General features: G+C 44.2%; 1 protein-coding gene across 2 annotated transcripts; it reads left to right on the top strand.

Annotated features, from left to right (window-relative positions):
* The first annotated feature begins 44,065 nt into the window (after positions 1-44,065).
* LOC139758331 (tRNA dimethylallyltransferase) lies at positions 44,066-71,334 on the top strand. 2 transcript variants are annotated; one of them, XM_071679609.1, is made up of 8 exons: positions 44,159-44,296; positions 44,856-44,931; positions 45,722-46,395; positions 52,250-52,388; positions 61,371-61,625; positions 66,295-66,366; positions 69,245-69,407; positions 70,728-71,334. In XM_071679609.1, the coding sequence occupies exons 2-8, from the start codon at positions 44,899-44,901 to the stop codon at positions 70,898-70,900; spliced, it is 1,509 nt and encodes a 502-aa protein (XP_071535710.1). In that variant the 5' UTR covers positions 44,159-44,296; positions 44,856-44,898; the 3' UTR covers positions 70,901-71,334. The 2 variants fall into 2 exon arrangements, with proteins under 2 accessions (XP_071535709.1, XP_071535710.1); XM_071679608.1 differs by lacking the exon at positions 44,856-44,931 and having other exon boundaries at positions 44,066-44,296.
* The last annotated feature ends 755 nt before the right edge of the window (positions 71,335-72,089 follow it).

Genomic DNA, 72,089 nt, shown 5'->3' with positions numbered 1-72,089 from the left:
CCTTCTCTTCCTCTCTTTCTCCCTCCCCTACGCTTGTGTGCAAATATTTCCTGGTGGTGTTGGTGATGATGGTGATGGTGGTGTTGGGTGTTGGTGGTGTAGGGTGTTGGTGGTGTAGGGTGTTGGTGGTGTTGGTGTTTAGTAGTGGCGGCGGCGGACATATTTTCCTGGAAGTGTTTGGGACCTGCGAGTGGGACACGAGGGTCAGGGTAGCTCATGAGATGGGTAAGGTCAGGCGTAGTGTTAGGGATGGGGGAGGGGGGGAGGGTCAGGAGTAGGCTTGGGTATTGGGTAAGAGAAAGGGTCAGGGGGTCGGGTTAAGAGTTGGATAAGGGGTAGGGGGGGTCTAGGGTAAGGTCAGGGGTGGGGTTGTGTCAGGAGTAGAATATAAGGGGGTGATGGGTGGAGTAAGGGCATGGGAAGGGTCGAGGATGAGGTCAGGAATGGGGCCTGAGGTGAGGGCTAACTTGCCCTGAGTGTGTGTGAGCGCTGATGTTCGGCCGCCCACCATCCACCCACGAACCCACCCAGTCCACCGCCTACCACCCACCGGAGCTCAAATCCATGTAGGCCACCACCCATCCGGCCCACCGCCCACCCAAGAACCAAAACAGCCCACCGTAGTACACCCCCCTGGTTGGTGGTGGCTGCCTACCACCTCCTACCTCGCTGAGAGAGAGAGAGAGAGAGAGAGAGAGAGAGAGAGAGAGAGAGAGAGAGAGAGAGAGAGAGAGAGAGAGACCCGCATTGTGAACGGTCTGCCCGCTCCAGGACTCGAACACGGGGCCGACTTAATTCGTAGCTTAGCGACGCTAACCGCTACATTACCTCTCAGAAACATAATGGATGACCCACCCTTCCCCCTACCCTCGTCCTCCTCGTCCCTCCTCCTCCTCCTCCTCAGTTCTAGCCGCCGATCACGTGGCTGACCCCGTGGCCAGTCATGTGATGAAGCTTGACCTGTGACCTCTCGGGGAGACTTGTCCCCCCCCCCAGCGACACCTCTGACCTCAACAGTGCGTCGCCTGGTATTTTCTTTGGTGCGTTCTTAACCTTCCCTGAGCCTCCGACGACGCCTCCTTCTTCTTCTTCATTTCCAGTCTTGTACAATATCTATCATTCATTTTTCATTACTTAAGGTTTATCTTTTTTTCGGCCAACTGTTTCATTGTTTACGGGTCTACTTCTGTCCTCAGTCAGAGTTGCGGTTTGTGATGGTATTTCCCATGTCCTCAGCCACAAGTGTGCTAGTACTGCACAATGACCCATATCCTCAGCCACAGGTGTGTTGGTGCTGCTCATATCCTCAGTTACAGGTTTGTGCTGCTCATATCCTCAGTTACAGGTTTGTGCTGCTCATATCCTCAGCTACAAGTGTTTGTGCTGCTCATATCCTCAGCTACAAGTGTTTGTGTTGCCCATATCCTCAGCTACAGGTGTTAGTGCTGCCTATATCCTCAGCTACAGGTGTTTGTGCTGCCTATATCCTCAGCTACAGGTGTTTGTGCTGCCTATATCCTCAGCTACAGGTGTCTGTGCCCCCTGCATCCTCCTGGGTGTCGTAGAAGTTGGCTAAGGCGGCCGGGAGCAAGGGGTGTAGCGTCCTCGATATCCTCCCCTCCTGTAATATCACTTTCTAAATGTAAAAACCAAAGGAGTTAAGGCGAGGATTTTTACACGAGGGCATAGTTGATGATGCTGCCTTGCCAAGAAGGGAAAGGCACGATTTCCAGTGTACCAAAAATATCAAAACTTGCAACATCGGCCATTACGGAGAAAAACAGGTTTGAAGTCTTTCAAGAACTTGTTGTTCTTAACTTCTCGTGATGTCGCTAGTTGACGTCACTGCAGATCAGTTTAGATGCGGTGCGACTTCCTGGAACCCCTGGCGACATCTGGAGGATGATGGGGGGTGAGCGAGACGTCCTGGCCAGCTCCTGAAGGAGTGTCCGTGTTCCCCAGAGCTCGAGGGTTAGCTGAACCAGCAGACACCTTAACCTTGAGGGAGAGTAGAAGCAACAAGCGCCCTACACCTTAAGGAAGCTTAACTAGCGCCTAGGTACTCGCTGCTTGAGGGAGAGTAGAACCGCAGGCACCCCACAGCTGAAGGGAGAGTAGAGCCACTAAGCTCCCCACAGCTTAAGGGAGAGTAGAGCCACTAAGCGCCCCACAGCTTAAGGGAGAGTAGAGCCACTAAGCTCCCACAGCTTAAGGGAGAGTAGAACCACTAAGCACCCCACAGCTTAAGGGAGAGTAGAACCACAGGCACCCCACAGCTTAAGGGAGAGTAGAACCACAGGCACCCCACAGCTTAAGGGAGAGTAGAACCACTAAGCACCCCACATCTTAAGGGAGAGTAGAACCACAGGCACCCCACAGCTTAAGAGAGAGTAGAACCACTAAGCTCCCCACAGCTTAAGGAAGAGTAGAACCGCCAGACACCCTACAGCTTAAGGGAGAGCTATACTAGCAGACACTCGCTTCTTGAACCTACAGAATTATACATCAAGTCTGCAATTTGTATTTAAGGAACCTCCCCTGGTACGGAGAGGTGGCGGAGGGTGAGGTTATCGAGGGGAACCAAGTGTTTCTATGGGTCAGTATTGCTCCACGCAACACACAAAAGCCAACCGGACGGATGCACGGACAGACAGATCTGGAAATAGCTTCAATCCGTACTGGTCTCGAAGATTATTCGTTCCATAGAGGCGTCCAGCCGTTGTCGTCATGACCCAGCCATTTACTGTCCGTGGTCCAGCTATTTACTGTCCGTGGTCCAGCTATTTACTGTCCGTGGTCCAGCTATTTACTGTCCGTGGTCCAGCTATTTACTGTCAGGGTCCAGCCATTTACTGTCCGTGGTCCAGCTGTTTACTGTCAGGGTCCAGCTATTTACCGTCAGGGTCCAGCCATTTACTGTCAGGGTCCAGCCATCGTGGTCCTGAGCCAAGACGGTCAGAGAATTGATGGAACTCACAGGAAAGCAAGACGGGCAACACAGAGGAAGCTCCAAACATGGCGGGAAAGGAGAGACACAAAGGAATGAGACAAGAAATATGAGAGAGAAGACACGACGAATGATAAAATGATCAGGAACAAAGAAACGGAAGAATAGTACAGAAAGATAACGAAGAAATCTGATGATAATTGGCATTCTGTATGAACGGTGTCGAAAAACCAGCGACTTTATAGAAGTAAGAATGAATCAGAACCATTTTTTTGGCCTCAATTGTCAGGATTTCAAATTTCTGAATGTTCTAGGGGGAAACGGCGAATGAATTGGAATTTTGCGACGAAAATCTTACATAATATGACGCGTTGGTTGGTCAACTGATGTGATAAATCATGTGTGACGCCTGACCTGACCACACTTGACCAGCAGACCTTAAAAATATGGAAAGATTTCCTTCCTCGGTATGATAATGTGTAAGAATTTCTTTCATCAGAAGCCAAGTTAGAAGCTCTCGCGGAGGAGCAAAGTAAAGCTGTGTTCTGCCAGTAGTGAGGAGGTTAAATGATCTAAATCTGAATTCTTGGTTTGGACGCCGTTACCACTCGGAATCTCTGTTGAACTCGGCCCAAATCTCTGATGTAACTGTGCAGACACAATGTGATAATAAAGTTAAAAAGAAATTGCCCCCTAAGAACTCATCATTATCGAGTCGTTATGAGATTATCAGTAAATGAAGAACATGGATAAAAGAAGAAAAAAAAAAGCTAATTGAACCAACAATCACAGCGGTCGCCGAATCAAAAGAGTCGGAACTTCCAACTCATTCGACTCGGGTTTCGTTCCGAAGCTTCGAAACGTTCGTGAGAGGTCAGAGAAGCCTTGAATGTCTGCCAAGTACGTTAAGGAGCAAGGTTATGCCGGTAATAATTATGGGATGCATCCCACCTTCCAGCGCCTTGGATGCCTGCCAAACAGTTCCAGGAGAAAGCTGCAGCGTCATCGCTTCCAGGTGTTGCTTCGGACTACTAGTAAGAGACGCGCGCCAGGGAGACGAGCCAGTCCTATTCTGTCGTTGAAATGATCAAGTGCGACAGATGCCCGAGGAGTTCCCAGGGAGAAGTACACTTCCCCAACCGAGGCATTTGATAAAGAAGAAAATAGTTGCACCTCGACTGACGCGCCAGTGTATCACGTAAGGGCTGAGACTGGTTTTATGATCTCGACCCTCTGAAGAACCATTTTAAACGCGCTCTTCTTTTCAGCCACCAACAACACAGGACGTAAATGTAAATTCTTTTTAGATAATTACGTTGTCGGTAGTTGCCTTCTAAACGGATGTACTAAAGGAGAGAGAAAAAAAAGTCTTTCTCTCAGTTATATGATGTTAGGATCTCGAATTGTATCCAGGGGTGGAACTGTGTCGCAGTGATCACCAAGGAGGTAAAACAGTCTTCACTGGGAATAACGACTGAAGAACTCGGGGTTCAAACTGTAAATCAGCTTGAAAATAAAACCATAACCATCGAACATGTAAAACCAGAGCGAATAATGGCACTTCCAGAGGTAAACAACTTTGGTCTGGAAGTAAAGAACTGGTCCAGACTTAAAACAACTGGACCATAGCCAAACGACTGGTCCAGAGGTAAACTGCTGGTCCAGCACTAAACAAGTGGATCAGACCTAAACAATTGGTCCAGAGGCAAACAACTGATCCAGAAGTAAACAACAGGTTCACAGTTCAATAGTTGATCTAGAACCAAACAGCTAGTCTTCAGCAACTGCTCCAGAAATAAGAATGTGTTCCAGAACTACACAGCTGGTCCAGAGCTTAAACCAAAGGGCCCGAACTCAACAAATGGCAGTTCATGGAACAGTTAATGGGCGAGGAGGGTCTCTGACCCCAGCCGACCAGGCAGACAGACCAGGGTAATGGTTCGTGATGGTTTTCCAGATATTTTTAGAAAGATGACCTAACGAAGACCGAGCGCTGTGCGCCCCCCGCACGATCCGTGAGCAGCCGTGGGCACTGGGGGGCGCGGCGGAGTGGCGTGGGAGGGGGTGTGCGTTCGAAGTAGATCATGCACTCTTCATGACCAGGACCTGCTTGATGGGGTTGGGGGTCAGTGACCGACCCTCCTGACTATGCAACGGCGACGGTGGTGGTTGCCTGCTGCGTCCAGGGTGTGGGTTACGTCCATGTTTGATCGTGGCTGGATATTACCCCTACAGGTCTGTCTCGCTGGGGCGTCTCATAAGGAGCAGGTGTGTATGTGTGTGTGTGGGTGGGTGGGTGAGTGTTACCGAACTCCGCCTGCTTGGGGTTGCATCGAGAGTAAAAATTCATGATTCGTGAGGCTGGGTATCACTAGGAGTATCGTCACGTCAAAAAATTAAAATCTCATTCCTAAGTGGTCTGCATTACTCTGCTACTGGAAGTAGCGCAGCCTTAGGCCGCAGGAACCTCTGGAAAGAGATCCGATCCTGGGTAATACCAGGATGCTTTCTTGAAAAGAGACCCTGGGGTCGTGTGTATATATACATATATCTATTATACTTCGTCGCTGTCTCCCGCGTTAGCGAGGTAGCGCAAGGAAACAGACGAAAGAATAGCCCAACCCACCCAAATACACATGTATATACATACACGTCCACACACGTACATATACATACCTATACATTTCAATGTATACATATATATATGCACACACAGACATATACATATATATACACATGTACATAATTCATACTGTCTGCCCTTATTCATTCCCGTCGCCACCCCGCCACACATGAAATGACAACCCCCTCCACCCTCTTCCATTCCCTTTCTCACATATACTCCTTCCTCATGTAGATATTCCTCACACGCGGAATAACATCCCCTTCACCTCACATCCTCCTCCCTATAACCATCAAAACTCATTACCTCATAAAGGCACACCTCCAACCCCTCACAACCCTATAAAGGCACACTTAAAACTCGCAAACCCTCACAAAGTTTCACCTACAACACTCACCCTCCTATAGAGGAATTCATGACATTCAAACCCCTCATATTTCACACTTACAGCACTCACATCCTCATAAAAGAAGACCAAGAACAACTCGTCTTTTCGTCTATTCCTTGACATAAATACCTTCTCTTTTGCTGATTCTACTCATTCCCTCATAACATCCCCCCCCCCACGTGGAACAATCCTATTTAAAGCACCCCCCCCAACCTAACTCACAACCCACTCACAGTCCCCTACTTACAACCCCTTACTCACAACCTACTGCTGACAGTCTCCTACTCACAACTCCCTACTCACAAACTCTACTCGCAACTCCCTACTCACAACCCGCTACTCATAACCTCAAGACTTTTACTATACCTCATCCATTCCTTAAGATATTCATCAATAATTCCCATACTAGCATACTCTCTCTCTCTCTCTCTCTCTCTCTCTCTCTCTCTCTCTCTCTCTCTCTCTCTCTCTCTCTCTCTCTGCAGCACCTGACAGGAGAGCCATGCACAGGTCGTTGACCCGGCTGGCTTGCTGGCCGCATGACTCTGCTGGCCGTGGCCGCCGCAGGAGGCAGGAGACGGAGTGTTGGTGGTGGTGGTGGGGGGGTGAGAAACCTGCCCGTCCTACCTACCAACCCTTTCATCAGTGTCTCCTCCTCCCCGCGTCCTACCCCTTCCCTCCCCCCCTGCCAACTTTCCCCTACTTTATTCCCGCCCATTTCCCCCCCTCCTCTCTCCATTTCCCCCAGCCAACCTCTTCCCCCAGCCAAATTCCCCCCTGCCTCTCTTGACCAGCCACGCCTCTCCACCTCTAGCCACACCCCTTCACTTTCCTCCCCCCAGACACGCCCCTCCCTCTCCTCCCCAGCTACGCCCCCCCCCCCTTTTCCCCAGCAATATCCCCCTCCCCTCCACCCCAGCAATATCCCTCCCCTCCTCCCCAACCACACTCCCTCCTCCTCCCACGCCACACCCTCACCCTCCCTCCAAGCCACACCCTCTTCTTCTTCCTCCTCCTCCTCCTTCCCAACCACATCCTCCCCTTTCTCTCAAGCCACACCCTTTCTCCCCACCCTCTCCTCCTCCCAAGCCACACTCTCCCCCTCCTCCCCTAATCACACTTCTCTCCCCCTTCCATCATTCCAGATCTGAGAGCCCCCTCCCTCTCCCCCAGTAACCAGCATCAGAAATTGAATTGGGTCATTACCCCCTTTCCTACTTCCCTATAGAATGTCCACGGCAGTATAATCTCCCTACATACAGGACATGGTCTACCTTTTCGCTCTTCCCTTGCCAGCTGTTGAGCCGGAGGGAGAGGTGGATGGGAAGGCACCCCTCCTGTTTTACTATCCTGTCTTATTCTCGGATAGAATTAAGAGGTCGAGATACAATTCGTGTCTCCCGCAGCAGATGTGATCATGGTGAACCACTAGGTAGGTCCTCCGCCCCCCGCCCCCCTTTGGCCATCCTTACCACACGCTCCTCCCCCCCCCCCATCCACAACCCCACTCCAACTTCCCCCAGCCACACCCTCTCCTCAATCATCCCCCAGCCACAACTCCTCCTCCTCCTCACCTACCCTCTACCACCCTCATAACCTCCTTATCACCCCCTTGTCTCCCCCCCCCCCCCCGGCTTCATTCTCACCCATATCCCCTTCACCAAATCCCCATACCACCACCACTACCTCCGTCTCCCCGACTCACTCCCTCCAAAGCCTTCTCCCTAACTCCCCACTTACCCTAGCTGATCTTCCAGGTTGTCCTAGCAGTCCTGCTGGGATAACCTGGTTAGTGTGGCCCTCACACCTTTCCTCATTAACCCTCACACCTTCCCTCATTAAGATGGTATGAACGATCACATGTCTACTGAGGCTCGACACAAAAAAAATCTCCCGCCTCACTCACAATTTCCTCACATCGCCTCACATGGTTCCTCGTAACCCCGGTCTCACACACACACACACACACACACACACACACACACACACATCAACCAAACATTATCATGTGTCATTCATCAGTCCACCTTTCCAGGCAGACCATTTTTGAGCAATTTCTCACAAAGGTGTCACTCGTAACACGTTTTCTGTCACTAACGACTTTTCAATTAAATTTCTCTGTTCTTCACTTTACCTGAGCAGGATTTCTTGAATTTTCTCTTTCTCTAATTACCAATTATATCTGAATATCATTATGATTTACGTATCTAATAAACACGTGTTGATTATTATTTTTTTTCTTCTAATTGGTTATGTCTCAGAGTTCTTCACTTCATCAAAAAATTTCCATAAGTGTAAAATGCTTCTTCTCTCGGGAGTAATATTTTTCATTTATCTTGTCTGTCTTTTATCTTCAGATAAGGCAATGACACTGGGTCTATTTCTTCCTCACAATGTCTTGTATTCTCTCTCTCTCTCTCTCTCTCTCTCTCTCTCTCTCTCTCTCTCTCTCTCTCTCTCTCTCTCTCTCTCTCTCTCTCCCCCTTTTTCCAGCCATAGCGTCTCTCACCAGTACCATTCATTCCATATTATTCCCTATCTTTATATGCACTTCCTTATACCTCCATGTCAGTATATATCTATACGTTGTTCGTGGTTCGCAGACAACGTGTGTCCACATCGCGTTGGGGAATAGAATGATGATAAATGGAATCTCCGTTTTGGAAAGTATCCAAAGCTCCTGTGTTACCTTCCATGGCCAAAAGAGAAATTTGGCCTAAGGTACATGATCCAGGTTATTTTCCAGGTTAAACCTCTTTTTAATTTTGGGTATACCTCACGTAGAGTACTAACTAGAGCCTGTAGATCTCTAGCCATTTAATTCTTTCGGTGCTGGAAAATAAGTCCGTGGAGTGTACAGATTACTGCATCTCCACTAACCCTGTGTGTAACTCCCAATATCTGACGGACGGACGGTCGGAGCGATCCTTGCATACGTCATGGTACGTGGGCGACACGAATCATTATAATAAGTCTAGAGATTACATGTCAGTTCCTCCTAAGTCCCTCGGAGAGGAAATGTTCACTAACGATGTGATCTTCATTCTCTCGCTGGATAGCTGCTATGGATAGGAGCTGAACTAGAAAGCTAGCTGGCTCGCCCTTAGCTGATTAAGTGAGGGAGGTGTCAAGTTCCTTAAAGGATATCAGAAATAATGAGGAACATTGCTCTTCCACCTTTGGTCTTTGATCCAATTTGAACAATAAAGAGAACTGGAATTAAAGACCGTCGCGTTGTGCACCTTTTTCTCACCATACCAGTTGTTCCATGAAGTCTGCACCACCAGTCTGATTATCCGAGATCCTCACAAGATAATAATCTGTACAACCTCACCAGCATATGATGCTACGCCGTCAGGAGCGCTTGCCACCCCCCCTGTCGTACCCGAAGAATTAGGGACTCTGTCCACTGGACAGTTTAGCAGTAGGTACTGGCCAGCCACTTGTCTGCAGCAGATACACTGGTATTCACGTTACACTAGGAGGTGAGCAAGCGAAGGGATGTACCAGTGCGAAGAGCGTGTGAGAGACGAGTGCCAAGGGAAGAGGGAGTAGGATAGTGAGGAGGAAGACTTCTGAGTGGGAGGCCCCAAGAGCTTGCAGCTGAGCCTTCTTCAGGAGAGTAGTAGAGTGGCCCAACGTGATTGAGGATGTGCTTTTCATATATATATATATATATATATATATATATATATATATATATATATATGTGTGTGTGTGTGTGTGTGTGTGTGTGTGTCATAGCAAATGAAAGATCACATTTGTGAGGCTATGTCACTGAAAGTACAATCTCGTCAAAGACGTGTTTTCTGTCTTCACTGTAATCCACATTTCCCTGTTGCTAAAAGCAGCGTAGCCTTGGACTTCAGGAACCTGAAGAGGGAGTTCGTAGGTAATTATAAATAAATAAACAAACGCGTGAAGTGATGTGGATGAACACGTTTCATGAGACTGTTTACCATGAGGAGGAGCCTCAGTCACTGAGCGTGTGGTGTATATATCCTGTAGGAGGCGTTGCTGGTGACAGCAGCGGGTCTAGCGTCACTACTCCGTCGCTCCTTCACCTTCCCTCCGTCTCCTGATTGAGTGACGCAGGGGGTAAGCCACCGCAACTAAGACGATACCGAAGCTAACACCGCTGGCAGCTAGCCCGTGTCGCCGAGCGGCGAAGCGTCTGTCGCAGTGTTCTGGAATAAGGCAGTTCAGTACGACAAGGAATGTATATATATATATATATATATATATATATATATATATATATATATATATATATATATATATATATATATCACTTAACGTTGAAGAAAAAATTATTTGCAATAAAAGCAGTGCCTCCAACTCCAGTTCCATAAGTTTTTCTTCTGACAATTCCACGTCACGCCATTTCTAATCGGAAATCTAAATCAAAATCCCGTTTCCTTTGAACCAATGATTATCTTCCAAAGGAATGATTAGATTAGTTTTTATTTACGGTTTCTTTAAAAGGAGGAGGAGTTGGTGGGAGGGGTAGAAATGATAAAAATAACTGACGCTAGAACCGATTAACACACCACAACCCGGAAATTTTGCGCAGTTCCGTGATATCCTGAGAGAGAGAGAGAGAGAGAGAGAGAGAGAGAGAGAGAGAGAGAGAGAGAGAGAGAGAGAGAGACAAGTGCGCGCAAAGCCAGCCTTCATGCACACCACTTGAGCAGTGTTTAGTGAGCCAGTGTGAGGCCTGTGGGACGAACTCAAACTGGCACTTCCACGAAAACGCAAGGCAAAGGATGTGAGTGCCTCCCTGTGTGTGTGTGTGTGTGTGTGTGTGTGTGTGTGTGTGTGTGTGTGTGTGGTGCCGCAGGAGGAGATTGTCGTGGTGGTGCTGTGGTGGTATGGTGGTGGCCCTGTGTACCGGCATTATGAAGAGGTGAGGTGGGTCTCTCTCTCTCTCTCTCTCTCTCTCTCTCTCTCTCTCTCTCTCTCTCTCTCTCTCTCTCTCTCTCTCTCTCTCTCTCTCTCTCTCTCTCTCATTCACATGATAAAAAGTCGTATTAACTAGGCACGTAATGACCAGTGTGATCACCAGAGCTTTCACTGAGAGAGAGAGTGAGAGGCTAATATGAAAATGTCTAATGGATATATGAGAGATGATTCTGAAGTCTGCTGTGTGTCATATGAACACTAACACAAAACTGAATATTTTTGAATTAGAAACAAAATTCAGATAAACATTTTGCAGTCAAAACTGAAAGACAGAAACATATGGACGGACATCATGGGAAATTGAAAATACTTTTAAGATATATATAGCCTAGAAAAGAAATTTTGATTCGTATACAATGGAAGATGATGAAGGAAAAGTGTTCAGATTAAACGCCTCACAATGTGTGGGGGAAATGGCGTAATCGAACCAAGCACAGTGTGAAGGGATGTACCCACCCAGCAGGCACTGGGAAAAGAAAGATATTTGTAAACCCAGCAAGAGATGTGGAAAGACTCTTTTTCTCCGCCGTGTTAAGCCATGAACACCACCAAACTCCCGTAAGACACGACAGACAAATGTTTAAGAAAAAAAGAAAGTCTCTCCTGGGCGACCCGAAGACAGGCAACTGTGCAATCGACTGTGGCAGCGAGAAACGACACTCGTACCAATGTTGTAATTGTGGTGAACGCTACACGTTACCCTCTCCTCGTGACTGGATCACCTCTTAAGTATTCGTAGGTCTTTGTGAAGCAGGTATGTTAGTCGCTATGTGTGCTGAAGGGGAGGTGTGTGTGTGTGTGTGTGTGTGCGCGGGCCTATCTGCTCTGTACGTCCTGTTGTTTATTCATGAGTGCGCAGTTTGATTCGTGCTTCGCTGTCCCTCAAGTTCTGAATGTGTACGTATAGACTGGGAGGGGGGGGGGGGGTTATTGGCGGCGTGGGGGGAGGGGGGGTGAGGCCACGGCACGGCACGGGAGGGACGAGAAATCACTGGGTTAGTGGCGGGTGTCACTGGGGTAGTGGTAGGGGGTCATGGGCGGTTGGGTAATGGTGACCTAGGGGAAAGAGCTGGGATTCTCTTGGGGTTAGTGGTGGGGTCATGGGCGAACCATTAGGTGGTACTAGGGAGAATTGAAGGTTACTGCTAGTGGCGAGGGTAGGGATAATGACACTGTCTGCGATGGTGATTTCTACAAGCATGAGTATGATGGACAATGTAGGGTAAATACCCATTTATCTATTCGATTTTTTTTAATCTATTTACCACTGGGCTGGATCACGGTGGCAGGACTTCCAACCCTCCCAGGGGCAGAGGAGAGAGAGACAGAGAGAGATGTCAGTATAGATGCACCGGGCTATGTCATTTTCAGACTGGTTTTGGCTAAATGTTGAGGGGTGAGGATTGTAAGTAATTAGTTTCCGAGGTGGATAAGTGAGTATAGATTCGGCACGGCATTATAGATAGATCACACACACACACACACACACACACACACACACACACACACACACACGGTCTACTGCCCGGGGTATATAGACAACTTCACAAAAACACGTATCCAGCAAACAACTCGCACACCTCAGTACCACCTGCACCGTACAGCCGTGCACTGTGTAACTATCCTCTGTTCCTCGACGTGTTTCCCGAGGACGAGGCATGAGGACGGCTGGCGATAAGCAGGCAATGAGAGCCAAGTGACACCCCCTCCCTCCCTTCCTCTCTCCCTCTCTTCCTCACCGTGGGTGACTGAGGAATACAAAGACGACTGCTTCCTCGAATGACAGGAAGGACCAGCTGCCACCATGACCTCTATAAGGAAGGAGGAGGAGCAGGAATGAGTGAGTGAGTGAGGTAGTGCGGTACTGTGGGGTCAGCGACCGTCATGAGTGTGGAGTGACCACACCCTCCCCTGCAGCCACACACCCACACCCACCCATCGAACGCACTTACGGCCGGAGTTCGCACACGCATAGCGCGGGGTGTTCGACCGTCGGGGCGTGTAAGCTGCCATGGGGGCCCAGCGTTCGGGGCAATAAAGGTCAAATTCCTCGAAGAAATTATACCTGTTGTGTGATTTTGTGTTTAATGATCGCCAGGGGTAACTGGGGCAGCCTGGGCACGAGGGTGGGGGGTGGGTGCAGCAGGGGGTGTGGGAGCAGGAGGGGGTGTAAGGATTGTGGGTGGAAGAGGTGGTGGTGGAAGAGGGGATGGTGTTGGTGGAAGAAGACGTGGAAAAGGGTGTGTGTGTGTGTGTGTGTGTGTGTTGGTGGAGAATGGCAGGTATAGAGGTAATGTAAATAACTTTTTTCATGGTTATGAAATAGGAAGTAGTGTTGTTGGGGTTGGCTGGATATCACAAGCGTTAGGAGAACTTTGATGGTGTTTGATACACTTGCTTGGGGTATTGTTAGCGAGGTAAGAGCTGCTACGTGAGAGCTTCCAGGCGTTTTTGTGTGAGTCAAGGTGCTCATGTTACAGTTAATAGGTGTTGTAATTACCTAAGTTTTCCGACTGATTCACTCGTACAGAACGTCAGTATGAATTCGACACTCACGCACCCCCATCTTTCGAACTCGTTATTCCATCCAGAAGACCTTTTTTTTTAGAAACATCTGTATGCAACAGGCATTTCCAGCTTCCTTCTTTGGTCTGTCCCCAGCCATCCACAACCCTTACTCCAAAACGTCACTTTCTAACCAGTTTCTCACCCTGGCCTCTGGTGGCTCTAGTGCTGACTGCATCACATGAAGAGCCACTCACTGTCGGCGTCCTTCAGTTGATTCAGGATGCCGAGGGCTGTGATCAGGTCCTCCCTTGTCTCTCCACTCCTCTATGGTGGAGAGATCTGTATCCATGAGCCTCTCTCTCTCTCTCTCTCTCTCTCTCTCTCTCTCTCTCTCTCTGCAACTCAGCTCGGTCCTGCCCTACTTGCTCTTCTTTGGGACTCTCTTAATTATATCTATGTGCTCTCTAGGTGCGGTGACCAGACTTGAGAGGCAGGAACCTGTTTTTCTCACAGCAATATATGTTGTAAATGACTTGCCAAACATTTCCTAATCCATATATATTCAGACACAGTTATGATAATTGCCACTAGACAGGTTGCCCCTTTCCCAGTTCTTCACAGCACATTGTAGTTCCCTGGGTCTCTCTCTCTCTCACACATAGGCTCCTGTAGTTTATTTTCCCTCTGAGTGATAATCGTACACAGGACCCTCTATTCACTGTGTTCCATCTTCATTACCTTTGCAGTCACTCTGAGTGAGTCTCTTCAACTACTTACCAGATCTCTAACTTTGGAGTTTGTCCAAGTCCCTCTGTGAGCTGACTTTCCTTTATGTATGTTGAGGCGGCGCGAGTGGCTGAAAGCCCTAAGCAGGGTCATATATATATATATATATATATATATATATATATATATATATATATATATATATATATATATATATAATATTGAGTTCGAGCAATCGACTAACCAGTCAGCGAGTTTCCGTTCATTATCGCAAGAATCTGAGAAAAGAAATTAAGAATTTTAATTGAGAGATTTCCACAGACTGAGAAATAATCTTGAGCGGCGTAATCTTAATTGCTTCATTATCGATTGCCGCTAAGGAGGATCCGGGACGCTCTCGGGGTACTCGTGTAAAAGATATAGTCCAATCCGTCACAGACGTGACACAAAACCTCGGGGTGACGCTTGTGACGAAAAGCCGTCACACTGTCTCAAGTAATTATAAAAAAAAAAGAGTAGTATTTCCGATAGTTACTTTTCTCCTTCACGTGAAATCCGCGGTTGAATAACAGCGATGTATATACTATACACATCGTTGTCCAGGGATACTTCTCATTTAATTTTCATTCAAGGCCTTCAGGAGGAGAGGTTAGGGAAGACATGCCACCAGCATTCCCCAGTATGGGTCTGTCTCCCTTCCTGCTGGTGACACCATTCCCCCTCCCTCACCACCGTCTTGATGCCGCGATGTTCATCCCTTCTCCTGCTGGTGGTATGCCCTCTCCCTGGGCTGCTGTTGGTCAAGCCTTCCCTCCTTACCTTTCTATTGCTCAGAAAAAATAAAGTTGTTGATGATAACGATCATTCTGATAATGCGATGACCTATACTGCTACGCCCGGCAACGTCATTGATGAATATGATCATCATCATCTTCATATCCCTGACCGCCCCACTCTTGGAGGGAAGGTGGGTTACCACAGGCTCCTCCCTAACCCAACCTAACTCAGTCCTCTGTACTGTATACTGCTACCCTACACCGTAATAGATCGACTCGCACCCAGGATGACCAAACTTAACGTTTGCAACCAAGGATCCAAGCATTGTATTACAAAGATACACCTAGTCAGACCTTAGAACTCATTACAAATCGGGTACATCTGAAGATACCCTATAGGGTACTCAAGTTACACTCAGGAGACGTTATACTACACCCTCAAGACTCCCGTCTCTACAGAGTGGAAAATGAGGACAACACGAGATATAAAAGGGGCAAACGCCGACCCCAACACCACACACTGTATAGTAGTTGTGGACAAGTTGATGAAATGTGTTGTTAAGACGGAGCTCCACCTGCGGGAGGGATATTGGGCGATGGTTGTGTGTTCAGGCGTTGGTAAATGTCAGGCCTTTAAGGGTATGTGTTGCTGCCCATATTTAGAAACGAGACCAAAGACTTCGAAGGCTGGAAAGTATCCGTAAGTTTAATATTAATTGGTGATTCCTGGGGTAGCGATGGGTTGAAGTCGGTCCCTTAGGTGCTGGCGAATACCTATATTAAAGGCAAGATCATAAACGCTCAGGGCTGGAGAGAGAGAGAGAGAGAGAAACCCATGGACTTGTAATGATAACAGGCCTTGGTAGTAGCTACCACTAAGGCACACACAAGCGTATGATGGGTACAACCCAGCTGGTGTAAGACCGGGTGCAGGTGTAACACACAGAGCCAAGTGAATGGTACATATGGAGACACAAGAGTGCGCAGGAGGTAGAATGGAGCACATGTGTTTCTTCACATACATGATCGTATTTGACACAAGTACAGTTCACATATAGACACACGCCCCACGTATACGTAAGCACACACACACACACACACACACACACACACACGGTCAGTGAACCAAGGGTGTGGTCCCTGACCAGGATAGTTTGTTTAACGTTGAACGAAACAGGTTCCTACTGAGGGGTCGAGATAGGGAAATATGATAAGACCTGAGGAGCCCTTCTCCCCCCATCCCCATGGTCACATTCTCTTCATTAAAGCACAGGAGGTAAACCCGTGTCTCCACTCTTTTTTTTCTTTTCGCCTTATCTTTCTGTCGTCGCGGTGTCTTCTTTATTGTGTCGTTTATAGATAATGACATTATATCCTGCCGGTGATCGAGGCAATGCACATAGAATGTTGGTGAAGCAGCAGTTGTTGGGCGTCTCAGACGAATGGGGGTGTCATGTAAGGGCCACTGATTCTGTTATACAGTTTTGACGGAGTGATGCAAAATGTTTTATATTCTTCGTCGTTCGTACGTGCTCATCGTTTCCCGCTTTATCGAGGCAGCGCGAAGAACACGTACCTAGGACTTTAGAGAGGGAGTTTACTTGCTTTGCTTCATCTTGGCCTGCCCTCCGTGTACTGTCTCTCCCTCTGTGTACTGCTCCTCCCCCTCAGGGATGTGTGATTGGCTCGCTGGATACGTATTTACGGGGCCGAATTTATATACCCCCGGCAAACTTGAAAGGGCGTGATTGTAGTAATGCTGTTGATGGAAGGTTTAGGGAGAAAATAAGTAAAGCTAATCGTTGTCCATTGCGTACATGATCGATGGATGGCTGGAGCCTCTTTCACCGCTTCGAGGCTCTATAGAAACCAAGTGTGTGGTTCCACACTCGTCCTGCTTGCTGGCCAGGTCCTTCGATATGTCTATAGTTTGTCTCAGTTGTCTTCTAGTGTCTGCCATGTCTTTTTTTTTTTTTTTAGGCATCATTTTAAATGGTTGATGTTGTTCTTCAGTGTCTTCGCTGTATGGATGTTTTCCGTTCGTAGTTGACAAGAAATCGTAAGGTTCTTATCAATGTATCTTCCGTGGCATCAGCATGAGGCGTGCGTGCACCGTGGAGTAGGTCAGGATCGAGGTGGATCATGTTAACCTTCGCTTGGTGTAATTCTTGCCTCTCCTGAAGGCGACTCGTAGAGGATGTTGTCAGGAAACTTTATATTCGAACTTTCGCGTGTTGTCCTCGTCCTTTCTTCCGAGGCGGGAGTCAGCCAGTGACTTACTCGCAGCAGCAGCTGCAGCAGCTCTTCCCTTGCCCGGACACCACAGAGGGAAAGTGAGGGAGGAGGGTGTCACAGACACACACACAGACCATGGTACTCTGTCCAGTTTTAGCACTTCCGGTGCACGTATCAACATTTTTTTCCGGAAGTATCTATAGCGATAAAAGGAACAGTAAATATGTCTGAGTTGACGGGCTGGGGTGGGTGTGTGTGTGTTTGTGTAGGGCACGGGGGTTCGAAGGACATGGTCCTCTTGGCTGTGAATCTCTCTCTCTCTCTCTCTCTCTCTCTCTCTCTCTCTCTCTCTCTCTCTCTCTCTCTCTCTCTCTCTCTCTCTCTCATATATATATATATATATATATATATATATATATATATATATATATATATATATATATATATACTGTGCCCGGAAGCTCCGCTACAGTAGCAGTGGTGGTGGTGGAGTGGTGGTAGAGTGGTGAGTACAGCTTTAGTACATTAGCGGAAATGGTAGAATGGTAATGGACGCAGATGAAGATGTTGGTGCTACTGGTGGCTCTGGTTGGTTTGGTAGTGGTTGGCTGGGAGTGGTGGTAGGTGTGGTAGTGTAATAGTGGTTGTGGTGGTAGTGATGGTGGGTAGTCGTGGATAAAGAGGGTTGTCATACCACACTAAGGATAGGTGTATGTGGGCACGCACACTCGGTGAACTAGCTAACTTCTCTGTACGAATGGGAGACGTGTGTGTGTGTGGTAAGACTGATATGTATAACTGGCAGGCAGACTTAGTTTGTATGATTGGTATATTGGTATGAACAGATGGTCGACTAGTGTATGTCTGTCGGGTGTGTATGAATGAAAGATATATGAACAAGAATGGAGGACTGGTGTATATGAGTGGTTGACTGTCGTGTATGATATGTATGAATGACTGATTGGTGTAAGTGAATGAATGACTGGTGAGGCGAGAATGAAGTACCCATGAGATCGTCACTGTGTACGAATGAACTGGATCATGTGTACGAATGGAATTAGCAGGAGGCATGAATGAACTGACCATTGCTTACGCCAGTTATTAATCTTATCAGCCATTATTTCTGGTACACACAACCCAAGTCATAACGGGTGATGACACACACACACACACACACACACACACACACACACACACTGTGCGAAATACTTGCATAAGAGTGCTTGTGAGGGTCAAGTCAATTGGGAGGTGAGTTTGAATGGTGAAAAACTGGAGGAAGTGAAGTGTTTTAGATATCTGGGAGTGGATCTGTCAGCGGATGGAACCATGGAAGCGGAAGTGGATCATAGGGTGGGGGAGGGGGCGAAAATTTTGGGAGCCTTGAAAAATGTGTGGAAGTCGAGAACATTATCCCGGAAAGCAAAAATGGGTATGTTTGAAGGAATAGTAGTTCCAACAATGTTGTATGGTTGCGAGGCGTGGGCTATGGATAGAGTTGTGCGCAGGAGGATGGATGTGCTGGAAATGAGATGTTTGAGGACATTGTGTGGTGTGAGGTGGTTTGATCGAGTAAGTAACGTAAGGGTAAGAGAGATGTGTGGAAATAAAAAGAGCGTGGTTGAGAGAGCAGAAGAGGGTGTTTTGAAATGGTTTGGGCACATGGAGAGAATGAGTGAGGAAAGATTGACCAAGAGGATATATGTGTCGGAGGTGGAGGGAACGAGGAGAAGAGGGAGACCAAATTGGAGGTGGAAAGATGGAGTGAAAAGGATTTTGTGTGATCGGGGCCTGAACATGCAGGAGGGTGAAAGGAGGGCAAGGAATAGAGTGAATTGGAGCGATGTGGTATACAGGGGTTGACGTGCTGTCAGTGGATTGAATCAAGGCATGTGAAGCGTCCGGGGTAAACCATGGAAAGCTGTGTAGGTATGTATATTGCGTGTGTGGACGTGTGTATGTACATGTGTATGGGGGGGGTTGGGCCATTTCTTTCGTCTGTTTCCTTGCGCTACCTCGCAAACGCGGGAGACAGCGACAAAGTATAAAAAAAAAAAAAAAAAAAAAAAATATATATATATATATATATATATATATATATATATATATATATATATATATATGAGAGAGAGAGAGAGAGAGAGCTGCTTATTTTCATACGATATTTTGCTGAAAGGTGGGAATAGCGCGTAGCACTCATCGCTCACCGCAGGAGAATCTAGAATTATCAATAAGATTCTTGTATGCCGACGTGTTGTCGAGCGAGATGGAGTGACTGCATGTTTGTGGACTGAATGCCAGCAGCCCACATGTGGGTAAGGCAGAAAGAAATGACAGCAAAACCTGAGCCGAAGGAATGAAACTTGACAAGACAGTGAAGCGCTGGCTCACTGCACGACCATCACTTACCCTCCCTATATCCAGGCGGATTGTACCTGGTCGCTGGCTGCCTACCACCTACGAGAGAGAGAGAGAGAGAGAGAGAGAGAGAGAGAGAGAGAGAGAGAGAGAGAGAGAGAGGCTATTGTTTATGTGGAAATATTCGAAAATGATAAAGAAAAGAATGTAGGAAGGCTCTGGGAAGTGGGAGGGAAGAGGAAGGAGACGGAAGAGAGAAGAGTCAGAAGAGATAGAGAACACACAGAAGAAGGATATAAGGAGAACAAATGAGAGAACGTGAAGCGAAACGTATGATCAGGAAAGCGATGTCTGGCAGGAATACAGCAAGCAAAATAGGAGGGAAAATGTCAAGTTCAGAGGCAGTAAAACGACGGACACAACCTGAGGAATGACGAGCGAGGGAGGAGCAGCGAGCGAGGCGAGAGAGAGAGAGAGAGAGAGAGAGAGAGAGAGAGAGAGAGAGAGAGAGGCAGTGGGCGAGTGACTCCACAGCAGCACCAGTGTGTAGGTAAGGTCAACGCTCCGGCCCGGCTCGGCCCGCCTCGCTCCTGGTGAAGATTACTTGCCGCATTTATTTATTCCACTGCCTCAACCAGCACCATCCCCTTCCCCCTTACGTAATAACTCCCCGTAACCCCTTTCCGCTTGTCGGTCCCCTTCAGCTGGCATCTGCTGGCGTCTTAGGTGTGTTAGATAGGTGACCACTCCTCCCTTCGGCAATGTCTTCAAAAGAGCGGTAATATGTTTGAGATTTGTGGTGGTTATGTAAACATGAGAGAGCCATGGGCGGGGCTTATCACCGCACAGTTGGTATGCCGGGCACTGATGCACGGTCGTAATATCGGCTGTTTGTTATGGCGGTCGTCTCTTATCTCCAGAGAGGTGATTACCAAGGCTTGTTGAGTCTGCTCATTATAAGATTTTATTTGACAGACGCTTTGCTGAATTCCTTTTCTTATAGATTCAGAGGATCGTCATGAATACCAGAAGTACTCTTGATGTTTGGTCATTGTTCAGTGCTGGCATCCCTGAATTAGGGAAATATGGACTCCTCTGGAGTGGAAACTTATTTGACACAGTCTCACCACAGGTGATTTTCACTTGCGGTGTAATCTCGAGCAGGTGGAGTCCGGTAACACCTTCCTATATATATATATATATATATATATATATATATATATATATATATATATATATATATATATATATATAAACGAAGGAAGAAGAAAGTACGAGTCAATCCTCGTGTTACCAGTCTCGACAGAGAAACTATGGGAACCGTAGAGGGAGGAGGGCAGGACCATGACGGCCGGAACGATACATTTTAAGATAAGTGACAGCAGGAGAGTTGATAATGGAAGGCTTTTGATTCCACTCTGGCTAAGTGTGAGGTGAGAAAAGAGCCATTCCAATTGAGATTGTAACCTTCATCAACTGTGAGAGCGTTAGAGGTCTGTGTGTACGTTGCTGAAAATCAGGTGATTGTAAGCAAGACCTCCGTGGTGTAACGGTCAACGTTCCTGACCGTGACGCTTTCAAGGGCCATCCCGGGTCGAACGCATAGGTTCGAATCCTGGTTATGGCAGTCGGTCCACAGTCGACCCAGCTGGTCATTCCCTGGACCATAGGCTCAAGCTTAGGCAGCTTAATGGGTATAATCTGTCGCTGACATCAGCTCCTTCCTTACACCTTATTGTCTTCCATTACCTCACTCACCTTCTCTCTTTGCTTTTTATCCTACCTCCCTCGCTCCTACCCGTCCTTTGGTACGGGCGGGGGGGTTAGGAAGCCGTCTGGCTGACCCAAGCGAAACGTGTGGTTTGTCTAACAACTCGCCTGGCAGCCAAGACCTCCTACCGCCACACTCCGGCCACCTTTCTCTTCTCTCGGTTTACAGAGCAGCGAGCTCTTACACTGTGGGTGAATGACGGGAGTTCTCCCCGTGGTTTGACCATAAGACAGAGGAAGAGCTTGCTGTATCGTGAGCTTACGACACGCATGTTTTCATACTAATGTGTCCTCCTGATTTTAGTTTTCTTCCTCTGGTCTTTCCTTCGGTAGAGTGACTTCTTCCGGTGGCTGGAGCCGAAGACGGAGCGAGTTCCAGGGTTTGTGAACTACCGACATGAAAAAAAAAGGCTGTCTCCATGATTATGTATTTACGACATAACTCGTTTTTCCAGTGGCGTGAACTTGATAGTGTAAGTATGAATATGTGACACAAGGTCTTCCAGTTGAGCGTGCTGACGCTTCGTCGGGGACTTGACGAATCTTATGAATGGAATAAACTCCTCAGTAGGGTCGCTGGGAGAGAGAGCATCTTGCTCCAGAGGAATACAGTGTTCTATACGCTTTGTTCAATGGTCACAGGGGGTTGGATTATGTATCACGAACGTCAGCCAAAATCCAGCAACGGCCACTGACCATTAAGGAATCAAAACCTTCTTGTTCCTACACAGGAGGAGGAGGAGGTCATACTTAGAGCACTGAATGCTGCACCGATATGAACCCAATGCGCCGTACATCATCACTTCATTTGGCTACAAGACAGTCTCTGAATTTATTGTGTTCTCGTAGCCATCTTTTAATGAGAGACGAAAAATAAAAGTCCAAGAGCTTTTGTGAATTCGAGTAAAAAAAAGTTATTCAGCTGTGATCATGCTATCGTTAGATTCATTGTACTTATCTACTTCGATTTTAAGGATAACTCTATGATATCTAATTCTAAGTCAGCTAGCTTCGGTAAAATGGTTAATGATATCAGTAATGTAAACCGGATCAAGACACGGGCACAGGTGTGGTGTAACTTTATAAGAATTAAATAACTTCTTCTTGAGATCAGATGATATTCCTGAGAAGGTGAAAGAAGAGTAATGAGAAAGTTACGCAACGCCAGATGGGTTAAGAAATTAAATGACTGAAGTGTAAAAGGAATGTATTCAAGAAAATCTTTGATCAAAGAGCGAACGGTAAGATCGCACGGTATGTATACACGGTAAAAAAAAAAAAAATATATATATATATATATATATATATATATATATATATATATATATATATATATATATATATATATATTTGGATATGAAACCGATGAATTTCGAAATGATCAATACGACTCGTTGTTTGGGTAAGGTTAGTGAGCGCATGTGACCAATTTCTTAACAATTATGTTAGCCCGACTCTACGGCTATTCCCATCGAATTATGAAATCAATATAACATTTATAATGACAAATGACAGGAAATGTCGCTGACAATCGCTACATTACAATATCATAAAACCAGGGCTACCTATAGCCAGACCAATGGGCATTTCTCTAAATCGTTCGTCCGTAGTGTCATAATATTTCACACAAAGGTGGTAAGATACTTTTTTTACCATGAGTATATATGATTAGAAAGAGGCTATAGGGAGTAAGATAATGTGCTTGAGAAATAGAATTTCGCACAATGTGACGAAGGACAGTGAAGAATTCTTTGAGTATGTATCTCTCCTGACGATGTGATCATCACACGAAAATGCACTTGGGAACTTATCGTGTCTCATTTTCCCCGGTCGCTATCAGCAAACACTAGATCACGCGCACCACCATTACCCATTGCAATGAATAATAAATATATATATATATATATATATATATATATATATATATATATATATATATATATATATATATATATATGTGTGTGTGTGTGTGTGTGTGTATCGAATCTACATACAGTGGCTGGAGACATAAGTGGACTTACACAAAGAAATGCAAAGTAATGCATTTGGGCAACAAAAACCACTATTTACGAGTAGATATTGTTCGGTAAGTCACTATTGGCGGTATAGGAAGAAAAACCAACCTTAGATGGATAAATAATTATATAATATTGCTTAAGATATGCAGAGCAATGACTGTATACACCCAATAAAGCAGACAGAATGTTAGGTCTCACAACGTGATATAAATAATATAAAACAAAGCGATGCAGTATTCAATCCTTCCAGCGCCTCATTTAGAATACGAATACAAAGAACAGGACAGAACCGATTCCGTTGTTCAGAAATAAACATAATGGATAGAGAGTCGTGCGATCTAAAATTATCCTATGCTGAAAATGGAAAAATTAAAGCAAAGACCCTCCGCAGATCTGGTTAAATGTCCTCGAAATATTAAATAATGTTGACTCTATGAATTATGACAATATCATCACTCTAGACATAGAAACAACGACGAGAGATAACAGTCCGGCATTGATGGCTTACGTAGCGAAAGCTGCTGCCGCCGCTGCTATTCATTTCTGCTTCATCTCGTCTATAGAATGGTAAAGCATTGGAGTAAGGTGGCCACCATATTATGTTGTCAAGGTGAAGACCTTATCTCTATACCCTTACAGCACAGATAGTCATATGTTTTAGTCGTGTTTATCAACAGGGATTAAACTCTAGATTACTCCGCTGCCGTCATTAGATCAAATCGCTACGTACATTTTTTTCTCTCTTCCTCCTCGTATCGACAGGTATTTAAACCCTGACATTTCTCACCTCTCTCTCTCTCTCTCTCTCTCTCTCTCTCTCTCTCTCTCTAGGCCAGATGGGCCCTGCTCGGTCCGTCTGCCGAAAGTTCCCTGGACTAACTTGTTTCATCCTTGTGTAAACACAAAAAAAAATCCACCTCCAGCTTGATCAGTCCTAAGTTTCAGACTAGTCTTGTCGAGCGTTACCAGAATTGCTGTTAATACGTACCCTCCGTGCGTCTTCCACTTTACGAAAGGTTACACACTCCTGCCTGCCTCCCTCCTCAGACCCAAGCAGACACATAGATGGGTTGAAGCCGTTGCACCTCTTCAAGGTTACACAACCTCCTTTGCCGGTAGGAGGAGGAGGAGGTTGGCCTCTGGCTTTGCCACCGTTACATGCAGACTCCACCAAACATCTTTGGTAAGTAGTGGTAACTGGGGCGCCTGAATCAAAGCTCCTCTAATTATATATATATATATATATATATATATATATATATATATATATATATATATATATATACACTTTTGACCAGGTATGTGAGTGCGATTTAGAGTGGAACACATGAATCGTTTGTAGAGAATTGCTACGGGATTTTTTTTCTTGTCCAAATATGTTGCCAGTTAGCGTTGTGAGGACATTTACCTTATTCGTTGCTTGCTTTTGTGCTTGTGGCGTGGGAAGTAATTGTCGTGTTTGTGTGTGTCGTGTGTGGTGACCAGATCAGTTGGTGTTTCTTTGTGCGGGAATGATTTACAACTGAAGATGATAGGAAGGTGCAAGTTGCGACTGTCACAGGCGATGTGTTCGAATCTTACGACTAGACCAATGGAATTTCAAATCTGGCAGGTCCTGAGTCCTGCTGGCTACGACCATCCCGCAGAGGCGGTGGGCCTGGCGCATTCAACCTGACGAAGAGCTGACCGAGCGAGAGGGATCATGTTCGCTCGAGTGGGAGTGGAGGTAAATGTCTGGTCTGTTATGAGGGTGATGTTTTTGAAGCTTTCTGTTGATTATCCTGGTTACGTCAAGCAAACATCAACAGCCAGGAGGTGATAGAGAGTTTGAATGTTTGAATGTTAAACTGACCCGACCTGCAAGCGAAGGGTCAGCTGAGGACTGTCCCTCCCGAGGTCAGGATGAGGGTAACATCTTGACCAATAGCAACACACACACACACACACACACACACACACACACACACACACACACACACACACACACATACACACACCCTGAAGACACAGAGAAAACTAAAAAAAAAAAACACACACACACACGCAAGCGCGAGCTCGCATTACATGATAACACACAGGAATTCGTTCTTACACACACAACACCTACGATCACCTTACTACACCGACTACAACCCAGCAAACCACTACATCAACACGGTGCCCTCATCACACCAAATCACTACATCAACACACATCAATAAGGCTAAGCAGTTCCATCAACACAACACCAGCCAAGCCCACCACTAGGAAAGAGGCAACACCCCCGCCTGCCTCACCATTGCTGAGCTGCAGTGGTCTGTCCTGTTTGGCGAGATCGAAGGGGGGGAAAAAAAAGTGTGTGGTCGAGAGGAGAGTTACTGAGGATGGAAAATATAGTTTGCGAGGAACTAGTATAAGTGAGAGGGTAAATGTACAGCAGGAGGAGAGGGAGAGAGAGAGAGGTGGGGTAATGGACCCAAAACTGAAGCACTGAGGGATGAGTTGGGGGAGGTCTGGAGGTTAGAGGACGAGGACAAGTCGACCCTGCTCAAGGGTGAGACGGCGCGGGTGGGCGGTTCAGGTTCTTACCTGATAAGAAACTCCGCAAAAATGCTGTTGTTGGTGGGGGCTGGGCCGGGCTGAGCTGGCGAGGGGCGGTGGTGGTGCCACTTTCGCGGGATATGACTGACGCTACTGCTTTCCGAACCGGCAAAGACACCAGTCTCTCTCTTGCGGGGATTCGACTCCGATTCGTCTCTTAAGTAGAGTGTTGGTGTGAAGCTGATGTCTCTCTGGGGGTTGACGCCAGAGCCTTCTCTTTTGGGAGTGTTGGGGTTTACGACGCTCATGCCTCTGTTGGGGAGGATAAATGCATCGTCTGGGTTAAGTTTGTGGAAAAACGCGCGTGTCCAGACCTCTCCGTCGGGCTCCGGAGGTCACGGTCCTGGGTACACACGTCCACAACCTGTTGTTGATGAAGCAGCCACCTGGGGAGACGACCCAGACACACCCCTGGCCACCCGGCAGTCGCCATTGATGAATTCAACCTCAGGGACCTCGAGTACACGGTCGACAACCTCCTGTTTGGTAAACCAGATCACCAGCCAAGGGGCGTATGATAGTAGACACTCGCCGTGCCTGTATCATTAAATTCTTCCCGGGCTAAACTATACGCCCTTCGTGTGTGCTGGCGAACTGGCCAGTCATGACGAGCATATCCATCGATGGTGCTTCTTTATGTTACGACAGTTTTATTTTCAATTTCTCTGTGCGAGAGTTTCTTTTTGCTTCGGAGACAATGACTGTTAGATAACCCGAGTGGTGTATCTTCCATAATGGAGGGGTGTGGCCGGCTGGTCATGTCGGAGGGGTGTGGTCAGCTGCTCATGCTTGCGGGGTGTGACCACCTGCTCATGCTGAAGTGTGGCCACCTGTTCATGATGGAGTGTGGCCACCTGTTCATGATGGAGTGTGGCCACCTATTCATGCTTGAGGGTTGTGGCCACCTACTCATGCTCGAGGGGTGTGGCCACCTATTCATGCTTGAGGGTTGTGGCCACCTGTTCATGCTTGAGGGTTGTGGCCATCTGCTCATGTTGAAGGGGTGTGGCCGCTCGTAAAGATGGTAGGACGAGGGGAGGAGAGTGGGCTATGAGACACCCCTGGCTGTGAGAAACTGTAACCTATAAAAGATTGCAGGTTGTGATAGACGAAAGGTTAGAACAAAATGTAGGTATGATAGACTACAGGTTGTAATTATCTACAGGTGTGATAGATGACAGGTTGCGATTGACTGCATGTATGATAGATTGCAGGTTCTGATAGATAACAGGCCACACAAAACCCGGAGTTTTTGCGGATAAGAACGATTCATTTTCCGCGCTGAAGGGATTATAGCAGACCAAGTAGGCTGTTGCAGGAGGCTAGCCTCTCTAACGTCCTTCACATAGTCACCCTTCCAATGCTTGAACCAGCCAGCCAGCCATCCAGTGCTGGATCTAGCCACTCGTCTAGTACTGGAACCAGCCACCAGTCCAGCGCTGGACCCAGCTACCGGTCTAGTAGTGCTGGACACCACCCACCCGTCCAGTGCTGGGCATAAAGCGACACGGTTTCTGATCTTCAGCGTGTGAGTGTTGAAAAAACTAAATCACCCTAACTTTCCACTACCCCTGAATGGCGTATATTTTCACCGCTTCACGGTGTATCACCGTATCAAAATCCCTCCACGAATGAAAGGCAAAGAAAAAACAAAACAAAACAACGGGTGTGCACCGCCACCAACCGCCGGCATTGTGAAGGCGCGGAGCCACGTACCCTGGGCTGAAGTCAATCCACACCCCCTGGGGGACAAAGAGACAACACCTCCCTTCAGGCATGACGACTGTCTACATTCTTTGACGGAGACTTGCCGCCGTAGCAGGAGCAGGTGGTGGCGAGGACACCGCTGAGCGACGTTAACACCCGCCTCGCTGCGCGCTTGTGAACGATACAAATAATCCATTTGCGTGTTCTCCTCTGCGACGATCTATGGCTGTCGAGTGTTGCAGGACGACCCAACGAATCGGAAGTCATCCATCCGTAGGCCAAGACTGAACATGTTGCTGTACACGTTTTGATTATAAGGCAGGGTGTGACCGTGTGACATCCTTGTCCTAAAAGAATCGACACATGATACGTGACTTGTCACTCTCTGGTACTGAATCGTTCATACGATCAATTATCATGTAACGTAGTGGTATATTATAGTCCCCTCCTCAACCACTGATCTCTCCCCTGGCCATACTGCGGTTACATAACAACGTTGATGGCCCAGTTACACCTGCTTAGAGAGAGTAAATAAGAATTATTGTAGCGCTCTGCAACATCAGGAATGATATAGACATGGTAGGGCAAAAGGTTGGACCTCAAGTTGTTTATCCTTAGTTATTGTCTTGATAACAAAAAGTGAAGGGATGCGTGTCGTTGGTGATGGGATGCATAACGTATTCATGTTCATTCTACCTTATGACTTTACTATAAAAAAAAAAGATTTCTTTCAGGCATATTAATCCCGCAAGGTATTCTCTTCTGCCTATTGTCCGTCAGGCGTGTTGCCAGAGGGCGTGAGAGAGAGAGAGAGAGAGAGAGAGAGAGAGAGAGAGAGAGAGAGAGAGAGACTATAGCTTGCTATTTTCTTCTTCCTCTTCTGCTTTTAAGAGAATACAATTTTTTCTTTTTGAGTAGTTTAAAGGACAGACCGCCTCACTCGGACCTAGGGTCTGTGTGTCCATGTAATCTCTCTCTCTCTCTCTCTCTCTCTCTCTCTCTCTCTCTCTCTCTCTCTCTCTCTCTCTCTCTCTCTCTCTCTCTACCCCAAGCTAACGCCTGGGGAAGTCGGGTGTTCCTTAGAGACAGGTGTTGTAGGGGTGACGACCCGACGGCCGGGCTGACCCCAGCGACGACCTTACGCTCTGAAGCCTTACACATGACTCACGCAACCCTCAACCCCAGGCCATCCCCCAGAGAGCCATGGTAAGAGTGGGCCGCCCGCCAGCAGGAGCTGCGAAAGGAGGAGGAGGAGGAGGAGGAGGAGGCGCCGCATGCGTCAACAGGAGAACACACACATGAGCAAAAAGTACCGTGGATGATTGCGTCATTAATGGACTGTTTAAGAGCTACCCGAGGGCTGGAGTACAAGACGTTCCCTGATGGTTCTGTAGGACTGTCTCCTCACAAACACAGTCGTTATGGTAAGAAGAAAAAAAATTCCTGTAAATGTTTTTTTTCGTATACATAATGCCAGAGGCTTCATGTAAGGAGACATCATGCGAAGGAGGGCGCTGTGGTGGTGAGGTCGTCTTAAAACAGCACACTTGAAATGGGGTCTTCCTGAGCAAGCCTCTAGTATGATCGAAGTCTTCATCGAGGCCAGGCCTTTGAACGGAAAATAGGAAGGGCTTATGATATAGAAAAATAAAAAAGTACAGAGGAAATTTTAACAAAGAGGCTCAGATGTAGTATGAAAACCCGTGTTTGGAAAAAGCTTACAGGTCGCAGCCGTCAGTAAAAACACGAGAAGGTAAGGCTTACCAAAGCTTAGTGGTAGAGGGAAAGAGGCAGACGATCATAAAGGCCCACCCTTGAGTTGCGAAGTCATTACAGTACACCTACAACGCCGTTGCCTGCCAGTATTACGTGGCTGCTGAGGAGGATACAAGCGGACAGGTCTCAGGAACAGAAACTGGAATGATATCTACGGAAGAAGGAAAGAACAACAACATTACGATGTGGGTCAAGCTTGCTCAACCCTGCCTAGGATGATCGGAGCATCTTTTCTTCAGAAGAGGCGAAATTTTCAGCATCTTAACAGGAATTTCAGTTGTTCATCTAATTCCTGAGGCTGTGGATCCCCAACCTGTTTTCACTAGTTCCTAGTTCTCACTATAACCAGAATGATTAAACGAATGCGCGTTTTCAAGAACTAAAGAGACAAGAAATGGTTTTTAAGCAGATGCGCAACAGACGAGTAAACACAGGCGTAAATTCAGAGGTACACTCCTTTAATAGTACATAGAGGAATGCCACACATTCCATGCACCTTAATTGTGTCCTAAGACAGATTTTTTTCTTTTTTTTTTTTGACTATACGACAAGAAACGAGACGGAGAGACATGCATTTAGTTAGAGATTCCCTTCAAAGGGCGAAAGAAAGTTAGGATTAACTAGTGTTACGTTAGACAGGGAAACACAGGTAGAGACAGGGATAGACAGACAGACAGACTGACTGACTACTGACTGACACACCCACACACAGACGACACGCATCACCCACACACACCACTTGTGTGCGAGGCTTCCGACCATTCCCTGCGGCACAAGTTGAAACCTGCAAAGTAAAAGACTTTACCTTGAGGATGACAGGATATTACGATATGTTTGGTGGGATCTAGACACCCCGGGAGAGCTCCAAAGTTCGCACCGTCAGGAAGGGCGAGCACGAGGCACGAAAAAAAAAAAAAATACTGGGAGTTGATGGTCAAAAAAAGAGTATTACCCACATGACGTCAAAGTTTTCAGATTTAATTAAGGTTTACGAGGCGTACAACAGGCGAGCTGGCGGTGGAGCAGGACAGACTCCACCTTTGATGTGGAATCGTGAGTGACGATTATAGCTGGAAATGTGAAAGGGATTAATGGAACCGTGATGAGACCCATAAATCTCGGAGAGAAGTACGATATTACGGGAGGTACTAGCCACAGGGCAGTCGTCAGGAGAGAAGTTCGTGGAAAGACTGCGAATATTGGTCACATCAATAGAGAAAGTCAGGTCTATTAGAGGGGAGGGAGTTTTTTCTGGGGAGGGGGCGGGACCGATACCGCTACCCCCTGAGTCCTCCTTCTAATTGGCAGCAGAGACAGGCGGAATTCCAAAGGTTCTTTGCTTCCAAAGGCACCGAGCTTCCAGAACGCAAGGAAGCGACTCCAACGGAGGAAGCCCCCAGCACGAAGAAGAGTCCCTCTGAGCGGGTCTCCAATACGGAGGTGAGGGAATCCTCGCGAGTGAGTCTTCAGCACACAGGTGAAGGGGGACCTGTGAGAGCGAGCCTTTATGTTGTAAATCCTGACCATCTTGGACCTCTCACGCGTGTAGGTAGAAGTACTTTATATTTCCCTTAGTTTGCCAATTAAAAAGAGGATAATATCGATTACTAATGACCTCATTAGGCCATGTATACGAGTAACATTTTATACTTTTCTCCATTTAAGTTTCCCGTGTTTTTTGTCTGTTATTGTACGTCAACCTTAGCAGGATTTATATATTATTTAGACGGTGGATAGCAAGAGGGTTCAGTGTTTGGGCGGGTGAGTCCAGACACCTGTTGAGTGTCGCTTCTCCTTTAAGTCAGCAGCTGCACAGACGCCGTCACACTGTCCTGCCTCTGCTGAGTGGTGTTCTGTAGTCATGTGATGACGTCGTAGCTACCATCACTTGAAGCCATCTGATGATGACGGAGATAAGGGGCGATTCTTCAAGGTGACAGACAAAACACCCGTGACTGAGCCGTTGGTGAGGCGTCTTGCCACTTATATAAAGACAAAGACACAGACGTGGACACTCGACCAAGTCATCAGCCAGATGTACCAGCTCTCAAGGTAGCCAGTCTCCCACTCGGGGAAACCTAACCAAACACTACGTCCATATTTTCTCTTCTTTTTCCCTCGGCATTTTCTTCTGTCAGTTGACCATGCTCATCCTGGGAGCGGTAATGTGAAAGAATTACAAAAGTCACATTGGGCATCTGTTGTTGGACCCCAGTGTAAAGATGTCAAAAATCACGAAGTCAGTTTATTATACAAGTTTACTGCGTCTTTCCATCTAGTAGAACCCACCTATTACATACGAAAAGTGGATACAGTATCTAGATTTCATGTATTTTACTGCAAATGATGTTATTGTACTATCTCTTGTAATCTTTATCTCTAAAAGGCTCAGATTTCTTACACACTAAGACCTAATAGTATTCTAGTGCATGGCTGTACCTCTGACTACAGATTTCTCATAAGTACTCTAAAGCTATCCTGTAAAAAAGAAAAAATAATGGCGGTGCAATATGTCTTTTGTCTGTAAACAAGCCGATGACGCTGTCAGACGCACGATGATGCACACCCTCGGCAGGATTTCTAGAACCTGCAGGTTGCATTGGTGACATATCCTCTGCAAAACATTATCTGTTTATGTTACTAGAGACATTATTAAACCCTCTGTGTAATTTCAGGATTATATCACCTCTTTCAATCTTGTTCCCCTCCAAGTCTTAGATCTTTTTCAAAATCTCCATTCACCGTATAATCAAATCTAAGCATTACGTGATCACATATTCCAGCTAGGTTATCGTATATGACTTCATAGAGACGCTGGTAAAGGAATTTTTGGTGTATGCCTCCCTACTTGTCACCATGAATATCCAAATTCCGCCAATCACTACTGATTGTGGGCTACGGGGAAAGAGTTTTACACCCGTCTCTCAACCTTGTAGATATGTACCACACATAGTCTAAGCCTGTGTGTGTGTGTGTGTGTGTGTGTGTGTGTGTGTGTGTGTGTGTGTCGCTACCTGTACCCGCGAGGTCAATGACCCCCGTTCAGACAGCCCTTTATGGCAACCCACACAACGCCTGAGGGACGAAGGGGACATAGAGAGGAGGGGAGGAGTGGCCGGTGATGGAGGGGCCGGTTGTCGGGGAGGGGACGTTGAGAGGAGGGGAAGAATAGACGGTGGGGGAGAGGACGTAGAGAGGAGGGGAGAAGTGGCCGGAGACGGTGGGGCGGGTGGCGGGGGAGGGGACGTTAAGAGGAGGGGAAGAGTAGACAGTCAGGGGAGGGGACGTAGAGAGGAGGGGGCGTGGTAATGGGAGGAGCGTAGAGCTGACGGCAGACGCTCGGAGCTGACGGATGTAAAGTGCAACTGACGAAGGGAGGCGAGGAGCTGACGGAAGCGACGTGAAGCTGACAGGTGGGGAATGGAGCTGACAGGAGAGGCGTGGAACTGGCGTGAAGCTGACGAGAAAGGCTTGAAACTGAAAGGAGTATCTTGGAGTTGACAGGACCGTGTTGAAGCTGACGGGTAGGACTGAGAGCTCACGAGAGGGACGGGGGACTGACGGGAGGAGCGTGGCTGTGAGGGGAGGAGCGTGATTCCTGACGGGAGAGAATCTAGAGACCTGGAAAGCGCTGACGTAACGGGCGTGGAGCCGAGGGGAGAGACACACGAAGCTGACGAAGGCGGCGTGCAGGTGAAGGCGCTAACGTGGGTAGGACCTGTAGGTAAATTCGGGCTGAGATGACGTGTGTGTGTGTGTGTGTGTGTGTGTGTCGGCCCCTCCGCTCCAGTGTGCTTGGTTCGTGATCCTCACGAAGTGTTTACAGGTCCGGCTGACATACCAGTGGGAAAACGTGACCAGTGGGTACCAGGAAGCACCGCGGGTGATTTCCTTTGTCATAAAACAAAGACAATCGCCAAGCGCACAGGTGGCGCCTCCTGCATGTCGTGGCCTGTCACCCAGGCTCCTCAAACCATGACTGTCTCTAAGCCGGCCCTCAGAAGTCTGTATATATATCCAGTTTACGATATGATCAACATATACTATGAAGATGCAGCGGATGAAGTCTTCTGTTATGAATTTCAGAGTAGTCGATAAACACTCCCGCATCAGATATTATTGGGGAAATAGATATAGTCCCATATTACAGATGAGGTTGTACGGTTGTCTTCAGTAATTTGAATTTGGTTGACTGACTATAATAAGTAGTGATTTACGGATGCATCTTAGAATGTTAGATGTATCAAGTGATGTACTTCAGGGATCAGAGTTCATTCCTGCAGCTCCTGTTCCATTCTTGCGGCCCGATGAGATGAAGGAAGGCCACTCATGCACTCGCTGCCCTATGTCACGGCTGGAGGAGGATGGTGGAGGGGCGGTGGTTATGAGGGAAGTGTGGAGGGAGGGTGGGGGTGGTGGCGACGTGGGGGTGGCGGCTGGAGGGAGTATGGAGGGTCGAAAAATGCTGGGGGAGGAGGCAGTGTCATGGGAGTACATGAGAATGACGGATAACACGACACCTGGTGGGTCAGGGGGAGGTTAACTGCTGCAGGGTGGTTACGCTACTTAGATTTCCCTCTCTGGGTAGTTATGATAAAGTGGGAGGGATGGGTGGGTGCAGTGGGGGAGGAGGGGTCGACACTGGGGACGTGGGAGTAGTGTTTGGTGGTAGAGGGGGAGGAGGAGGAGGAGGGAGAGGGTGTAACGACGTGGGAATGGCGGTTAGAGGTGGGGGAGGGGCAGTGGTAGGGGTTCGGGGGGGAGAGAGAGAGGGAGGGAGGGAGGGGAGGGACAGAGCTAGGAGGGGCGTGGCTGTATCCGGGTCAGTGAACCGACTCACCTGATTGAGGCTGAAAACTGGATTGATGACGACCTATGAATGCAAGCAACCCATTATTTCTCTCTCTCTCTCTCTCTCTCTCTCTCTCTCTCTCTCTCTCTCTCTCTCTCTCTCTCTCTCTCTCTCTCTCTCTCTCTCCGTCATCACCACCAGCAGCTCCTGATGGTGAAGACGATGAAGGCAGCTGATCCTGATCAAGGCCTCTTTCGCAAGCCGGAGAAACACCCCAGTGACCAGACACCACTCGTCACCCCAGTGGCCAGACACCGCTCGTCACTCCATCAAAGGGAAACTAATGATTACCCCTGCAGCGTCCAGGGGCCACTGGTAATATCAGTGACCGAGCACCTCTCACCCTAGCAGCCGGGGACCACCCCTAAACCATACGTCTGGGGACCACTGGGTACTTTCGGAGGCTTTCTTTTCCTTGCAACCGCCTCAGCTGAAGACCCCCAGACTCAACCATGTGGAAGTGTAGGTGAACTGGTGTAGGGTGTGGCTGTATTGGTGTATGATGTGGTTTTGTTAGTGCAGGGTGAGGCTGTATTGATGTAGCAGGTAGTGGCTGTCTTGGTTGTACTGGTGTAAGATGTAACTCAACTTCTGTAGGGTGTAGTTGTGCTGGTGAAGATGTGGCTCTACTGGTTGTAAGGTGTGGCTCTACTGATTGCAGGGTGTGGCTGCACTGGTGTACGGTGTGGCTACACCAGTGAAAGGTTGGCCCAGCCTGGAAAATTATTGATGAAGATTCCTTTAATGTCAGGAGGAGAGGTCAAAGGTTACGGTCATAAGGAAATCAGGTCACCCTAGAAACCCATGTGGGACATTTCCACACCACACTGCAGGTGAAGATCATCTCGTAGTATCCACCTCCCTGTCCGTGTCCTGTGGTAACCTCATGCCAGTGTTCTGTGATATACTCACAATATCTTCTCGTAAAGTTCTGAATTTTCGCCGTTTTTTTTTGCTGCAACTTTTTTCTCTTTTTTTCCCCATTGTCGCCTCCCACAGAGCCTCTCCCTCCTCCGACAGTGACCTAACGTGGTGGCGAAATCTGCCAGAGGGAGGCCACGCCCGGGTATCTCAGCTGGTCCACAGTAATCATCAGATTAAGTAGTTGACAGTAACTTCTTACGACAATATACGGCCAAGGCTCACCGCTCACGCCTGAGTTCAGCAGGTGGAGGCTTTCGACATTTAGAACAGACGGCTTGTCGCGTCTGGTTCTCTACCTATATGGTCCTAAAGAGTACCCATTATCATCTACCCTGGACCTCCGTCGCTCTGCTTGTCACATCTGGTTCTCTACCTATATGGTCCTAAAGAGTACCCATTATTATCTACCCTGAACCTCCGTCACTCGCGGAGAGGTGAGGCTATCACCTGTGTCAGCCAAGCAGTCGACTTTCTTCAGACCACAAGTGCGCCCCGCTGGCGCCTGAATAGTTTTGGCTACGTGAAAATCCAAAGTCCGGGAAGGCCCTGAGGCTTATCACTCTCCTGGCAGGGTTCTGGTGGCACCTCATCTACCATGGATCCTACAGACGGGACTCTCGTATGACACAACTCGTCTGGAGAAGTAGCTTGAAGCATGAGACCCGCACGACCACGTCCTCCTGCAACGCGAGACACACAAATGGCAAATGTCCATCAACTCGGGGCCTTTTTGGCTCTCCCTGGCCTCGGCCACAATCGTGTCAACACCGTAAAAATGCAGGGAAAAAAATATCTATCTTCCCGATTGGGTTCGATGAATTTCAAAGCGATCAGTACGACTCGTGTCGTCTCGACAGTGTTGGTCAGTGTAAATGTGAGACAGATTTCCCAGTAATTGTCGTAGCCCGACTTTATACTTATTTCCATCGTAATATGATATCAATATGACATTCATTATAACAAATGACAGGAAATGTATGTGGTTAGCAATCGATATATTACAGTATCATGAAAGCAGGGCTACTAATGTGAAGCCAGACCAATGAGCATGTCTCAAACTCATTCGTCCGTGATGTCATAATGTTTCACACAAAAAGTAGTCAGATACTTTTTTTTTTTACTGTTGTGTACCCTCTCTTTTTCTACCTCGACCTGACATGTTTTTTTTCCACCCAATCACCCACGACAACCTTACCTGACTCTCTAACCATGACCGGAGCTGCCTCGTCCAGCTTCCTAGCTACCGGAGAACCTGTTGAGGACGTAGATCGTCCATTGTCTGGTTCCTGCAGTAGACAGGCACTCGATCCCTTAACTCGATCCCTTAATGTCAGCATTCCGGCCCGCTACACGCCCTCCGCGCTATGGGGAAAGGTGATGAAACCTGTTCTTAATTATCTGCGCTGACAACTCCAGCCAAACCTCAGGCAGCAACAGATTGTAGTGGGGGAGCTTGTGGAGTTGTGAGAGAACAACCAAACCACAGGCAACAACAGATTGTATTGGGGGAGCTTGTGGAGTTGAGAACTTATTTTTGTTCATAAAATTGTTAACAATAGATGTCACACGTCGTTTGGTAGTTAGGATAAAGTGAAGTATTTCAGAAGCTGTAGAGGGTCATCATGGTTTAGCGCCAGGTTGGTATGGGTTGTTTCGAGTTGTTATGGAGGCCAGAGGTATCAAAAGGTGTGGTCGGAGGCTACATAGGGAGCCAGGGGTAATGAGTGAGTTGGGGGCCACATAGGAAGCCAGAGGTAACATAAAATGTGGTTGGAGGCCACATAAGGAGCCAGGGGTAATAATAAGTGTGGTCGTAGGCCACATAGGAAGCCAGGGGTAATAATAAGTGTAGTCGGAGGCCACATAGGGAGCCAGAGGTAATAATAAGTGAGGTCGGAGGCCACATAGGAAGCCAGAGGTAACATTAAGTGTGGTCGGAGGCCACATAGGAAGCCAGGGGGTAGCAACGAGGGGTGGACGGTGGGGAAAGGGGGCCTGGCTGTACCATCGAGTCTGCACCCGGAGCCGGGAGCGTCCGTGGGATGAAGCCGCCGTAACTCGGTGCTAAGGCCGGCCCGTAACACCCAGTTTGCTTATCTCCCTGACTGGCTACTGGAGCCTGGTGGTCAGCCTCGTTAACCCGTTCCCTCTGGCTGTCTCTCTCTCTCTCTCTCCCCTCCTCCTCCCTTCCACTACGCCCCTCGCTTTGTAGGTGGTGCTCTCTGTCTGCCAGTGTGGTTCCTAGTCTCCTGAAGTGGGTCCTTGTCAGTTTGGTCAGTGACTGAGTATCTTCTGTCTAGTTTGCAAGTCTGTTCAGTTGTCTGATCTCCTGTTTGCTTGTGTAAATGCCGGATGGATTGTTTGCCTGGCGACTCTATGGTTAATGATGGTGTTTGCTTTATGTGTTGGGATCGATGGATCTGTTTCAATCAGTCTGACTGTTGTTTACAGCCTTCTTGACCGTGTTTTTTTATGTTTTACTTCTTTTCCCTGCGTGTCTCTTACATTACCTGCCCCACATTTCACCGGTAGGAGGGAAACGATCTCTCTCTCTCTCTCTCTCTCTCTCTCTCTCTCTCTCTCTCTCTCTCTCTCTCTCAATAGGATGGTTAGAGGACAGGAAGAAGTGGGATAGGAGAAGACATAGTTGGAAATGGAAGGGAATGCTGAAGTGGGTACGGGCGTAAGGTTTAAGTTTTTTGATGCATTTGTCTGATTATCTGGAAGCGTGTTTTTGTGTGCTTCATTTATATGCTCCCGGCAGACTTGGGTTGTGTATGTATTAGTGTTGTATCTTTGGTTTTTGGAAGGAGATTCACAAAGCTAAGCTAAACATTGTTCACTGTGTACATCGCTGGATGACTGGAACTTCCTTGAGTGTTTTGAGGCTTCGAGGGAACCAAGGGTGTTCCATGGTTGTCCTGGTGTCCAGATCTGGGATTGGTCTGGAGTCTGAATCATCGTTGTTGTCTTCAAGTCTCTGCCATACTCTTTAGGCTGCTTCTCTTCGGTATGAACCGACTGGGGGTTTCCTCTTCAATCGTTCGTGCTGTTGTCTGGTGTTAAAAGTTATTTTCTTTTCAATTTGTGACGGATCGTAGAGTCTTATTTTGTGTCCTCTGTAACTTTTGGAGGCGGGGAACGATGGTATAAGGAAGTATAAGTATAAGGTATTACCATGGTCTTGACATGGTGTAATATTTTGATTCTCTGGAAGGTGCCAGAATCTATATAGACTGGCCAAGGCCTCTTTTCTTTGTGTAGATCTCTTGTTGATAGGATCTAATATCAAACACCTTGTTGTCAATGCGTGACCCAGGATTCTGCAACTCTTATCATGCACTGTCATGTTACCTTCTATGTATATTGTTGGGTTTTATTCTTCTTTGGGATACTGAAGTAAATTTTCTAATCTTTAGTCTTATCTTCCAGGCTAATGTGTACATGTTTGTGTATTTCGGTTGATTATCTAACGGTAAACTCATCTATTTCTTAATTTGATGATAACTTTTGGAGTGCGAAGCCAAGATTGGATACAAACCTCGGCCGAGGACTCTGTATGGTACAATAAAGGGTGTTACAGCAGGGTAAGGGGCAGCTGTGGTACAGCAGGGTGAGGGGCAGCTGTGGTACAGCAGGGTGAGGGGCAGCTGTGGTACAGCAGGGTGAGGGGCAGCTGCGGTACAGCGGCTGAGGGACATCCGTGGTACAGCAGAATGAAGAACAGCTGTGGTACAAGAGAGTGAGGAACAGCTGTGGTAGAGCTGGGTGTGGTAAAGGACGTGAGGATATGAATGAGAATAGGGGTGACGCATGTGAGGGGTGAGGGTGATAGTGATGATGGATAGGGGGCACCAGAGAGGTTAGGTGGTAATGGTTCTAATAGGTCGTAATGGGCTAATAGGTCGTAATAGGCTAATAGGAAGATGTATTGTTACGGTAGACGAACGAGACGCCGTCGATATTGTCCCGGTCGCGGCGACCGTGTCCCCCTCCCCACTACCCACATCTCCCCACCTCCCTCATTTTCCTCTCTCTCTCTCTCTCTCTCTCTCTCTCTCTCTCTCTCTCTCTCTCTCTCTCTCTCTCTCTCTCTCTCTCTCTCTCCCTTTTTCTTTTTTCCACATGTCACGTCACCCGGAGGGAGATTTCTCGATTTTCTTAGAATCTTCTGTCGTCTTTTTCTTCTTTACCTCCAAACATGCGAAAGTTTCGTGTCATCTGTTTACTCACTTGGAGGGTCGAGTGACTTGAAGCTTGTGGTAGGCCCGGATGTGCATCCTTGTTTTTTCTTTTTTATGTTCTACGGTAGCCGAGTTGGAAGGGGAAATTGTATGTCTCCCCCATTGTGGCCGTCTCAGATTAGAGAGAGAGAGAGAGAGAGAGAGAGAGAGAGAGAGAGAGAGAGAGAGAGAGAGAGAGAGAGAGAGGGCTATCTCTCAGTTTTGGTTCGTGTAGGTCTGGTAGCAGCGGATCTATCCTCTGACTCTGCTTTGCCATCGACGACAGAAGCCTCGCCTGCCTCCGCCGACTCTCTTAATTCATTCCAGCACTGAGGGTAAACAATACTGAGACACTCCTCCAGTCACTGGCCCCGCGATGGGGGAGACTCCGATTCCACTCTGGGTACGAACGTGGTACATCGGTCCACATTAAACAGCGGCTCTGTCCTGGTTAGGAACGAAGACCATGCAAGCACAACAGGAAAACATTCTGTTTTCAAATGGTCTGGAACTGGGGGTCGTCTTCCCACAGGACAAAAGGCAGATGCAACATTTCTCGAGACGATGTCAGTACTGACCTCACTCTGCCTGGCGTTATCATCCAACGAAGAACTCTCACAACTCGAAGCATGTCAGCCATCCGGGTGGGCCAACTTCTTGCCACAGATACGACTGGTTATCAAAGGAGACAGAGGTGAAAAAAGCAAAGGGGCTACACCAAAGAACGTCTGGGGAAAGACAAATGAATGTCTGGGAGAGCAAGGAGGACCCAGTCCTCGAATGGGCCTTCTTCGTGTGAACTATAATCCAGCTTGATCTAGTCGGCTTGGTCCAGCTTGGTTGAGACGGTGCTTTCTACGATGCATCTGTCCCAGCTGTTTTTGTTCGTTGGTCCATCGAGAAGTGGGTATGGGAGGGTTATATACGGCGTTATAGCAAGCCTTAGCTGCTGAGGTGAAATTAGACACCTACCTATTCACCCTTAGAGTGTAATAGGGCTACTGAAAATACTGTTAAGACTCAAGTTCACGGGAGGCTGCAGTACAAGACTAGAAAGCTGGAAAGGCGATCTGGGAGGCGTTGCAGAATCTAATACCATCCCACTCCCAACCCCACCCCCCTTTCAAGAACCAGTACCCTCCCAGATCAACAGTGGGGTATTGTTATTCCATTTTCTACGATATGGAAGCTTACGTCATGTATCGAGAGTGTGTGTAAGTGGTACATGAAAGACGAAGGTGTTCCCCCAAGATTAGGCTGAGGGTGATGACCCCCAGCTCAGCAGCATATGATGCTCGCGAAAGGTCCATGACCACATTCACTTGATCCACATCTTGTGAACTGGAACAGGGCTAGATATGGTTGATTGATAGATGGATGGATAGATAGATAGACAGAAGGACAGAGAGACAGACAGTAACGTGGATAGTATTTTTCCCCTCGTGTCATGAACCAGACGACTGAGAGAGAGACAGGCAAGGCGAATGCAGAGAGAGAGAGAGAGAGAGAGAGAGCGACCGCAAGGAAAAAGAGAAAGGTTGGTGATGGGAATACTGAAAAAAATGAGAGAAAGGCAGATGAAAGATATGCAGAGAGAGAGAGAGAGAGAGAGAGAGAGAGAGAGAGAGAGAGAGAGAGAACAAGAAAGAGAGAGAGAAGAAGAATGCAGGGAGATCGGCCGAGTGTAGTAGGTACCGTTGGCTCATTTGGCCGACCAGTCGTGAGTGGCGCTCCAGACCAGTTTTTTGCTCGTGTCATCCTCACTCCCCCGCACTCCACACACATACACACACACACACACACACACACACACACACACAGGGTTACCTCAAGATACGAATATCCTCCTGTGTTCTGGTGTTCCAAGCATGTGTTTCAAGCGTAGGAGGACTCTGCTATTGCTGTGATTCACATGACAATATTGTTCCAACTTGCCTTTAGTAATCTGCTGGAAGGGAGACGGGCAAGCAGTGTGTGTGGTGGGGGAGCCGGCTGGAATTTCCTGCTGGAGGAGATGTATGTATGAAGGAGCAAGTGGGCCGTTGTGTCTGGGTCCCGTCCTGCCCGCTGGGCCTCTCCTGCTCTCATCTGGTATTTTTGCGGTGCTTTTCAACCCGTCTGTGGTGTTCCCTTTGCTCCCAGACCCTCCAGCATGCTGCTGTAGTCATTCCTCTGTCTTTGAATATCAGGTAGTTTTTTCTGTACCTATTTTTCTCTACTTTGATATTTTGATATTTAGTAATTCATCTATCGAGTAGCCTAAGACGTAACCGCTTATCCTATTGCGCCTCTGTATCGCTCCTCCTACCCTATCCCCGAAGCAAAAAAAAAAAAGCGTCTACCATCTGGTATTTCATTCGCTTTTCTGACTCTCTCTTTTAAAATTCATCCATGATACAGTCGCAAGGGCTGTGTTTCATTTCCACCACGACCCTATGCCACACTTCTTATTTTTTCTAGGTTGCTTGGTCTGTTGTAGCTAGCCATTTACTTGAAGTACCGCCTCGCTACTCATCCAGGTGCTAGTCACCTCCTTGATCGGTGCCTTCCCTACCAGACACGACCTATAAGACGTATAAAGATATATGACAGACGTAAGACGTTTTATTTCTAGACATCGTGTCTCAAGGTGTCTGAAAAAGTACAAGTATGTTGTTAAGTATATATCTTGTCCATTCCTTTCGTGACCGCGGTCGTATGTGGGCGTAAGATAAGCTCTCTAATTCCATTCCTTAGCCTTACAAAGATTACCGGCTGTATAAAGGTCCTATATACTACTGTAATGGTAGTGTCGTAACGACAGATGTGGATAACAGGTGTGTGCATGTGTGCTGAACTATCACACAGGACAGAGAGTACTGGATTCAAAACAGACATCAGAGGTTTAATGGAGTCGTCGTCGGAAGACAACGGTAGGAATACGTTCCCGAAGGTGACAGTATCACATTATCATATCATTACGCAGTCTTATCTGATCTCTGATGAAAACATGAAAATTACTTCAGGTGAAAAAGGTCACGCACCAGTTAACAAAATATCCAGCTGGTCGAACTGCATCTCCTCCAGAAGTGCAAGATGCAACATCCCTCTATCATAGGGCAGAAGGAACTACTCCCACACAGACCTCGAAGAGCATACTACGCTACTGCTCTTTCTGGCTATACGGATCACCCCTTCAACTTTGGTTTAGCTTACTGCTGCCAGGAAGGTAAGTTTCAACGCTAACTCTGGTAATAACGTGATATGGTACTCCATGCATGGGAACTCGCATGATACTTCCCCTACAACAGTGGAAAATTGTCCCTTTCATTTAGATTTATGCGCGTTTATTAAAGGCTTAGATAAGACTAAACTGCTTCGCAAATGTATTTGGACAACATAAAGCTATAATCTTAGTATTCTTAGATCTTGAAAAGGTATTGAAATTATCATTTCCACACGCGATTCCAATATCTGTGGAGTTGAAAGGTATTAAAAGAAACACCTTACTTTGATCCTCGACTACCTAACTGATAGAAAAATGAGATTCCAAGGACATATTTTTTAGCACAGAACTTAAATAATGGACATCTGAAGGAGGAGGTTTGATTTGTTCAATATTCTAAAGGAAGAACCCTTTTATCTTGAGAATACCAATCTCATTCATGAGGACGACGTAGGTCTCGTTAGCTGTGGTGTTGTTCCCTGACCATTGTACAAAATGTACTTAACACATTCAAGAGGAGGTGCATTATTCTGGGACTGAAAATCTTTGTTTTCAAGTCAAAATTACTAATGATAACGATCCTGTAATACATCTTCGGGCACAAAATATACATTATGATTGCGTTCCATATCATAAAGATAAGTACGGGTATGGTCTGGTAAGGAAAGAAATTTTGATAAACTTATAAAGTTCATAAGAGAAAGAACAGCGAACAGGTTGAATCTGATGGCAATTATATCAAGTAACAATGAGTGGGTTCAACCACCATGTTCTCATGACATACTACACTCACGTCGTGACTGAGAGGTCTGATACGGGCCACTTCGCCCCACCACAAATAACATTAATCCAAGGTAAAAACTCTTCAGACAGAAGATGGTGCAATGAAAGGCATTGCAGGAGCTCCAACATGGACCAAAACGGTAAATCTATTCCTAAAAACGCACCACCAACCCATAATGTCAAGAACTCAAGCACTCGTCTTGTTTCTCCGCATGACCTGGATTTTCTTCTGATTGCTACTCTTTAACAACTTACATTAGAATGGTAAAGTTACATTGTTGCGTATCGGGATCGTTAATCGTTTTTTCACCAGGTATTAATGTATATGTATGCATTTGTATATTTTTGTTTACGTTTTTGTATGAGCTCGCGGATTCCATGTTTTCCTTGTTCAGTTGCAGCATTTCTCTTGCTGTTAAAAGAATGTTTGCACTGTAATTGTAATCTTTCTTACTATTGCAACAATATTTGTATTTTCATTATTTCGTTTTAATCCTTTATGCTAAAGTCCCAAGTCATTACATCAGGCTGAATTTTCCTACCCCTCCTGTTGTGTTGCCACTTTTTGTTTTCATAAATTTCATTGTACTCATAAAATTCACCTGTCGTTCACGAGCACTTACTAGAAACCCAATATTTCTTTTTGAAGTTCAATATATTATGGACTTTTATTTTTTTTCGAAGATAAATGAGTGTTTATAGTATTTAAGTTAAGTCGGAGGATGAGTTTCAGATATCCCACGTGTTTTGACGAGCTGCGCGCTGTCCCGCAGTCAGCTGATGGAGTCAACATGGCCTCTCTGGTAGCGAGTACGGCCCGGGTTACTCGTGTACCTGTTGTGGTGGTTTTAGGTGCGACAGGGACTGGGAAGTCGAAATTGGCGTTGGAAATAGCAAGCAGATTTAATGGAGAAATCATCAGCGCGGATTCCATGCAGGTAAATGGATATGTTTTGGAGGAATGTGAAGGTGAACGTGATGCATGTCTACGTGTGGTTTGCAAGACTCTGTGATGGCGGAACAAGGGTGAAGCAATTTCGTCACCGGTTATATTGAAGACTCTCTTGGAGATGTCAGGATTAATATATATCACTTTGTGGTGTGAAATCTTGTCTAAAGACGAGAAGTACACAAGAGTAGAAGTTTGCACCCATTTCGTTACAGTCGTAATTAACTTGCATCATGTAGCAAGTTAACGAATCTCGTAAGACTATCCCAACGTGCTATTTTATTAATCGTCGTTAAAGCTTTTTATTTAGCGCTGCCACGTATCTAGTTTTAGATATGATAGTTATTTGGTATTGTTATTGTAAAGGCCTTACCCACCGTATATGCATATTAATGTTAACCTTCCTATCTTTTCTTTTCAACCTAACTCTTATGCACCTGCTCTCATGATCTCATTCCTAAATTTCTAAACTCAGGCTTTCCTTATCAGTTTGCCACTTGGTTTTATTAAAACTTATTCACAGGGCATTGTTCTTGACATTTTTCCAGGTGTTTCCAACTGTAGCCAATCGTGGAGAAGAATTAACGACTAATGATTTTAGCCACACATTATATATTGCCTAAGGTATTTTAAAACTTTTTATTTCTATTATTTACTTACGTATAGTAATATACTGCATTATTGTGGACATTTTATTTATATTTTGATTGAAAATTACAACAAAATATCTCCCCAGAAAAAAAAGCATTTCCCCTTATCCTTCTAAGATGTTCCTGTTCGAACTTATTCTCAAACCATTAATTTTATCCATTTGCTGCATCTCATTACACTTTGTTGTTCACAGTCACCCTCATATTTCTCCTTTCACACATACCCCCAAACTCATGTCGCCCATCTATAGAGTTTTCCTCCACAGGTGCCATGTCATCTGCACGTAGCATCTGATTCACTTCCCATGCACCCCTCTCCCAGTATATGATAGACCTACCCCTTACTCTTTAGACCCTAGTATTTACTTCCCTCTCGCCACCCCATCCATTAATAGATTAAACAACCATGGTGACATCACACATCCTTGATGCAGACCTAACTTCACCAAGAGCCATTTACCCTCTTCTTCCTACTCATGCCCATGCCTTACTCTCCTGGTAAACATTCATCACCACATTCTGTAACTTTTTGTTTATCCCACATAGTTATGGCCTCATCCGCAAGGTTTCTCAGTCAACCCTATCTTATGTTTTCTCCAATGATCATAGTAGTCATCTTTGTTGCGATGGATTTTCAAGGTGAAAATTGATAGGTATATTGTGATATTTAGTGTGTTCTTTTATTCTCATTACAAGTAGAGTTCAGTTTTATGCTTTAATAGGCCACTTTTAATAAGAATGATCTCTCTCTCTCTCTCTTGCAGGTGTATCGTGGCTTGGATATAGTAACTAATAAAGTGACACCAGAGGAGCAAACACAGGTTCAGCACCACCTGTTGGATTTTTTAGACCCCTTATCTCGCTACAGTGTTACAGATTTTCGTAATGCTGCTTTACCAATAGTGGAACGACTCCTTTGTGAGGATAAAGTACCTGTTATTGTTGGAGGAACCAATTACTATATTGAATCTCTACTCTGGAATGTTCTTGTTGATAGTGTACCTTGTGTCATGGGCATGGATGACTCAAAGCTAATATATGACCGTGATAAGGAGATTTACATGAACATCAAAAGAAATTCAGTGAGTGGTGGTAATGATCAGAATGTGCAGAAAAAGAGTAAGCTAAGTGGTGCTGTTTGTGATAGTGAGAATGTTGAGGAAACTGTAAATAATTATTTTATGGAAAATGCTGAGGAAAAGGAAAATTCTAAATGTGAAAAAGATGATCAGAAAAGTGACAGTGTAAAAAGAAAAACAGAGGTTAAAGGAGTTGAAGAGGGAGTGAGTGGAAATGAATATGCTAGTGGTAAACCAAATGAGTACATGGTGTGGCAAGACACTGATATGACAACCGAGGAGTTATATTGTCGATTACAGGAGGTTGACCCAGATATTGCTGAGCAGTACCATCCAAATGAACGTAGAAAAATTATCAGGTAAGTTTGTATTATATCTCTGCTGTTTTTAGGTTCTTATTGCATATCTTGTCCTGTGTTTAGTGATAACTTATCTTGTGGTACTTGATACACTCAGAACTAGCCACTTTTGTATCTGCTTTGGAACATATTAGATTTTAATTGGTACAAAAGTGTCATATGTTGTTCTTTTGTAACAGGTCTTGAATTGGCCTTTATCCATAGCATTAACCCCTTAAGCAGGAAGAGACAATCTCTTGACAGAAAGAACATTTTATGAAGCTAAGAAATCAAGAGAGAAACAAGTGGAGCAGGACTTAACATTCACCTGAAGCAGTAAACACATTTCATGGGAGCATATTTCTGAGATAGCACTGAGCACTACACAGCTTGGTGTTGAATGTCCCGACTGTCATGGTCGTGTTTGTATAGTCTTATGATACATTTGGTGCTTTTTATCATCATATCTGTAGGTTTATATGGAGTGGGTCATCTGGATTATTGAACTCCACATTGCTGTAGGACAAATACTGAGGAACTCGAATGGAATTATTGTAGTTGGCAAAGCATCTCACGCAATCAACATAGATAAGGCAAATTTGATTGTAGTCATCGAAGCGTAGAGCACAAAACTACCTGAGGTGTGGGTAATGGCTTAAAATGTTTGTCCCATCTCTAAAGAGCACAATCTTCTTGTTCATTTTCAGTATACCTTCTAAGCATCCTATGTGGAAAAGGAAATATGAAAATTCTTTTCCCCTTGAGGAAAATATTTATATTCAATATTATTAAAGAAAATGCCAAAAAAAGTGGTATATTTTCCTTCAGATGAAAATTCAGTGAATTAGCAGAGGGACTTAAAAAGATTATCAGATAGGGCTGGTACATGGTAATGGAATTCAACTTAGATAAATGCACAACACATACTGGGTAAAGACAGAAACACTGATTACAAACTGGACTATATTACTATTGGTAAAAGAGAATGTGAAAGAGATTTAGGGGTACTGGTGAGCAAGGATCTTAAGCTGCGGTAACAATGTTTTAAAGTGTATAATAAGGCTAATAGTATGTTAGGGTTCATTAATAGGACTCTCAAAAATTAAACTCTAGAGTATTATTGCATCTTTATCTTGCATTGATGAGACCACATTTGGATTATGCGGTACAGTTTTTGGGCTCCCTATTATGCAGTTGATATAGATTGTTTGATAGTACAAAGATGAATGACAAAAGTGATACCTGGAATTAGGAACCTCTTTTATGAAGAATGGTTCAATAGACTGAATTTACACTCAAGAGGAGGAGGGCTTTTTAAATGGATGAAGGGCATTGATATAGGTAACATGAATAAATTACTTAGAATGGCACCACCGGATAGGACAAGTAATGGATTTAAATTAGGAAAAAATAGATTCGGTTCGGATGTGGGTAATTATTGGTTCAGGGATAGTGTGGTAGATTTATGAAACAAGCTGCCAAGTACGTTAGTGGAAGCTAGGTTTTTAGGAAGCTTTAAACAAAGGTGTATGTATTTATGGGTTAGGCGGTTGGTTGTAGAGTGGACAGACTCGGAACCTGCCTGGCATGGGCCAATAGGTCTCTTGCAGTGTCCTCTCTTATGTTCTTGTGCCCTTCATATTTGAAGAGTGTTAGATTGACAAAACTTACCCCCTGGTGGCAGCACAGATCCTCATTATGAATGTAAGTATTGGCATCTCCATAGGAATCTTAAGTTTCTTGGTCCTTTTCCTTGTAATTGAAATCTCTTATCAGTACTCTACCCTCTCAGAGAAGGGAGTGTCCCACTGTTGCCCTTACCACCTTAATTGTACATCTTCAGGATCACTGCAGTTCTTTGGAGAATTATTAACAAATTGTATTACACTATGTCACCTAAATTTGCATTGTAGGTACCAAGAGGTCATGCAAGTCTTGTTTAGGTAAATTTCATTTCATTGGTTTTCATTGAAAATATATTACAGGGTTAGGGAATGGAGGATCTAGTAACACACCAGATAACACGTCTCGAGCACGCATACTTTTCCTGAAAATCTTAGTGGCTCTTAACACTGCTCATCTGACACTCTTGAAAGATGACCAGGTAAAATGCTTCATCTCTTGGGGATTTATCAGGGTTCAGTTCCTTTATATTCTTCATCATTGCTTCATTTGATGTCAGCTCCTTTCAGTCATTCTCCTTCAGATGTTTGTTTAGGATCAGGTAAATTGCATCGAAACTTTTCAGTTTGGTTAATACAGTGGCAAAATAATTGTTCAGCAATTTACCATCTTTATGTAGTCTGATATGCTTTCATTTGGTTTATACAGTAATACAGCATAAATACATATAGGCTCCGTCCTCTGTTCTTAATGCTGTCTCACTAGCACGGTAAATGGCGAATATGTCTGAAAAAAAAGAAAAAAAATATATATAAATGGGATGGCCTTGATTAGGGCTGTAGCTGCCCATGCCGTCTCGGCTAACTTAAAAAGACTGTGCTGAATACGAGAAAAGATTATGCTGAATTTTACACCTGGTGAAAAACCTGGTGAAGTCTTCAGGGGTCACCTACCCCAACAGCCTAGACTAAGCCCCGACTGTTAGGTTGGGACATTGATAGACCAAGCTGTTAGAAGTCACAGCCCATAGGTCCTTGTAGTCCTCACAGTCTGGCTGGTCTGTTACACTTTGTAGGTACATCTCCACTGTGCATTCCATGGTGTTTCTGATGATTGCGGGCATGTTGTTGAAGAGTCTGGGGTCCTGGATGTTTGAGGTATTTTTTTCTATGCATATTGCACCTTTGTATTTATAGTGTTTCATACATGCCATGCCATTTGGATATCTGAGTGTAAGTTGGGGACCTTGACTTTTAGCATTTTCTAGGTATGGATGATAAACCTCTCTTGTCTGCACCCCATGGAGTTTAGCCTAAGTGATTTCAGTTGTTCCCTGTGATTTAGGTACTTTACTATGTTGATATGGGCTGTGAAAGATATTTTTTATTCTGCAATTTTACTTGTTTTCTAGGTTTGTGTTAGAACATATTTTATTTGTTAAAGAATTAGAGCCTTGATTTTTTTTCCTTTTTTTGAAAATCCAAAGGATTTATTTCACCATCCTTCAGGAGGAGGCAGCTGTTTTTTCATGTTCACTGAAGGTTAAGTGATAAGATATTTTTATTCTGAGGTGATTCACGCAGACATTATTCTTCTAGGGTCTTCCGCATTTTTCAACTGGTTTATATATATTTTTTTTTTCTTCTTTAAAGCGGTTGGATCCCATTCCCATTGAAAAGCATGTTTTTCTTGGTGGCCCAACGGAGAATGTAGATATGTCCCTTTGTAGTGTTTTACAATATGTAGATATGTCTCTGTAGTGTTTTACAATCTTCTATTGATTTGATTTTCATAATTCTTGTATCATCTACAAAGGATGATATGAAACCTTGGCTTATGTTCTCATCCATGTCAGACATTAGAATGAGGGACAGGAGAGGTACATGGATAGCTCATTGGTGAACTGGGCTTTTTATTGTGGAGATGCTGGAGGCACTGTGATCTGTTAGTTGAAAAGTTATATATTCTTTTCCCAGTGTTTGCCGTTATTCCCATCTTTTACATTTTATGGGTTATGGCACTTTGGTCTCATTTATCTACCTGTGCAAAGTCTGTATAAAGCTTGTTAGCATTTTGTTTACTGGAGCTTCAGTGATCATATCTTGGTCAAGTTAATGAGAGAGGTAGGATCTTGCTTCCTGAAACTGTATTCTCCCAGGTTATATACAATGTTCCTTTCTTGAATTTTATCTGTGTGCCTCTTAGGATTCTCTCCAAAGATTTTAGTAATATGTGCTGCAGCAGTTCGTTTGACACTCAGGCCTTACTCTTGCTTTTTTTAGTGCATTGTGCTGAAGCTTATGTACGGTAATAAAGATTGCTTTGATTTTAAGAGTACACTTTAAGAGAGTACAGCAGATTTTAAGTTCTGTATACACCCAAAGAATACGATTTGCTGGAGCAAGAAAGGATGAAAATTGAATTCTCCCAAAGTGATTTTTTTGCTGATGCACTAAAGAACTTCAGCTTCAGTGGAAGATCAGCTCTGCAGTCACAAGCTATTCCACATGTAAAGAAATTGGACAAGAGCATTGTCAACAGACACTCTTGAGCTCCCTTACCTTCACGGTGATGTTGGATTAAGAGCTTCTTCTGATGCCCCCTCAGGTGGTATTGTTCTCATGTCCCCTTGAGGAGGCATCATTTGTATGTTTACTGTGGATGTTCCCTCCGAGGAGAATCCTTTGGGCCTACACCAGAAGTAGCAGTGAATCATAAACTTTCACGTTATACATTACAAAAAAAAAGAGGAGGAAACATCAATGATGAAGTAAGAAATAGCCCAGAATACCTTGTCTCATGTACGAAGCACAAATCGAGGACCACAAATTCTAGTTGACCCCTAGGAACAGAGAGGTTTGCTTTCATGGACAACTGTCAGATAAGTGAGATTTGAAATATATATGAATTAGTGTTTAGTGAGCTAAAAACCACTTTAGATAAGCCAGCCAACTTGCTCTTAGACAATAATCCCCTTGTGTTAATTATAGATTTGACCATCTTGCCACAAGATTCTTAGAGGGTCATTGAGAACATTCTTGTGCACTCTTATGGAACTATTAGTTAACTCGCTCAGTTAAAGATTTTGTTTGTTTGTAACTTTTCAGCATCATCTTTTGATGTGATTTTCATACTTATTATAGTCTCCTTTGCAAAGGATGAAATGCAACCGTGGCTCCTGTTTGTGTCAATATCAGTTATAAGAATGAGGAGCATGAGGGATGCAAGCATAGTTCCTTGGGAGACTGAGCTTTTTGCTTTGGATTCCAGTTATTCCCATCTTTTCCATTTAGTGTGCTTTGACACCATGGTTACATTTGTAGAATAGTTTTGCAGTTTCTGTAAATTAGGCAAGGACTTTCTCTATTTTGCTTATGAGAAATGCAAATCGAGGACCTCAAACTTTATTTGCTAATTTAAAGCAAGGTATTTTTTACAGGCAAGTGAGACTCTAAAAGGGCATTATGAATTGGTATTCAGTGAGCCAAAAACCACATTAAAGATAATTGACTTGGAGGCTTCTTCCTAAACAGTAATCCCCCTAGTATACACATAATAGATATCACTATCTCAACACAAAATTTCAAGAGCATGTTAGTTCCCTAGACAGGAACTTCCATCATAGTCTTCAAAGGGTTATGAGAGCTGTAGTTGTGGCAATAATTTATAAGTAATGTAGATATGGACTACCATGATGTATCGGTTAGTGTGTCTAACAATGACTCTTTCACGGGTTGTCTAGTGTTGAGCTCGTAGGTTCAAATCCTGGTTACGAGAGGCTGTCCGTGGTCATCCCAGCTGTTCATCCACCGGTAGGGGTTGATGATGAAATGGGTACCTGGCTCAGGCTAGGAGTTAGTGGGATGGCTTTGATTAGGGCCTCAGCTGCCCATGCAGTCTTGGCTAACATAAAAAAATGACATAAGTGCTTGAACTGTAGTAATAGTTTATTAATGAGAGCTGTAGCTTTGACAGTGTTTGATCAGTATTTGCTGTGATTGTAGCACTGTACCATTTGTTTTAAATCTCTCCATTTCTGACATTTTCATCAGTAATTGCTCTGAGTGTGGAAATATCCTATTATGTGCAGTATCTGTGGCATTGCCTCATGGTAATGTACTGTAGCCATGATTTTTACTGAATGCTGTAGCTTTGGCATCATTTACTTTATTCAGTGCTGTAGCTGTGGTAAGAGAATGATAATTTCTGTACTGGTTTCAAATAAACTAATGAGGCTTTTGGCTTATGGCAGGTCTCTGCAGGTACATGAGCAAACAGGTCGGTGCCATAGCCAGATTTTGCTGGAGCAGCAGCAGCAGGAAGGTGGTTCGAAGCTTGGGGGCAGCCTCAGATTCCCTAACACTGCTATCCTCTGGGTTACATGCCAGCAGGTGAGACTCGTGCAAGGTAAGGTCCAGATGGAAGAACACGGTATTGTGTGTATGTGTTGTTGGGGAGTCTTAGTGTTATTTACCCTCGTCCAAACAGAGGAGGGTTTCCTGCCATGCCCCAAACACCCCTTCCTTCCTTTAGGCATAGTGAAATGTTTCATAGAGGAGTTTGTGATTATTGTTTCTTTTTCCGGGAAACCGTGAGTGCCTGAAAAAGACATGTAATGGATGACTGTAGAACAATTTCAGGAGATTTTTTTTAGTTTGTTATACATACAGATATCATGAGCATGGTAAAGTATAACTTGATTTAGGAAAGTAGTCATTATTAGATATGTCTTAGGTTGAATTTAATGATTTTGTATTGCATGGTGTGTTATACAGTATTTCAGGTATGTGAATGATACAAGTCCATAGCTGTCTTGCATGTGTTTTGCCTATTTTAAAGGATCTTAAATTAAGTTGTTCCTACCTTTGTTTGTATGAGGGTTGAGGGACTGAGTAGGAATGTATTGTAGTGTATGGGGTCCTCATGGGACTTAAGAGTATGCCTGAGGTCCCCGTGGTAGTGAAGGGGCCCAGTCTTTTATCTCCAAAGATATCCAGTCACAGACAGATGACCTAGTGGAGGATAGACCTCCAGGTTCTCCCATTCAAACTCATATGCCAGTTAACTTGTCTCTGTCCTGTTCAACCCAATAACCTTATTTTTATTCATATTTACTTCGTCTCACAAACACTCCCATACTTGGTAACCAGCTATTGCAGTTTCTTGCTCTAATTTGCCATCAATACTCTGTCATTAATTCTCACACATTTCTTCAGAGCAAACACTAGATCCATATATTCACTACCCTTGAATCCATGGTACCTCGCAAATGTGGGAAATGGCAAATATGTATGAAAAAATTACTTATTCTTTTTATACATATTCGTCATTTCCCACATTAGTTAAGTAGCATTAAGAATAGAGGACTGAGCCTTAGAGGGAATATCCTCACTTGGCCCCCTTCTCTGTTCCTTCTTTTGTAGAAATTTGAATGGGAGGAGAGGATTTCTAGCCCCCGCTCCCTCCCCTTTTAGTCGCCTTCTACGATACACAGGCAATACGTGGGAAGTATTCTTTCTCCCCCATACATATAGAGAGAACGAGAGGGGGGAGGGAACGAGGAGAATTGGGAGACCAAATTGGAGGTGGAAGGATGGAGTGAAATAGATATTGAGCGATCGGGGCCTGAACATACAGGAGGACGAAAGGCATGCAAGGAACAGTGTGAATTGGAATGATGTGGTATACTGGGATCAACGTGCTGTCAGTGGATTGAACTAGTGCATGTAAAGCATCTGGGGTAAGCCAAGGAAAGTTTTGTGAGGCCTGGATGTGGAAAGGGAGTTGTGGTTTAGTGCATTACACATGACAGCTAGAGACTGAATGTGAACGAATGTGGTCTTTTTTGTCTTTTCCTTGCGCTACCTCGCACATGTGTGGGGTGGGGGGGTGTTATTTCATGTGTGGCAGGGTGGCGACGGGAATGGATAAAGGCAGCAAGTATGAATGTTTACATTTTTATATATATGTATATGTCTGTGTATGTATATGTATGTATACATTGAAATCTATAGTTATGTATATGTGTGTGTGTGGGCGTTTATGTTTATACATGTGTATGTGGGTGAGTTTGGGCCATTCTTTCCTCTGTTTCCCTAGGGTAACTCACCAATGCAAGAGACAGCGATTAAGTATAATCAATTTTAAAAATTATATACATATATATTATATTATACTTGCTGTTTCCTGTGTCAGCAAGGGAGTGCAAGGAAACACATATATATACATAAATGCCCATGCACACATATACAAACATATGCATTTCAACACACACACACACACATGCTACCTCACACACATGAGGGGGGAGGGGGTTGTTATATTATGTGTGGCGAGGTGGCGATGGGAATGAATAAAGGCAGACAGTATGAATTATGTACATGTGTATATATGTATATGTCTGTGTGTGTATATATGTGTATATGTTGAGATGTTTAGGTATGTATATTTGGGTGTGTGGACGTGTATGTATATACATGTGTATGTGGGTGGGTTGGGCCAATTTTTCGTCTGTTTCCTTGCGCTACCTCGCTAACACGGGAGACAGCGACAAAGCAAAATATATATATATATATATTTTTTGCTTTGTCGCTGTCTCCCGCGTTTGCGAGGTAGCGCAAGGAAACAGACGAAAGAAATGGCCCAACCCACCCCCATACACATGTATATACATACATCCACACACGCAAATATACATACTTACACAGCTTTCCATGGTTTACCCCAGACGCTCCACATGCCTTGATTCAATCCACTGACAGCACGTCAACCCCGGTATACCACATCGCTCCAATTCACTCTATTCCTTGCCCTCCTTTCACCCTCCTGCATGCTCAGGCCCCGATCACACAAAATCTTTTTCACTCCATCTTTCCACCTCCAATTTGGTCTCCCTCTTCTCCTCGTTCCCTCCACCTCCGACACATATATTCTCTTGGTCAATCTTTCCTCACTCATTCTCTCCATGTGCCCGAACCATTTCAAAACACCCTCTTCTGCTCTCTCAACCATGCTCTTTTTATTTCCACACATCTCTCTTACCCTTACGTTACTTACTCGATCAAACCACCTCACACCACACATTGTCCTCAAACATCTCATTTCCAGCACATCCATCCTCCTGCGCACCACTCTATCCATAGCCCACGCCTCGCAACCATACAACATTGTTGGAACCACTATTCCTTCAAACATACCCATTTTTGCTTTCCGAGATAATGTTCTCGACTTCCACACATTCTTCAAGGCTCCCAGAATTTTCGCCCCCTCCCCCACCCTATGATCCACTTCCGCTTCCATGGTTCCATCCGCTGCCAGATCCACTCCCAGATATCTAAAACACTTCACTTCCTCCAGTTTTTCTCCATTCAAACTCACCTCCCAGTTGACTTGACCCTCAACCCTACTGTACCTAATAACCTTGCTCTTATTCACATTTACTCTTAACTTTCTTCTTTCACACACTTTACCAAACTCAGTCACCAGCTTCTGCAGTTTCTCACATGAATCAGCCACCAGCACTGTATCATCAGCGAACAACAACTGACTCACTTCCCAAGCTCTCTCATCCCCAACAGACTTCATACTTGCCTCTCTTTCCAAAACTCTTGCATTCACCTCCCTAACCACCCCATCCATAAACAAATTAAACAACCATGGAGACATCACACACCCCTGCCGCAAACCTACATTCACTGAGAACCAATCACTTTCCTCTCTTCCTACACGTACACATGCCTTACATCCTCGATAAAAACTTTTCACTGCTTCTAACAACTTGCCTCCCACACCATATATTCTTAATACCTTCCACAGAGCATCTCTATCAACTCTATCATATGCTTTCTCCAGATCCATAAATGCTACATACAAATCCATTTGCTTTTCTAAGTATTTCTCACATACATTCTTCAAAGCAAACACCTGATCCACACATCCTCTACCACTTCTGAAACCACACTGCTCTTCCCCAATCTGATGCTCTGTACATGCCTTCACCCTCTCAATCAATACCCTCCCATATAATTTACCAGGAATACTCAACAAACTTATACCTCTGTAATTTGAGCACTCACTCTTATCCCCTTTGCCTTTGTACAATGGCACTATGCACGCATTCCGCCAATCCTCAGGCACCTCACCATGAGTCATACATACATTAAATAAAGTGTGTGGAAGAAGAAAGTTAAGAGTAAATGTGAATAAGAGCAAGGTTATTAGGTACAGTAGGGTTGAGGGTCAAGTCAATTGGGAGGTGAGTTTGAATGGAGAAAAACTGGAGGAAGTGAAGTGTTTTAGATATCTGGGAGTGGATCTGGCAGCAGATGGAACCATGGAAGCGGAAGTGGATCATAGGGTGGGGGAGGGGGCGAAAATTCTGGGGGCCTTGAAGAATGTGTGGAAGTCGAGAACATTATCTCGGAAAGCAAAAATGGGTATGTTTGAAGGAATAGTGGTTCCAACAATGTTGTATGGTTGCGAGGCGTGGGCTATGGATAGAGTTGTGCGCAGGAGGATGGATGTGCTGGAAATGAGATGTTTGAGGACAATGTGTGGTGTGAGGTGGTTTGATCGAGTGAGTAACATAAGGGTGAGAGAGATGTGTGGAAATAAAAAGAGCGTGGTTGAGAGAGCAGAAGAGGGTGTTTTGAAGTGGTTTGGGCACATGGAGAGAATGAGTGAGGAAAGATTGACCAAGAGGATATATGTGTCGGAGGTGGAGGGAACGAGGAGAAGAGGGAGACCAAATTGGAGGTGGAAAGATGGAGTGAAAAAGATTTTGTGTGATCGGGGCCTGAACATGCAGGAGGGTGAAAGGAGGGCAAGGAATAGAGTGAATTGGAGTGATGTGGTATACCGGGGTTGACGTGCTGTCAGTGGATTGAATCAAGGCATGTGAAGCGTCTGGGGTAAACCATGGAAAGCTGTGTAGGTATGTATATTTGCGTGTGTGGACGTATGTATATACATGTGTATGGGGGGGGGGGCATTTCTTTCGTCTGTTTCCTTGCGCTACCTCGCAAACGCGGGAGACAGCGACAAAGTATAATAAAAATAAAATATATATATATATATATAAGCAAAAATGGGTATGTTTGAAGGAATAGTGGTTCCAACAATGTTGTATGGTTGCGAGGCATGGGCTATGGATAGAGATGTGCGCAGGAGGGTGGATGTGCTGGAAATGAGATGTTTGAGGACAATGTGTGGTGTGAGGTGGTTTGATCGAGTAAGTAATGTAAGGATAAGAGAGATGTGTGGAAATAAAAAGAGCGTGGTTGAGAGAGCAGAAGAGGGTGTTTTGAAATGGTTTAGGCACATGGAGAGAATGAGTGAGGAAAGATTGACCAAGAGGATATATGTGTCGGAGGTGGAGGGAACGAGGAGAAGTGGGAGACCAAATTGGAGGTGGAAAGATGGAGTGAAAAAGATTTTGTGTGATCGGGGCCTGAACATGCAGGAGGGTGAAAGGAGGGCAAGGAATAGAGTGAATGGATCGATGTGGTATACCGGGGTTGACGTGCTGTCAATGGATTGAATCAGGGCATGTGAAGTGTCTGGGGTAAACCATGGAAAGTTGTGTGGGGCCTGGATGTGGAAAGGGAGCTGTGGTTTCGGGCATTATTGCATGGCAGCTAGGGACTGAGTGTGAACGAATGGGACCTTTGTTGTCTTTTCCTAGTGCTACCTCGCACACATGAGGGGAGAGGGGGAAGGTATTCCATGTGTGGCGAGGTGGCGATGGGAGTGAATGGGGGCAGACAGTGTGAATTGTGTGCATGGGTATATATGTATGTGTCTGTGTATGTATATATATGTGTGTATACATTGTGCATGGGGGTGGGTTGGGCCATTTCTTTCGTCTGTTTCCTTGTGCTACCTCGCAAATGCAGGAGACAGCGACAAAGCAAAATGAAAAAATAAAAAGGGAAGGGAGCGGGGTGCTGGAATTCCTCCCCTCTCATTTTTTTTTTTTTTTTTCCCAGAAGAAGGAACAGAGAAGGGGGTCAGGTGAGGATATTCCCTCGAAGGCCCAGTCCTGTGTTCTTAACGCTACCTCGCTATTGCGGGAAATGGCGAATAGTATGAAAGATATATATATATATATATATATATATATTTTTTTTTTTTTTTTTTGTCGCTGTCTCCCACATTTGCGAGGTAGCGCAAGGAAACAGACGAAAGAAATGGCCCAACCCCCCCCCCCCCATACACATGTATATACATACGTCCATACACGCAAATATACATACCTACACAGCTTTCCATGGTTTACCCCAGACGCTTCACATGCCTTGATTCAATCCACTGACAGCACGTCAACCCCGGTATACCACATCGCTCCAATTCACTCTATTCCTTGCCCTCCTTTCACCCTCCTGCATGTTCAGGCCCCGATCACACAAAATCTTTTTCACTCCATCTTTCCACCTCCAATTTGGTCTCCCTCTTCTCCTTGCTCCCTCCACCTCCGACACATATATCCTCTTGGTCAATCTTTCCTCACTCATCCTCTCCATGTGCCCAAACCACTTCAAAACACCCTCTTCTGCTCTCTCAACCACGCTCTTTTTATTTCCACACATCTCTCTTACCCTTACGTTACTCACTCGATCAAACCACCTCACACCACACATTGTCCTCAAACATCTCATTTCCAGCACATCCATCCTCCTGCGCACAACTCTATCCATAGCCCACGCCTCGCAACCATACAACATTGTTGGAACCACTATTCCTTCAAACATACCCATTTTTGCTTTCCGAGATAATGTTCTCGACTCCACACATTCTTCAAGGCCCCCAGAATTTTCGCCCCCTCCCCCACCCTATGATCCACTTCCGCTTCCATGGTTCCATCCGCTGCCAGATCCACTCCCAGATATCTAAAACACTTCACTTCCTCCAGTTTTTCACCATTCAAACTCACCTCCCAATTGACTTGACCCTCAACCCTACTGTACCTAATAACCTTGCTCTTATTCACATTTACTCTTAACTTTCTTCTTCCACACACTTTACCAAACTCAGTCACCAGCTTCTGCAGTTTCTCACATGAATCAGCCACCAGCGCTGTATCATCAGCGAACAACAACTGACTCACTTCCCAAGCTCTCTCATCCCCAACAGACTTCATACTTGCCCCTCTTTCCAAAACTCTTGCATTTACCTCCCTAACAACCCCATCCATAAACAAATTAAACAACCATGGAGACATCACACACCCCTGCCGCAAACCTACATTCACTGAGAACCAATCACTTTCCTCTCTTCCTACACGTACACATGCCTTACATCCTCGATAAAAACTTTTCACTGCTTCTAACAACTTTCCTCCCACACCATATATTCTTAATACCTTCCACAGAGCATCTCTATCAACTCTATCATATGCCTTCTCCAGATCCATAAATGCTACATACAAATCCATTTGCTTTTCTAAGTATTTCTCACATACATTCTTCAAAGCAAACACCTGATCCACACATCCTCTACCACTTCTGAAACCACACTGCTCTTCCCCAATCTGATGCTCTGTACATGCCTTCACCCTCTCAATCAATACCCTCCCATATAATTTACCAGGAATACTCAACAAACTTATACCTCTGTAATTTGAGCACTCACTCTTATCCTCTTTGCCTTTGTACAATGGCACTATGCACGCATTCCGCCAATCCTCAGGCACCTCACCATGAGTCATACATACATTAAATAACCTTACCAACCAGTCAACAATACAGTCACCCCCTTTTTTAATAAATTCCACTGCAATACCATCCAAACCTGCTGTCTTGCCGGCTTTCATCTTCCGCAAAGCTTTCACTACCTCTTCTCTGTTTACCAAATCATTTTCCCTAACCCTCTCACTTTGCACACCACCTCGACCAAAACACCCTATATCTGCCACTCTATCATCAAACACATTCAACAAACCTTCAAAATACTCACTCCATCCATATATATATATATATATATATATATATATATATATATATATATATATATATATATATATATTCTTTCGTACTATACGCCATTTCCCACGTCAGCGAGGTAGCGTTAAGAACAGAGGAATGGGCCTTTGAGGGAACATCCTCACCTGGCCCCCCTCTCCGTTCCTTCTTTTGGAAAATTGAAAAAAACGAGAGGGGAGGATTTCCAGCCACCCGCTCCCTCCCCTTTTAGTCGCCTTCTACGACACGCAGGGAATACGTGTGGGAGTATTCTTTCTCCCCTATCCCCAGGGATATATGTGTCGGAGGTGGAGGGAACGAGGAGAAGAGGGAGACCAAATTGGAGGTGGAAAGATGGAGTGAAAAAGATTTTGTGTGATCGGGGCCTGAACATGCAGGAGGGTGAAAGGAGGGCAAGGAATAGAGTGAATTGGAGCGATGTGGTATACCGGGGTGGACGTGCTGTCAGTGGATTGAATCAAGGCATGTGAAGCGTCTGGGGTAAACCATGGAAAGCTGTGTAGGTATGTATATTTGCGTGTGTGGACGTATGTATATACATGTGTATGGGGGGGGGTTGGGCCATTTCTTTCTTTCGTCTGTTTCCTTGCGCTACCTCGCAAACGCGGGAGACAGCGACAAAGTATAAAAAAAAAAATATATATATATATATATATATATATATATATATATATATATATATATATATATATATATATATATATATATATATATATATATATATATATATATATATATATATATATATGGCCAAGTGAGGATTTTCACTCTTTGGCTCAGTCCTCTGTTCTTAATGCTCAGTGCCCTGGGCTGTTGCTTGTGTTTATTATTATTATTATTATTATTATTATTATTATTATTATTATTGTTATTGCTATTATTATTGATATTTTTTCAAACTTGTTTGCAATTTCCTGTACGAGTGAGGTAGTGCTAGAACCAGACAAATTGAGGCCAAATTTGCTCACCTCCATCCATTTTTAGAATCGGTAGTATTTTTCCTATCACTATTATCATGCTATTGTTATCTTGATTGTATTGAAAATGATTCTTCATTTATTAATGAATACCAAGTATATTTTTGTTATTTAAAAGAATATCAGTGAACAGAAAAGAAGTAATTGTCCCTTTTTACAGTCTTCAGTACAAGTTGTCCTTGTAGCCATTTCAGTACTGTAGAATGTTTTTTATTTTTCTTGTTGGTATATTTGCAGAAGGGAGTAGAGAGGAAGAGAGCCTTCTGCTTCTCTTTCATTTGCTACTAAATAATATACCTTATTATTAAGAAAAATGACTTGGGCCAAAGGGATTGCAAGATCATTTTGATCAGGGGATGCACATAACACACTTACTCTGCTTATATGATTAACCATATTATTGTGTTTGCATCAATAGGACATACTCAACCAGCGATTAGATGCTCGAGTGGATGAGATGATCAAGAGGGGGCTTCTGCAAGAGCTGAAAGATTTCCACTCTTCTTATAATATCAAGCGTCTGAAAGATGGAGAGCCCCCTGACTACACCAAGGGCATATTTCAAAGCATTGGATTTAAGGAGTTCCATGAGTTTTTGATTTTACCTGAAGAGGAGAGAGAAACTGAAAAAGGAAAACGGTTATATGAAGCTGGAGTAATAGCAATGAAGCTGGTAGGTTTCATTATGATGAAAATGATATTAGAATTTTCAAAATTGTTTGTTTAATCCAAGTTTCCTTTTTTATTTTATGTATATGAATTTTTTTTGCCTCAAATGAGGGCATAACACACACTTAGTATCATTTATATGATCCCTGCATGGAGTATTCTTTACAGATCAAGTAATTAGAGATGAATGAAACTTCAGCTATTTGTTTTGAGCAGTAGAACTTATGTTTGTACATGGCAAATGTGTGTTTAAGTGTCTGCTGATTTAGCGTAAAAACCAAATGCCTATATTTTCATTTAAATAATCCAAGAGTGGTAGCCAACAAGAAAGGAATTGCTTGCATCCAAATTATATTTGCAAAATAACTTGTTTGTATAGAAATGAAGGAATAAAGTAGTTTTCATTAATCATTGGAAACATAGGCTTAGATTGATATAGATGCCCATGGGAGATAGTTTAACAAAAACTTAATGTAATTGCAGTGGTCAGTAATTGGAGTTAAAAAAAGTTAGGTTTAATTACTGGTAATTAGGTGGCATATTTCTATGATTGAGTAATTATCTTTTATCTGCTACGTCAACCACTAAGGTCACTAGCAGATGTAGTCAAAGACCTTTTAGATTTCTTTGAGAGAGTGAGCATTCCATATGAGAGAGCATTCCATATCTGACACAGACACCCTCTTTGTCAACCTCTCCTCAATGATTTTTTCCTGAAGTCCAAACCGTTTTAGCACACCATTTTCAGCTTTCTCCATCACACACTTCTTAGTAGCACACTTCTTGCCTATCCTTTTATTACCTGATCAGTCCAACCACTTCACGCTACATATTGTTATCCTTGTTCACTTCAATTCCAACATATCCATTCTTCACACATTCTCATCCCATGCCTCACACCTTTACAACAAAGTTGGGACTCCTGTACCTTCACATATACATATTTTCACCCTCGCAGATACTTTCCTTTCTTTCCACACATCCTTCAGTTCTCTCAAAACCTTCATCCCAAATTTTCCCTATGACTTGCTTCCTCTTGAGATAAATGCAGACCATATGTTGAAGATTAGTTGAATACTGTACCATTAAAGGGAATCAGTTTTAGGATATCCCATTTTGATTTATTCTTGGAAAGCTATAGCTTATGAACTTATTTCATTGCACCATTAAATTCCTGAGAAAATTGATATAGATCAACAAAGACTATCAAGGGAAACATATATTTGTATCCAGGAAGCTTACAAAAAACTTTTTTTTTTTTTTTTTTTTTTTTTTTTTTTTTTTTTTTTGCTGTCTCCCGCGTTTGCGAGGTAGCGCAAGGAAACAGACGAAAGAAATGGCCCAACCCACCCCCATACACATGTATATACATACATCCACACACGCAAATATACATACCTACACAGCTTTCCATGGTTTACCCCAGACGCTTCACATGCCTTGATTCAATCCACTGACAGCACGTCAACCCCGGTATACCACATCGCTCCAATTCACTCTATTCCTTGCCCTCCTTTCACCCTCCTGCATGTTCAGGCCCCGATCACACAAAATCTTTTTCACTCCATCTTTCCACCTCCAATTTGGTCTCCCTCTTCTCCTCGTTCCCTCCACCTCCGACACATATATCCTCTTGGTCAATCTTTCCTCACTCATTCTCTCCATGTGACCAAACCATTTCAAAACACCCTCTTCTGCTCTCTCAACCACGCTCTTTTTATTTCCACACATCTCTCTTACCCTTACGTTACTTACTCGATCAAACCACCTCACACCACACATTGTCCTCAAACATCTCATTTCCAGCACATCCATCCTCCTGCGCACAACTCTATCCATAGTCCACGCCTCGCAACCATACAACATTGTTGGAACCACTATTCCTTCAAACATACCCATTTTTGCTTTCCGAGATAATGTTCTCGACTTCCACACATTCTTCAAGGCTCCCAGAATTTTCTCCCCCTCCCCCACCCTATGATCCACTTCCGCTTCCATGGTTCCATCCGCTGCCAGATCCACTCCCAGATATCTAAAACACTTCACTTCCTCCAGTTTTTCTCCATTCAAACTCACCTCCCAATTGACTTGACCCTCAACCCTACTGTACCTAATAACCTTGCTCTTATTCACATTTACTCTTAACTTTCTTCTTTCACACACTTTGCCAAACTCAGTCACCAGCTTCTGTAGTTTCTCACATGAATCAGCCACCAGCGCTGTATCATCAGCGAACAACAACTGACTCATTTCCCAAGCTCTCTCATCCCCAACAGACTTCATATATATATATATATATATATTTTTTTTTTTTTTTATACTTTGTCGCTGTCTCCCGCGTTTGCGAGGTAGCGCAAGGAAACAGACGAAAGAAATGGCCCAACCCCCCCCCCATACACATGTACATACACACGTCCACACACGCAAATATACATACCTACACAGCTTTCCATGGTTTACCCCAGACGCTTCACATGCCTTGATTCAATCCACTGACAGCACGTCAAACCCTGTATACCACATCGCTCCAATTCACTCTATTCCTTGCCCTCCTTTCACCCTCCTGCATGTTCAGGCCCCGATCACACAAAATCTTTTTCACTCCATCTTTCCACCTCCAATTTGGTCTCCCTCTTCTCCTCGTTCCCTCCACCTCCGACACATATATCCTCTTGGTCAATCTTTCCTCACTCATTCTCTCCATGTGCCCAAACCATTTCAAAACACCCTCTTCTGCTCTCTCAACCACGCTCTTTTTATTTCCACACATCTCTCTTACCCTTACGTTACTTACTCGATCAAACCACCTCACACCACACATTGTCCTCAAACATCTCATTTCCAGCACATCCATCCTCCTGCGCACAACTCTATCCATAGCCCACGCCTCGCAACCATACAACATTGTTGGAACCACTATTCCTTCAAACATACCCATTTTTGCTTTCCGAGATAATGTTCTCGACTTCCACACATTTTTCAAGGCTCCCAAAATTTTCGCCCCCTCCCCCACCCTATGATCCACTGTGGCTGATTCATGTGAGAAACTGCAGAAGCTGGTGACTGAGTTTGGTAAAGTGTGTGGAAGAAGAAAGTTAAGAGTAAATGTGAATAAGAGCAAGGTTATTAGGTACAGTAGGGTTGAGGGTCAAGTCAATTGGGAGGTGAGTTTGAATGGAGAAAAACTGGAGGAAGTGAAGTGTTTTAGATATCTGGGAGTGGATCTGTCAGCGGATGGAACCATATATATATATATATATATATATATATATATATATATATATATATATATATATATATATATATATATTTTTTTATTATTATACTTTGTCGCTGTCTCCCGCGTTTGCGAGGTAGCGCAAGGAAACAGACGAAAGAAATGGCCCAACCACCCCCCCCATACACATGTATATACATACGTCCGCACACGCAAATATACATACCTACACAGCTTTCCATGGTTTACCCCAGACACTTCACATGCCCTGCTTCAATCCACTGACAGCACGTCAACCCCGGTATACCACATCGCTCCAATTCACTCTATTCCTTGCCCTCCTTTCACCCTCCTGCATGTTCAGGCCCCGATCACACAAAATCTTTTTCACTCCATCTTTCCACCTCCAATTTGGTCTCCCTCTTCTCCTTGTTCCCTCCACCTCCGACACATATATCCTCTTGGTCAATCTTTCCTCACTCATCCTCTCCATGTGCCCAAACCACTTCAAAACACCCTCTTCTGCTCTCTCAACCACGCTCTTTTTATTTCCACACTTTTTTTTTTTTTTTTCTTCTTTTTTTTTTTTTTTTGCCGCTGTCTCCCGCGTTTGCGAGGTAGCGCAAGGAAACAGATCTATCTATCTATATATCTGTTGCCCATTCAAATTGGAACTTACTCAAGGGGGTAGCCATGGCATTAGAGTCTCCATAACTAATGTACTCTAGTGCCGCTTCCCAGCCTTGGCAAGGAACATCTCTTCTGTACGAAGAATTTGTCATTATCTGTGTTAGTATGTCAGAGTTCATGATTTTGGGAAGGTAATTTTTGGCCCTCTTTAGGAGCCTCTCCTTGGAGGAGATAAACATTAGAGGAGTGGTCATTCCTGTAACATAACTGTGACCAATACCGTACTCTATATTTCATATGTTGACTTTATTAAGCTCTTGGATTGTCAGTATCAGGGGGATTGTCAGTATCAGGGCAGATGGACTTCAGTGTGCCAAGAGATGACTTTTAAGGTAATGTTTTTGCTTTATCCTCTTTTTTTTTTTTTTTTTTCCTTCTGCCGCAATGCTGGAATGCTCCTAAGGCTTGGAAGATGAATCAATCTAGGGATGTACATTTTGAAGAACAGTATGAAGAATTTTCTCTGTTGTGGTATTCCATAAGAAGTTGTCTTAGGTTTGTTTTTCCCCACCCTTCTCATGTGTGTGCTTAGAATTAAGAAACCAAGTGGAGGTTGCTGATTGGTTGGTGGAGAGAACTGGGCCAAACCATAGGTCATTGTCATTGAGTAGGTGGTTAGCATGTGGGGGGAAGAGGCATTTATGCAGCCTGAAGGTAGGGGAGTTAAGAGGTTACTACCCCCCAGAGCTACTGGAGATTATATCATTGCTCACAGGACATATCTCAAAACCTACATTAACTGTAAATCTTTTTTTTTTTTTTGCAGGCAACACGACAGTATACCAGGAAGCAAATAAGGTGGATAAGAAATCGATTTCTTCGACCATCAGGACGAAAGGTAAGATTTAAGAATCTTGAAGTAGCAGTAGAATGAAAGGTGTGTAATCACCTAATTGAATAATACTTGGAGCTAGTTTTGTCCTCTTAGGTCTCCATTTCTTAAAACACTCTACTGTTATACAACCACAATACCTAGCTTATTTCACTCATCTTGTCCATGTTATTAAAGATGTTTGTCTTCAAGTATTTTCTATCCCATTTCTTGCAATGACCTCTCTCATCTTTCTTGATTTCAAAGAACTTTTCACTTGCAACATTGTCAGTTTATCCCTTTACATTGGCAGCATTATTACTCATTAGCCCCCTCCTGCATGGCATAGATGTGGATAATAAAAGAAACATCTTGAGCGTGATGGAGAATAGAATAAATATCCCATTCATAGAAGCGGAACTCTTTTAGATTCAGTTGCATATACCACTGTTGTAAAGTGTCAAAGGGTGCACGTCCTCTGCTGGTGTGAACTATTCACCACTTTCAGATTTCTTTCATATTTGTTTGCCCTTTTCCATGTTGGGGAGGTAGCACCAGAAGCACCTTCACACATTTTTCCATTCAACTTACCTGGTACACCTAACAGGCTTGTACCTCTATAATTCATATACCCGCCTTTGTACCCCTTCCTTTTATATATTGGAACTATGCAGGCATTCCAACAATCCTTATGTATCTCACCATTGTCTAGACATGCTTTGAAATAATTAACCAATCAACAGTACAGTTAACCCCCATTGTTAAAAAATTCATTACAGTACCATCCACTCACGGCACCTTGTCACATTTCATCTTACACAAGGTTGTCATTACCATTTCTCATTTCACCAAACTATTTGCCATGATTCTGTCACTTTGCATACTGCCCTAAGCTAAACACCCTACATCTACTCTACTACCTTATTGTCAGATATATTTAAAAGTCCTTTAAAGTACTCGCTCCATTTCCTCTTGACCTTATCTCTGTTATCACTTCCCCATTTGCCCCAGTCACTGATGTTTGTATATGTTGTCTTGTTTTTCTGACATTATTGACCTCCTTTCAAGACATTTTCGTATTTCCTTAAGCTTGTTGATATTTTCTAACCTCAACTCTTATTTGCTCTCTCAGCTTCTCCGCCGCCTTCTTGACATCTTGTTGCTTTCTAATGTATACTGCACTCCCCTGAAAGCATGCCCAGAGACCTCTTTTTTCTCTTTTGCCAAAAGTTTTTCATCATCCCACCACTCAACTGCCCTTTGTCACCTGCCCACCTCCAGGATATTTTACCAGACTTCACTTGCTCAAGGTTACAGTGCAAGTGAAAAATCACCTTTAGTGAGATAGTATCATTGGGAGTACATTCTTGTCAAAGAACCATTTACCTGTCTATCTATCTATATCTCTGATGCTTTTTCCAACTGGAACTCCCTCAAGGGGGTGGCCATGGCTGTAGTCTCCATAACTGGTGGACTCCAGTGCCACTTTTTAGCCAGTGGTGCCCCATCCTTAACAGGCCACTGGCAGAGGGCAACTCTGGTGTAGTGTTTGCAGAAGCTCCTACCTAATGTTCCTACTTTATACTCTGTTCTTTTTTCTTTTCCTTCACACATTTGTGCCGTTTCCTGTGGGGCAGGGTGGCATGCGGAATGGATGAAGGCGAGCACGTATGAAAATGTACATGGATGCGCTGATGATACAGCGCTGGTGGCTGATTCGAGTGAGAAACTGCGGAAGCTGGTGACTAAGTTTGGTAAAGTGTGTGAAAGAAGACAGCTGAGAGTAAATGTGAATAAGAGCAAGGTTATTAGGTACAGTAGGGTTGAGGGACAAGTCAATTGGGAGGCACATTTGAATGGAGAAAAACTGGAGGAAATGAAGTGTTTTAAATATCTGGGAGTGGATTTAGCAGCAGATGGAACCATGGAAGCTGAAGTGAGTCACAGGTTGGGGAGGTTGTGAAGGTTCTGGGAGCATTCAAAAATGTGTGGAAGGCGATAACATTATCTCGGAAAGCAAAAAATGGGTATGTTTGAAGGAATAGTGGTTCCAACAATGTTATATGGTTGCAAGGTATTGGCTATAGATAGGGTTGTGTGGAGGAGGGTGGATGTGTTGGAAATGAGAGGTTGGAGGACAATATGTGGTGTGGGGTGGTTTGATCGAGTAAGTAATATAAGGGTAAGAGAGATGTGTGGTAATAAAAAGAGTGGTTGAGAGAGCAGAAGAGGGTGTATTGAAATCGTTTGGTCACGTGGAGAGAATGAGTGAGGAAAGATTGACCAAGAGGATATATGTGTTAGAGGTGGAGAGAACGAGGAGAAGTGGGAGACCAAATTGGAGATGGAAGGATGGGGTGAAATAGATTTTGAGCGATCAGGGCCTGAACATACAGGAGGGTGAAAGGCATGCAAGGAATAGAGTGAACTGGAACGATCTGGTATACCAGGGTCGATGTTCTGTCAATGGATTAAACCAGGGCATGTGAAGTGTCTGGAGTAAACCATGGAAAGTTTTTGTCGTGTATGTTTCAGTTGCTTGTGGTTTTTAGGCTGCCAGTTCTTGCTGCTCAGCTTTTTCTGGCATACTGGTTTACTATATTTACTTTTAACAGAATTGATGACCATGCTGGTGAGGCATGGTTTTGGATTGGACTGCATGAATAGTGTGTAGAAGATACAATGGGAATGTATTTAAGATGTTTGGAAGAATCTCCATAGACAAGAGAGTTAAGGAAATATGAGGAACGAAGTTTAGTCGGCTGTACTTGAGGCATCCTGTATGTGGAAAGAAAGGCAGCAATTGAATTTTGATAGAAATGGATTAAAGGTCACCTGTATAATAGTTTAATGTTTCTGTTTAGGAAGTTTACAACAAGAACACTAATTCCTGATTGTTTTACAGGTTCCATCAGTGTATGCTTTGGATGGCACAGATCTTAGCAAGTGGAATGAGAATGTTCGAGATCCTTCCCAAGCTGTTGTGAAGGCAATGATTGATGGTACACAACCTGACCTGGAGGCAGCTAATATACAAAAAGACTCTGAAAAATCAGCTTTCAACAGAAGTAAGAAAATTTTTATGAAATACACTTTAGGATTTCCTCCCATGAGTGTACTCAATCCCTGCAGTTTAATGTTTCAGACTTTGGCAACTTCCATTATTTGGCTTTTGCAAGGTTATGGTTCTCCATGAAATGGTATTTGTGTTTGCAGAATTTGTCACTCTGTTATCTGGGTACTGCCCAGATGAATATATATGCATAAAGCATGCATATTTCTTACACTTGCCGTTAGCAGATGGGTGATTGCTATAATGCTAGACCTCGAGCAGGTAGGCAGCATGCTGCACTTGGGACTATGAGAGTTAATATGACACATAAAGCAAACGGATTTTAAGGTCAGAAACAAACTTGTATATGATAAATACTGTTGAAAAACATTTCATGTAATAATTGAGCTTGTGTCTTGTACATGACTTGCAAATGGATTGAAGGAATGTTGATGGAGGGAGATGACAATCTGGTGCCAAATTGTTTAGCGCATGTTTTATTTTTTTTTGCACACACGCAGTTGCTATGTTACCTTGGATCATGTACAAATGGAGTAACTTACATGTAGTATTCTTAGAGCCAAGCAAATTATATAGAAAATAGCTTTTATTAGTATTTTTTAAAGGAACTCAAAATACATAATAAAATATAAAAGTTTTAAGTTTTTAGATATCTTGTTCATGCTGAAAAGTGCTTAAATAATGTCTGTGTTCTAGGACTAACCAAATCCATAAGAGCAATCGATGATAGAGAGAGAGATTTGAAAAGATGGTTAAAGGGGAGTTATCCAATGGAATTTCTAGTTGTTACATTTTAAAAGATTTTCTTGGTCCATTACCATTGAAATCAGCTCCATTGTACCAATTTGTGTGGATTTTCATTGCGCCTGTTAATTTTTCTTAATTTCATTAATAGAATAGTTCAGAAGTCATTACAAATGAAGAAATAATGACCATTCAAAATGCAACATTTACAAGGAAAATTCTTGCGTGCCAAATATTCCATAAAGCCAATGGTTCATAATAATTTTATAGTTGTAATGAGTTTAACGTGTTCTCTTTATATTGCCTCTTCCTCACCTCAATGTCAGAGGTATCACTAGTAGCATATGTCAAATGATGGGTAAAATTGACCCATAAGGCAGTCATAACCAAGAATTGTACTAAGATTAAATTTATATTTAAGATTTCCTTTGTTGCTTGGGTGATGTTTATTATTTCAACCATTATAAAAGGCTCATAGATTAGCCTTTGCACTGATGTAATTATTCTTAGATTATAAGAGAAGCTTATTTAGGATTCCTAACATATGACAATAAATTACATATTTCTGCAGATAATAAATCAAGACATGAATGCAGCATATGTAACCGTGTGGTAATTGGAGAGCAGACTTGGAAAGATCACATACAAGGAGCAAAACACAGAAAAATGGTGAAAAGGAAAAATTTCTCAAGTAAAGCAGATGAAGTAACTGTATGCATATCTACAGTAGAAGAAAAGACTTAAAGTACTATCATTTCCAATATGTTTTAAAAAGAAATTGATAATAGTCCTATTATTTTATTTCCATTTGATGTTTTATTTATTACTCAGCTGTCTTCCTAGATATTAAATTTTAGTGTAAACAAAGTTGAAGTTATTTTGTATATTTTTATTCATATTGGAATTTGATAGTTTAGGGTGGCTGGTTTACACCAAGGAATTAGGTGTCCCTTTTATTGTTAAAGGGTAGGATCGAGAACTCTAGTCTTTCATCCCACAGATATAAAAAGGCAGTAAAAGGGAATAAAAAGAAATTTGATTTATTTGTGTACATACAACATTGAAAGAGTAAATTAATTATATAATTGTTGAATTCATTATGAAGGTTTTAAGTTTTTTTCTTTCATCTAATTCCCTGCCAGATTTCTGTGGAAAGGAAAAATAAAATTTGAAGTTTTCTCCTGTTTTACTACTGTAAGAGTACTAATGTCATTTAATTTTCTTTAGCAAAACAGTGGACTCAATGAACATGACCCTTTTTACCTAAGATTTGTTTGTTTAATATGTCAGTAGCTTCCTGACCAATGATTTGTTTCAAAATCTTACCATTTTTGCTGTGGCTGTCCTCTATCAAAGGTACTTGTATGTACAGGACATTCTCAAATATTATAGGAAGGTATGTGCATAAGTTTGTTATTATGATTGATTAGAACCTAACTTTTTAAACAAAATGATTTCCAACTTAGCTGGGTAAAACTGTTTGCATTTGCTATGTGCCCTTTAACTTGAGATACTTTGCTGCTAGGTGTATAAGGTAGTACAGTAGTACTCTCAGGTATATTTAGTTAGATGTCTGGTATTTCTGGATGTGTTTTTGTCACAGTTGAATATGTTTACTAAGTTTTTTTTTTTTTTTTTTCATTAATGTCTTTTCTTGTACAAGTGTCACAGCTTTAGCAATTATGTGATATTTTGGATATAGATCTCATTCAGTTTTTGATATCTCCACATAGACTGGCGTGTGTATGGAAAAAATGTAGCCTGAAGTATCTGATAACAATGCTGTAGAATGTCTGTAAGTATTAATGTATGTATGTTTCACCTATCCCTTGGAATAGGGGAGAAAGAGTGCTTCCCACATATTCCCTGTGTGTCAAAGAAGGCAACTGAAAGGGGAGGGAGTAGAGGGCTGGAAACCCTCCCCTCCCATTTT

The sequence above is a fragment of the Panulirus ornatus genome, chromosome 30 (genome assembly GCF_036320965.1).
Source record: "Panulirus ornatus isolate Po-2019 chromosome 30, ASM3632096v1, whole genome shotgun sequence".
Lineage (NCBI taxonomy): Eukaryota > Metazoa > Arthropoda > Malacostraca > Decapoda > Palinuridae > Panulirus > Panulirus ornatus.
Note: the sequence above shows the minus strand (reverse complement) of the source record. Positions and strands in the feature narration are given on the sequence as shown.

What these genes read in the sequence shown, in the direction of transcription:
- LOC139758331 (XM_071679608.1), top strand. Translation starts at nt 44,081, where the DNA reads ATGAGTTTCAGATATCCCACGTGTTTTGACGAGCTGCGCGCTGTCCCG. An exon ending in TCAGCGCGGATTCCATGCAG is followed by an intron (nt 44,297 to 45,721) that starts GTAAATGGATAT and finishes TCTCTCTTGCAG; the next exon opens with GTGTATCGTGGCTTGGATAT. An exon ending in GAACGTAGAAAAATTATCAG is followed by an intron (nt 46,396 to 52,249) that starts GTAAGTTTGTAT and finishes GGCTTATGGCAG; the next exon opens with GTCTCTGCAGGTACATGAGC.